Source organism: Anser anser (assembly GCF_964211835.1).
Source record: "Anser anser genome assembly, chromosome: 2".
Taxonomy (NCBI): Eukaryota; Metazoa; Chordata; class Aves; order Anseriformes; family Anatidae; genus Anser; species Anser anser.
In genome coordinates, this window is record NC_139721.1 from 46,894,423 (window position 1) to 46,959,894 (window position 65,472).

The 65,472-nt window shown below is 37.9% G+C and overlaps 2 long non-coding RNA genes across 2 annotated transcripts; both read right to left on the reverse strand.

The window, feature by feature from the left end:
* Window positions 1–12,848: 12,848 nt before the first annotated feature.
* LOC310893547 lies at window positions 12,849–15,543 on the reverse strand. Its single transcript, XR_014579084.1, has 3 exons — window positions 15,440–15,543; window positions 14,865–14,940; window positions 12,849–14,152 (listed from the first exon to the last, which is right to left on the reverse strand). It is a non-coding gene; the product is annotated as an uncharacterized lncRNA (long non-coding RNA).
* A 17,807-nt stretch (window positions 15,544–33,350) lies between these two features.
* On the reverse strand, window positions 33,351–56,557 carry LOC310893546. Its single transcript, XR_014579083.1, has 4 exons — window positions 55,567–56,557; window positions 46,754–46,912; window positions 41,112–41,215; window positions 33,351–40,699 (listed from the first exon to the last, which is right to left on the reverse strand). It is a non-coding gene; the product is annotated as an uncharacterized lncRNA (long non-coding RNA).
* Window positions 56,558–65,472: the final 8,915 nt, after the last annotated feature.

Consider the following 65,472-nt stretch of genomic DNA (forward strand, 5'->3'; position numbering starts at 1 on the left):
ATGACCCTTGGAGAAGGAACTTGGTCTGAGAACATTGCTTTATGGCATGCAAAGGGGGAAAGAAGATAAGAAGTGACAGTACTGACTGACTGGAACAAACTGCTTCACCATTGACAATCTTTGAAGAGTACCCATCACTTCAAGTTCTCAGATCAAAATATACTTCCTTTTTAAAAGATATGCTTTTCTTGTAATAAAGTTCCTTATTCTTCAAGTTTTATTATTTTTAAATTGTAGGATTTTGTTTTGTTTTGTTTTGTTTTAAGAAATCATGGATAATAACAGATAATAGGAAAAAGTATACTTTCAGCTCAGAAGCATGGTGAGTAGTGATGTGAATTCTGTCTAATCTATTAAAGGTATCTCAAACTTAAAAGAAAATTACACCTATTTAGCTCAGCAAGTAATATAGATATAAGGAGTTACAGTCTGTGAGAAGTTAAGAAGCAACCAGAAGTTGATGAAAAGTCCACTAAGATAAACAGGAAACTTTCCCATTTTTCACTATTCTAGGTACTGACAGGAACACCTGTATAAGGCCGTCCTACATAGATAGATGAATGCATGCATTCAGAGTTGACAGAGTTGAATAAATGAAAATTGTAGGTTGCTTTTATGTCCCTTTCTCACAGTCCATACATGGTTCTTTAGAACAAATGATAACAAGGGCCTCCAGATCTGAAGGCAAGAGCAATGAGGTCAACATTTGGGTGCAGCCAACCTGGATCAGTGAGTCTTACAGACAAATAAGTACATAAGATCTGCAGGCAGCTATACCAGAAAGACTTATTTAGCCCTTAGTGGAAAAGAAATAGTTATTCCAGCCAGAAAATTAAACAAACCAACAAACAAAACCCACTACGTTCTTAAATATTTCTGTAAGTTTAATGCATATATTACTAGCCAGTGGCTGGTGCATCATGAGATAATGAGGGAAGCTTTGGTACACTGTGAGATCCGGTATCAATATTCATTTCACTAAAGTTAGCTGAAATCCTGGCAAAAGTAGAACAGCTCCCTGATGGTGTACTGTTCTGAAAAGACAAAAAGAAAGTGGTCACAAAATGAAAAAACTTACTGTTTTGTAACCCTGAAGTCTCTGCTGATGGTTTTATGCCTGCAGTCTGTCAGGTTGTTCCACTCAGTGACCAAGAGCATTTCAGTTTAACCACCTTTATGTTTCTGGATTACATATTATTGCACTTTTTCATCACTTACTACAGCTGAAGGCTGATAATGTACATGCGGATCTTGTACTTTTGTGAGTGCTTCATAGAGAAATATTCAATTTTATTCTGATAATGTATATTGTTCCCCCAAATATGAATTATTCCCTATTATTATAGAAATATTGATTTGATAGAACTATTGCAACCATAATACAGTATTGACATTGCTAGTAACAGGCCATAAGCTTTGTGCTGAATTTGCAAGACCTCAGGACTGATGCTTTTCAGATCTGTTCTATCCAAACTTCTGAGCTGTATACAACTTTGTTCTATTTGGCTTAATTGTGACAGCAATGTCTCTAATTGATGTATGGCTAATTTGTCTTCCTTTTGTTTACCCTTTTGTGGTACAGGTAAAGTTTTAGATAGATAGCAGTAAAACAAGTTATTCTAGGTAGAATGAGATATGACTCTAATATAATGATACAGTGTGAAGAAATACATGCCTGGCACTTGAGGAGTCACAAGATGCAGGGTAGAGGAGAGCAGGTGTAGGATGAGGCACAACCTTGACCCCATTGGAGACCCCATAGCTATGAACAAGTCACCAACTGTCAACTAAAGAAATGCAGACCTGGAGCCAGCGACAGCTAGTATTAGGGGTAACAAAGAGAAGAAATAATGTCATCCACAATTAAAGGCACTGTATATAGTGAATTCAGGTGTCACATGGAGCTGGAGATCAGTAATGAATGTTCAAAGGTGTAAGAACACGTTAGCAAATGTCTAAAGGTGACCTCAATAGGATTGTAGAGGGAGGAAAAAGCCATCAACATGAACATCATATCTGACCCAGTGAAGGGCTCCAGCTACTGACAACCCACCATAACACTCCTAAACAGAGTGAAGCCACCAGAGATATGATGCAGAGGAGCAGGGGAAGAATGAGTATAAAAACAGGAAAAGGGGAGGGAACTAATAAACATGTATAACAATTTTCACTACATAATTATTTTTTTATTTTCCTGTAGCAATTAGATTTGTAGAAATACTGACTGTACTCTTAAGATTTCAGTTATACTAACAGTAAATTCAATGGCTTTACTTGTACATAAGGTATGTTTCTACTTTGCCCATAAACAGGATTTTGAGTATAATACCGTATTACCTCAGGGTAATTCAAATGAGTCACCAGTCATGGGCCTTAATTATGTTGTGCAGAAGTAAAGGATGCAGTCGTTCTAAATTGCTTTCTTGTATGCCTCCGCAATCTGTTGCCTATTATGATCTAGTCTAGTTTTGGGAAGCAACTTGTCAGTGCAGATACTTTTTCTTCCAGAGATGCTGTGTATCCACAGGATGACAAAACACTGTCAAGTTTAGAAGAGGATTGAGAAAAACACCAAGAGAGAAAAACAAGGAGATTAGGCTATATCCTTCTCAGGATTTCTGGAGAATTAGTATTTAGGAGACAGGCAAACAGATGTTAGGAGGATAGAAAGGGTTTTGGAGAAGATACAGTGTCCAGGGAGGTTAAAAAAAAAAAAAAAAAAGGAAAAACCATAAGAACAAACAAACAAAAAACAAACAAGCAAGCTAAAGAGGTAAATGTTTTACTAAAAAGTAGAGTAAAGCTCTTAACCAACGGGGAAAATTATAGGAAGATGCGTTGTGTATAGAATGTTAACTTCCATATCTAGGGTCTGGGCTTGTGGTGTTTATCATACTATTTAACTACCTGCACGCCTCACCACCACTTTAGCCTGTGCCAGTTAGCATTGTCCCAGAAAACAACATTTCAGAGAACAGAAAAGAAAAAGCACTGTTCCCAGTAGGTAGCATGGATGAGGCTGCCCTGACTGGATGATGATTGGGAGAGAAAAGAGAGGCTGCGACACAGGAAGACAGGCTGTGCTCTCCCACGTGGCCCCCTGGGCAGAGAAACAGCTTAAGTCCATTTTGTATACTAGCATAGATGCAGCCTGACATGCCACCTGAGGCTATGGAGATGGAAAAGGAAAAGATTTTGTTTTGTGTTGTGTTTCTCAGAAGGACTGATGCCATAATGTATAGAATAATGGCTGTTTACGAAGATAACCAGGAAGACTGGTATACAGATGAAAATTTTGGTTTGCTGAAGTTAAATTTGGCAAAGGTCACTCAGCAGTGCTTCTCACAGAGCTAGGAGTAGATACTATTTGTTTCAATGATGAAAAACAAAACAAACAAACAACAACGACAACAAAACATTATTTGTCCAGAGCAAGTTAAAGTTCTCAAAGATGGCCTTTTTCAAGGAGGATAGATCATCACATCATACAAACAAAATTGGATTTGCAGCTGTGTAACTTGGAACGGTATGTACCAGATCTGCTTCTGACAAGGAGACTTTTAAACAGACCTGGATAGTGAATATACCAGAGATATATTTGGAACTGCACTTATTAATGCACACATTAAAAAAAAAAAAAAAAGAAACATTATATTTAAAACATGTGACCATAGTGGTAGCTCTGAAAATATTCCTTGATGGCCATAAGCTGCAAAACTAAGTTTATGCCATGTGTCCCAGTCTGGCCATGCAAATAAGTTTTAAATACAGCTTAACATAGAGTTGAGCACCACAAAAGAGCTCTCCTGCCTGTCTGATTTTCCTGCAGAGGTAGAAAAAAAGGTTCTGGGTGAAACTTCTCCACAAAATAAATCCTCTATATGTCAAATGTAGCAGGTATGCATCAGGCCACTGAGAGTGGTAGAAAGCATTGGCAGAGGTGGGCCATTAGAGTGGTTTCACTTCAAAGTTCAAGCACAAGCTCTGAAAGTCTACTCACACACAGTCAGTCGTGTGCAGGGTATAGCAGATTAGAGAGCTATCACACACTGAACTGACTGTCTTGCATTTGGTACCAGAGCTAGTTCTGCCTCCCTTAGGTTGTCAATGGTCTCCTGGATCTCTGTGGCACAGTGGTGAGGAGCTTGTAGTCTTCTGGGTATCATTGCCATCTTGAGTACCTTAGAGCAAATCCACATCCCGGTTTTAGGATCAGCAAATTACTAGTGGTATTTTTGTGTTCCTGTAATTGTGCGAGTAATCCCACCAGAGTAAATACATTTCTTGTAAAATAAGTTTCATACTGGGCTCCTTGTTTGTATTCATTCCTCCTATTTTATTTTGTTTTTCTTCAGAGAGTACTGGGAAAACATGCATAAATGGTTTCATTTTTTTATGAACAATACTGCTTTCAAAAATAATATTTTGGTATAAAACTACATACAAAGGTTTTCAGCTCTAGACTTAGATTTTCAACTTGCTTTTGCTTGTCATTGTGTAATATTATAATATAATTTAATATCCATTATTCTATTAGCAGTACTGACTATAAAAAGATTTTGTACATCAGAGTGTACAAAAAGGATTTTTGTACAAAAAGATTTTTTTTGACATCATAAACACAATGTCAGATTAAGGTAATGCATAAAATTGCTCTTTTGTTAATTTAATTCCCTCCAATTTAATGAAGAACATAATATTTTTTAATTTAAAACCCAAGGTTTAATTTATATTTGTGAAAATGAAAATCAAAGTTAGTGAAGACATACATCAAAGAATTCATATGAGATTTCCAGAGACTAAAATAATCTATTCTTTTCCACTAGCAATTGAAATGGCTGCATTTATAGTTTAAACACTAAATATGCTGGTAAAATACTGATCCAAAAGTACAATTAAAACTAATGAATATAAGAACCCCATTCTCATTGAACCTAACTTCCAGATTAATTTATTGCATGCATGACAAATTCCAACAATATCAGCAGCACTTTTCACCTCTCAGAAGTCTTTGTATGAAGGAAAAGCACCTTTCTAGAGTAATCATTTCCCATCTCGGTAACTCATCATGAAATTTAAACTGTTTCATTTTTGCAAATCTGTTTATTATGAACATCATTCCTACAGTTTGAAATGGACTTTCAAAAGACTGATGTTCCCTTATATATATGTGTAGTCAAGATTCAACCAGGTCAAAGTATTGTCATTATTTTCTTTCCTTAAATGAGCTTTGTTACATACTCTGGATGGTTCTATCAAAAGATCACCATAATGCTTCATATGTGTTAGTGCATAATATGATCCTCCATAAACTGTCAATGATAAATTGACATTCCTAAATAGCAATTATTAGGTTGAAATGCTGTCTCATGTACTATTTCATTATCGCTGAAAATAACTGTTTTTATGAGAAGTGAGAAGGAGAAATGAAATTTAGGTAAAGTTCTTTACAACTAAGTGCTCTATTTTGCTGACATGACCTAATGGAAATTAATATCTGTGAAAAACATATGAAAAGAACAAGTCAAATCATCCATATCAATGATGGCCAGAAAAATAAAACAAATTTTTCAGTCTTTGCATTCAAATTCTATGGCAGTCCAGAGGGTTATTATATATCCAAATAATAAGAGATGCAATTGAAATAATAGGAATATCTGAAATGAAAAGTCAGACATTCCAGGCATCAATGTAGTTAATTATTCTTTTGTTCTTTAGGAACAAAAGTCTACTGTGCTGCCAGATCTTGCAGTGTTTGATGCACCTTTCGTATGGAGGCTGGAAATATAGATTCAAGTCTGACATTTGTAATCATGATCAATGTGACAAAATGCCAAAAAAAAAAAAAAAAGTTAAATATTGTTTCATTATGAATGGTGTAGCCTTTTTTTGTTGTTGTTGTTGTTTGTTTCATTAGGAGTACAATCTTTAAATCTGTATTCAGATTTTTTAATATTTTATTTAAAATATTTTTCTATTTGTTCATCATTTTTTCAAAGCATTTCTAAGACTAAGTTGTTCTCATTCTTATCTGGGGTTCCCAGGTGTTTATTTCTCACTGAAGTATGAAGCTAATTGAATTTTATTTGAGGTTTATATGTATATATTGCTAAAACTCAGAAACTTGGATTAGTTCCTTTTTTTTTTTTGAGAAAACCTTCTGCTTCTGTTATATGCTTTGATTTGTTCAACCAGTTGTCCAGCAAGTGTTTGTTTTTTTTTTTAGTACAGAGAAACAGTTGATCCCAAATGTTCCTTGTTACAGAATCCCATAATTTTTATATAAAATTTATGTTGTTATTAAATTGTAAAACCCAAAGACTCATGCTTTAATTCTCAAACTAGCTAAAAGGAGGTTAACATCAGTGGCAATTGTACATCTTAATCCCCTAATCAGCTTTGGAAATCTAAATCCAAAAGTCATGCTGACAAAATAAATTAAGCAACAACCTGCTCATCCTTGTCATTTCCTAAAACCCAGAGAAAAGCTTGAGAAAAAGAAAAATGAAAGTAAAGGGCATTCTTACACCTGAAGCTTAGCAGAGTAGATGCCAGATGGAGCAGCACACTGTGACTGATGCTGCATGTCGCTTCCCTGGAGTACGATGGTGGCAAACCCAAATTATCTGACCCAAGCGTCAGAAATTAAGCAGAGCCCAGCAGGGAGCCTTGCCCATGTTCCCCTATGGATTTGTGCTGGAAATGGAAATCAGACATACAGTCTGCCATTAAAACCTTGCTGATATGTTGATTCTTTTTTTTTATTTTTTAATTTTTTTTCCAAACAAATCTTCAAAATCTGTCTGCTACAAGTGATCTCAGCTATCACTGTTATTCTGTCCTTAACTTTGTTAGGCTGTACACTTTGTAAGCTTTTAAAGCATCACAAAGACAAGCAGAATAGGAAGAGATGTTGATGTGTTTTAATTATACCACAGGCCCAAGTTGCCAAAACTATACTGGATTTTAACTAGAACAGTTAAATGCATTAGTTCAGTGTTGTCAGTAACTTTTTATGTGTCATTTGTGTCTCTATTATGCATATCATTCAAATTAGAATCACAGATTATTTTCAATGTTATTGTCCACCAATATAGTATATTCTAACCACGTTAGTTACCTATGACTGGTAATTTTGCCACCTAAATTGTGTGTCTGTAGAGTAATTGCGTAATCATCGGTTGTTATTGCATCAAAGAAATAATAACTGCAGTCAGGGTGTAGAGGAGCTGTTTAAAGCCATTTCTTGATGACAAACATAGAATACACATTTTTGCTTTCTAGTTTTGGTGTTCCCATTTCGATGAATTTTCCCAGTTTTGGTGTTCCCATTCCGTATAAACCTCAAGATGTAGATATTTATTCTGTGAAGAGTTTTTGTAAACTTCAGTCCCAAGGGGTTAGTTTTGCAACATTTCTAGGGCAGTGTGCCACTAATTCTGACATAACAGCAAACTTTTGTTGACAGAGTCAAGAAAGTTGCTTAGCCAACATCTCTCCTTGCCATTAAGGCATCTAGTGCAATTCATTTAATTCTGGAAAACTCTTTGGAATAACAATATGTATTGAATTTATTTGTTTGTCCAAAGCACGATATAATAAAAATGTGATTAGGAGTGTTCAGGCTTCACTTTTGTTTGTAGTGACATTATAAATGATAGACCTATTCAGGTCACTTCAGTTGGTGGATTTGTGTGTGTGGTCTCAGCAATATGGGCTTGTTAGAATCATGCTAAGCTCTGAATATTTGTTTACTGATTCATTCAGTTCTGAATATCACATCCGAAAGGAAAAAAATATATGTATTAGCTATGCAGAAAATGGCACAGATTCTTCTCTGGAACTACCTCACTTGTTTGTAAATAGTTTTTCTGTATGACAAAAATTAAATCACATAGGTCGTATATGTACATAAGCATAAGAAAGTGAAGAAATGTTCACAATACAGATACAGTGCTTGCGTATAGCATTTTGTTGATGTGAATCCTTGGAAATGGTGAAATGTAAATATTTATTACAGCTGTATGCATTAAGCTACATCAGACAGCAAAAGTAGCACTGAACTCTATATTTTATATAAACATGTGACAGACAAATAAAACCTGCCTTGTAAATAATAGATTGATCATCTAGGTTACAGATTACTTGAACATATTACTGAAATGCAACAAGAACCAAAAGGGCTTCCTGATTACTTCAGCATGTCCTGCAATTAGAGAGATGATGAAGGAAAAATATATAAACGAGATATATTTAATTTTAGTCTTTACAAAATATTGTCATAAAAACCCATCAGTCCCAGTGACTTCACTTCTTTCAGTGAAAAATTCAAACTTATTGTCTTTACCTTTGAAGCATTACATAGCTATTTTGTGCTACCACCATCTTTTCCCTAATCCATTTTCTGTTCATGTATTTCTTTTCTTTAACACTTTTTCTACTTTGGTTAGATATTCAGAGTCAAAGAATAGTTTGGGTTGGAAGAGACCTTAAAGGACACCTAGTTCCAACTGCCCTGCCGTGGGCAGGGACACCTCCCACTAGACCGGATTGCTTGAAGCCTCATCCAACCTGGCCTTGAACACTTCCAAGGATGGGGCATCTACAGCTTCTCTGGGCAATCTGTGCCAGTGCCTCACCATCCTCTGCGTAAATAATAACTTCCTTATATCTAATCGAAATCTAACCTCTTTTAGCTTAAAGCCATTACACCTTGTCCTATCACTACATGCCCTTATAAAAAGCCTCTCTCCAGTTTTCTTGTTGGCCCCCTTTAGGTATCGAAAGGCCACTGTAAGGTCTCCCTGGAGCCTTCTCTTTTCCCAGACTGAACAACTCCAACTCCCTCAGCCTGTCTTCATAAGAGAGGTGCTCCATCCCTTTGATCACCATCGTGGCCCTCCTCCAGACATGCTCCAACAGGTCCATGCCCTTCTAATGTTGGGGGCCCCAGAGCTGAACACTGTACTCCAGGTGGGGTCTCTTGAGGGTGGAATTGGGGGGGAGAATCACCTTCCTCAACCTGCTGGCCACGTTTCTTTTGATGCAGCCAAGGATACAGTTGGCTTTCTGGGCTGCAAGCACACATTGCTGGGTCATATTGATCTTTTCAACCAGCACCCCCAAGTCCTTCTCCCCAAGGCTGCTCTCAATATATTCTCCACCTAGCCTGTATTTGTACTTAGGATTGCCCTGACCCAGGTGCAGGACTTTGTACTTGGCTTTGCTGAACTTCATGAGGTTCACATGGACCCACCTCTCAAGCCTGTCCAGGTCCCTCTGGATGGCATTCCTTCCCTCCGGCATGTTGATCACACTGCACAGCTTGGTGTCATTGGCAAACTTGCTGAGAGTGCACTCAATTTCACTGCTCATGTCACCAACAAAGATATTAAACAGCATTGGTCCCAGTACCAACACCCGAGGAATGCCATTCATCACTCATTCTCTTACTCATATCTTTTTTAATAAGTCAGAAAATGTCTTACAGGCTGACCTCCTCTGTGTCACAGCAGACTACATATCCAGCAGCTAACTCTATGTTATACCCAATCACTTATCCTTGACACATGACAACTCCCTCCACTTTCTTGTTCAAAACCCTCTTCAACACCATCTCATTCCACTGTATTATTCTCAGTCCCAGTCCAATTCCATTAAAAGTGCTTTTTTTTTTTTTTTTGGCAGGAAGGGACCTGGAAATAAAATAAAATAAAATAAAATAAAATAAATAAAATAAAATAAAATAAAATAAAATAAAATAAAATAAAATAGTCTGCATGTTTTTATTTTTTTTATTTGAAAAAGAAATCATGAGATGCTGAATCAATGAGCACCTTCCCATAATCCATTATCAAATATTGTACAGTAGGAACAAATACCCCGATTAAGGTATCTTAGTTTCATTATAACAAGTTCAAAGCACAGCAAGTGGACAAATTTCCAAATATTTCCAGTATGTATCAATTTTTTGGGCTCTGAATGGAAAGTCACATGACATGAGACAAAAGTCTGGTAACTTCACTTTCAGGTGATTTCTAGAGAGTAACATTATTAAAAATGTGATGCCAGGCTAAATCTGAAAAGGGGAAATTATTTACAAATATGGCATTGAATAGTGGATTTCAAACATATATGGGAACACTTTCTTGAGGCTAGCTCAAATTTCAAAGAGAAGTTTTGTTTTGTTTTGTTTTACCAGAATTTTCTCTCTTTTTTTTTCTTTTTTTTGAGAAAAAGTTCTTTTTGAAGAATTCAGTCAATACAACAACAAATCCATTTAGATCCCTGCAGCCTCACAGACTCCCTCAAACACAGCTGTAGCCATAGTCTGATAAAGATAAATTACCCATTTTTCCTCAGACTTTGGACAACTTATTGTGTGTGCATTAAGCGATACATAGGATTGCCTATTAACTCTCTACCACCAAAACCTCTAACACAGTTCACCTGAATTATACACAAAGGGATAACTGACTTTAATCATATTTCCCGACTTGAATTCTATTTCCTGACTGGACAGTAGTTATCAGACGCTATTATCCCAACTGCTAAAAATAAAAGCACACAAAACACTGTAGACAGTCAGGAATGTCATTCCATCAGCTACTAAAATACAAATTCTCAGAAACCTTTTATCAGACAACTATCTGTACTAGAATAAGAATGTATTAACAAAGAAAATAACATACTTTTGAAGATGAGTAGGTCAGTAGTTCCCACCAATCAAAATAAATTATTTTCTTAGCATAATAGGAACAAAGAGATTATCACATGAAAGATATTTGAGGGTCAGAATACAGGGATTTGATTTTTCCATTCTCTTCCTTTGCAAAGATCAGTGGAAACCCTAATGAATGGTTTATCAGTGTAATACTAATGTGAGAGAAGAATCAGGGATAGATACAGATGGCACTTCCTACAGTTTCCATATTATCAACTATCTTACATATATTTATTGTTCAAGTCAAGTATTGTTCATGTTCAATTATGTCAAGTAAGCCTTCTTAATTAAAGCCCTAAAGATGTCCTGAAATTCCTAAACACTTACTACTGTTCAAAATACCACAAACGTTATAGGGACATCCCATATTGTTCCCAGTCTAATGAGACACAGTTAAATAAAAAACTTAGAGTCTATAGCTTTTACCATTAAAATGTCACCAACATTGACAATAATATTCATATATATCATAGCAAAATAACTTGTGAACTGTACACACCCGGGGGGGGGGGGTGGTGGGGGGGGGTGGAAATCTGACTCAAAAGGAAAAATTACAATGACTCAAGACTGTAAAATATTTTACAAAACGGTCAGTATCTAACATCCCACACCACTGATCTTATTCATTCTTGTTACTCTGGGTGAAACAATCTTCCCTTTTTACCAGACTAAACAGAGCTGTAGAGAAAACCTTTTGTGTTTGACAGATCCTAAGAGAACACCTATGTTCATGGTAACCTACGTATCTTACTTGCCTATGCCCGGGTGTGATACTTTTCTACTGACTTCTAAACTCATCACTGAAAAGGAGATTGTTCAGAGAATCTGCTTACATTGTCTTGGCATAAAAAGAGTGAAAGAGTTGTTAGGATTGAGGAGTTAATTTACAGTAAGTGACATAAGATTGTGGGGCATAGATTAGTGACTTCTGAATAGAATTTGGTTTTAAAATGCTTCTCAAATCCCAGATATTGAATATCTCTGAAGGATAATGAGTTATTTGTTACAGAATGACAGTGCAGAAAATGAAGCAGCCATTACATATGTGCTCAGCAATAGCTCTCAGATAATGTTGGTTATCAGTTTTATAGAGACAAGAGATGCTGCCCATGAGACTGCTATTATCTGCAACTCTTACCTGAAAATGCTTTTTATGAATTTTAGCATGCATTTGGGTAACGGCCAGAGAGCTTATTTTAAAATGTCACCTAAAGTACAGATAGCTCTATTGATAGTGTGCTACAGAATGTCACTTTGAGACTTGAACCTGTAACATTGTGTTGGAAGCAAAAATCATAAGAAATGAAACACAGAAAACTTGGCAGACTACTTAATGACTTCTTATCTTTACACAAATTGCTACAACAAAATGCATTGCTTCTTAAAGAGAAATGTCATTTCCAAACTTGGAATTAAAACATCTGGTCTTTAGTCAGTTTAAATATCCAAGGGTTAAGGCTGTGTCTTGTTTGATAAACTTTTAGGAAAAATAGGAAATATTTGTTAATATTTCAAAACAGTGAATGGTTCTATAAATGTTGAATACAAATCTGAAAAGTGACCTTAGCTTTTTACCTTCCCATCTAACTCTCATTGCTAATATATATAGTTTCAGAACAGCAGTATTTCTTTAAATAATGAACTGCCAATGCAAGAACTATTTCTACTAAGTTGAGTGACAAAAAAATATTAATAATAAAAAAAATTGGATAATGTCTTACTGTATGTATGTGAATTAAAGGCAAACATCACTAATTCAAAGCCAGAAATTCATGCACATTTCATATAAAATATAGATAACTTTTTTGCACTTCTTTTTTTCTAGTTTGTCCTAAAGCTCAGAGCACTTACCTTTTTGTTTTCTTTAGTAGACTTAAATAAAGAAGGAACTAACATAATGTTTATTATCCTTATTATCCCCTATTCTGTAGTAGAAGATCTAATAGGCAGTAAACACTTCTGTCATTAGCAACATAAGTCTTGTATGTATTAGAGACTAAAATAAGATTTGACCTTAACCTTTTTGTGATTGACATATGTTTATGCAGAACTTAATTCATCCATCATAGTAATTAAAATAAAATAAAATAAAATAAAATAAATAAAATTACTATGGCAAAACACATAGTAATACTTTGGCATAGTTCATGCCTCTATGTAAAAGGAAAAGTTTACCCATGATAGCTATACCAGCTGTGCTGGAAAAAGACACCTTCCAGCTGACAATGCTATGTTACCAAAATCCTGTGGGCACAATAGCACCATAGAGTTTGTTCTTGATGGTTCTGTTGAGGTCTTATGTGAGAGTGTAATTTTGATGAATTTTGCAGTATCTAACTTTCAAAGCTGTGTTAGAAACTGCTAGACAAGCCACTATTCCATCTTTTTTTTCTTTTTTTTTTTTTAGTTTGTTCATTGATCTTTTCCTGAAATATATATTTCACATTTATCTTTAATGATAAATAAAGCTATGCATTTAAGAATGTACAGAAATTTTAGCTGTAGAAATAAAGAGTGATAACATATCACTCTGTAGAAATTATCCTTTCTCTTTCACTACTCACTCCCATAAGGATAGATGGCACCCAGGGATTACATTTTTTTCATATGTAATTCACCCTTTCTTTTAAGTAAAGGGTTTCTTTAAATACAGAAAGAAATTATTTGGCATCTTATCAAGCTTATAAAAGGACTGAAATCAGTAGTAGTTGACACCCTAAACACAATGTTTAGTTTATGTTCTGTGCAACTAGCTATCCAACCAGGTACTTCATCTTAGTATCTAATGTATTGCATGTTTGATACAACCTCATACCTGTTCAGTAATATATTCTGATTATCCAAATATTTTTTTCCAGTTCTAAAAAGTAGCACTGATGTTTGCAAAGAGGGTTGACAGTGGCATATACATCTTGACACAGAAACAATAATTTACAATGCTTGTGATGTTCTTGACAGCCTCTTTCTGTTAAATAATAAAAAGTACATCAAGAAATTTTACATTAAAATTCTGAAACCCCTCAAGCTAAAAGATCTTTTGGGTAAACAATGTGCCAGAGTGAAATATATATACTACCATACATACATCTTGTGAGGCAGTAGTCATAACCTTCATTCTCTTTGAACATATAGAGGTTTCTTTTGGAAATGTGATTTTTTCTAAATACAAAATCCTACTTTTAATTGTTTAATTTAGTTTCACATGAATTTCTTCATCATCATAGATTCCTAATGGACAACTTTTGAAACTAAAATCCTCTCCACCATTACATGTACTAGCTGTGGAGGACAAGGGTGTTTTCAATCTCTCTATCATTCACCACTTAGGGAATCCATTATTGCTCAGCAAACAACACACACCTCTAAACGATTTCCTCAAGGCCTTCACTGCAGAAGGGACTTCATGATCCAGGTGTGGTTAATGTAAGTCTGAAAATGGAAAGGAGATGCATGTATCGGCATAATACTGCACCTCATCTAAACTGCCTTTCAGAGGGATGGCTTGGTAGCTAGAATCCTCCAGCACAGGGGTCTGTATTTTCTGTGTTCTGTCCCAGTGTTTGTGCACAATTTTGACGCATGTTTTGTCAACCAACAATTACTCTGAACCTTACTCAGGACTGTTTATGCTGGGCTCTTTTACATATTATGAACATGCCTTCAGCCAACAGACATAAGAATTAGGGCAAAATACTGTGTTAACTTTATTTTGACACAATTCTTTGACTACCCATATTGGTAGAATAACATGACAGATTTATTTCACATGAGTCACCAAGCACTTTTCAAGTAGCTGTAACTTTCTAACACTACTGATCTGAGGAAATTCTTAATTTAATTAGGCCTTTGTTAGAGAAATATAAATGACTGAAGTTGGAGATGAATAACCATTAATTCAAACTTAATCTATGAGAACACATTTTGGACTAATATTCATCCTGTTCAGGATGAAACTAAAATGGACTGTTATCATCACTGCAAACTTATTTTAGAAATGAACAGATGGTATCAGTGATTAATGTTCCTTTTTATTTTTTTTTCTTTTTTGTGTGCGTGTGTGTGTGTGACCTAATAATGAGCAAGGATATGTTTCATGTATTTGATTTCTTTCTGTTAATTTTCCTGCAATTCTAGGATTTACCTTCATTACTTTGTCTGAACCTCTGTTCTCTTTAAAGGCACTGCTCCTTGATTTCCACAGTCCAGGTCCGGTTTTGCTGTAAAACAATCATTTCAGCATCACAACTGAAGGCATTTTTTAATAGAAACTGTTACCAAAAAGGAGTACATGTATAAGTGAACCTTTATCAAATCAAAGCTCTATGTATTAATCTAGAAGAGTGTTCTTCCTGAAGCTCCCTGAATCAATCCACAAAGTGAATTTATAGAAGGAACAATATTTGACAGAAATAAAATATCTGAGGAAAATACATTAATCAAACATGGTTTAAGTAAGTCCTCGTCCTTTCTCCACCTAAACACATAAAATAAATCAAATGTTTTAAATAGGTTTGCGTTTTGCAGACCAGTTAATAATTAGCCAAGCAAAATGCATGCTTAACACTGACATATCTACTGCATTTTTTAATAAAATAGAGAATATCCCCAGAGGAATAAGAAATTAATGTAGGAAAAGATGAAAAAGGTAAAAAACAAATATTAAACCACTCCGACCAATACAGAATTGAGAGAAAAAAATTAAAAAGGTTAACTTACCTTTGCTTTTCTCCCAATGGACTGTCATGTTGATCAATTGTTTTTCATCATTTCCAGTCAAATGGCTTTTTAAGTTACCATAAGTCAAAATTAAATAATATATCCTTTAATGTAAAAAGAAAAGAAAGTGAAATACATTAAATGTAGTTATAAGTGAGAAATTTTAGTGTGATACTGCTTGACAGACACTTGTGTATAATGTATGTCACTTAACATGTTTCAGTTTAACATACAACTATATTCAGACCGTTTTTTTTCAGAGAAAAGTGAGTTATGCTTCACTTTAATGGGACTATTCTCTTGTTGGCATGATTTCATCCTTGATTAATAAATGAACATTTTCTTCCACTTCTGAGAACACAGACATTAAAAACAAACAAACAAAAAAAAAAACACCCTTCAGAAAAAAGTGACGTTCTTTTGTTCAATTTCTTTGGATTACATAAAACAGTTTGGCTATGAACTTAAAAGAGTTCTTGTGCACCAGACTGCAAGAAATATAGAGGGTAACATGTATCCAGTTCCTAGATTTAGTTTCTGAAAAGAAAAAAAAAATAAGCATGGAAATATTTATATAGTTTTTCTCCATTAAAACACCATAAGGACAGGCAAATAAATAGATAAAGCCTAAATTCCCTTTCTCTTTGCCATCTCCCATGGCAGTTATAGCAACAGAGTTTTTTGTGTGTGCACATGAACAAACTGCTTGTAAACATGATTATTTTGAGTAACAATCAATATGTGATGCTATTTTGGAGCTAGTGTGAAAGAAAGGAAGATTGAGCTTTAGTAGAATTTTATATTTAAGATGTTTTTACTCTGCAAAAGTATATAGAATAATCATAATGTAAGAAAAAAAAGTGGAGCTTGCAAATAAATAATCTATTTTTAAAAGCCACGCAGCCTATGGTAAATAGGCTTGTTTTATAAATAAATAATAAGTTCTGAAAAAAGTTTGAAAAAAGAATTTACCATTTTTCTTCTTTTCCTTATCTTCACTGTCAGTTATTTTAATTTGAAAAATAGAAGACATGTTGGAAAAAGGAGGCACAAGAAGAGAATGAGAAACCAGGGGAAAAAAAATCATGAAAGAATGTTTCCTTCTCTTTTAAATTTGACTAAACTGGTACAATTTTAGGAACCTATAAAATGCATATTTTTAGTTACTGAACGAAATTTTGGGAGACCCAGATACTTTTTGGACATGTACTACTACAGAGGGTAGTGTAATACACAGAAAAGTAGATTTTTACAGCAAATACAACAGTGTAAAATTTTTAAGTATACATAAATCCTTACAAGATAGTCTTTTCAAATGCATTTCTTGTTTGTTTGGTTGTCTTGCTTTGTTTTTATAAATTCATTTCACATTCAGGAATTTTAAAAAAATAATATTCGTTATGTATTTTTAAACACCAGATTTTATTTTATTTTACTTTATTTATTTTATTTTATTTTATTTTATTTTATTTTATTTTATTTTATTTTATTTTATTTTATTTTATTTTATTTTATTTTATTTTATTTTATTTTATTTTCTGTGAAATTTACCTTCAGGACCATTAAGACGGTTCTTTCAGCTTTGAATATTGCTAGAAAAGGAGCTACAAAAGTAATCTGGATATTGAAGTGTAATTGTAGTGGTTTTACTCAGGTGGGCTCCACCACAACTGCTGTCTCACTCCCCCTTCCTCAAAGGGAAAGGGGGAGAAAATACAGAAGAAAATATTTTTGGGAGAAAATATTCTTCCCAAACTGACCCTACATGGGCTGCCATGGGCTGCAGCCTCCTCCAGGCCACATCCAGCTGCTCCACCGGGGGCTCCTCCACGGGCTGCAGCGTGGAGATCTGCTCCGTGTGGGACCCGTGGGCTGCAGGGGGACAGCCTGCCCCACCAGGGGCCTCTCCACAGGCTGCAGGGGAACTTCTGTTGCGGTGCCTGGAGCACCTCCTGCCCTCCTTCTGCACGGACCTTGGTGTCTTCACTGTTGCACTGTCTGCACTCCTCACTCTCCCAGGTGCTGTTGTGCAGCAGGTTTTTTTGTTTGTTTGTTTGTTTTCCCTTTCTTAAATCTGCTCTCACAGAGGTGCAAACAACATCTCTTATTGGCTTGGCTCTGGGCAGCAGTGAGTCCCATTTGGAGCTGGCTGAAACCGACCCTTATCTAACATGGGGCAGCTTCTGGACGCTTCTCACAGAGGCCACCCTTGCAGCCCTCTGCTACCAAAACCTTGCCACCTAAACCCACTACATGCAAATAGAAAATTTCATAAGGTCACTAGTGAGAACTTATATTGCACCTCTCAATCACATAGCGCAAAATTCAGAGCTCAGGGGAAAAGGGTATTTGTTCTTTCTTGTTCTTGCCAGACAATACCTCACCATGATTTAGAGAGTAGTGGGGACAGTTTTGCAATATTGAAACCAGTCTCAGCCCCTCAGTAGGAGCTATGGTTCTGTTGAAAATCTTTGCAGTTCTATATACTGTAAATTTAATTCCAGATTTGTCTTTCCCTGGCTTTTCCCTCAGCAGGTAATCTTCTTTGGTGACTGTGTCTTAAATGTTCTGTAATGGTTATACTGACATTATTCTGCTTCAAGAAGGAGCCTAAAATTCAGCATTTTCTCAGAGCTACCTCTCTGCTTCATTAAAAATTAGGTAGGGGCAGGGGAACCAGCTGCCAGTTTTCCCTGAATACTAAGCAAATTAGCTTAAACTCAATTTATATATAAATCACATTTCTTTTAAGATGTCATCAAAATTATCTGGCAATGAAAATATGACAGAATCACAGAATCACAGAATCATCTAGGTTGGAAGAGACCTCCAAGATCAGCGAGTGCAACCTCTGACCTAACACTAACAAGTCCTCCACTAAACCATATCACTAAGCTATACATCTAAACGTCTTTTAAAGACTGCCACTTGTATCACTACCACTAGGTTAGGTGAGATACATACATACTGCCAAGACAGTTTATGTTGCAGGTATGGGGAAGCCAGGTACTGCATCATGATCATAGAATCATCATAAAATGTCTTGGGTTGGAGGAGACCTTAAAGACCACCTAGTTCCAACCTTCCTGCCACGGGCAGGGATGTCACCCACTAAATGATGCAACAAGGGCCCTCTCTTGGTGAGAGAGAAAAAGAGTTTTGATATTAAAGTTTGATATGCATTTATAGTCAAGCTTATCTCACATCCTACATGATGTTTTATGATGTTCTGGCCCTTTGCAAATGTCAAAGTGAAGATCTCATCTAATTTCCTAGAGTATCTACTTGTTAATACGTAGCAACTATTTTATGACACCTAAAGTAAGATACATCAAACAACCTGCTGATGAAGAAAACATCTTATGTGTGGGCTTCATTTGTGAAAAAAGGTAAATCTAGGGCACAATTCTTCTCTTTTCATATACTTGATTATATCTACTTTACTTAAATGTGCCTGCTTTTCTTTTGACAGAAGGTAACTAGTCCAAATGTAGACATCTATGTCACAGACACCTCCAGCCTGATGAATCTATCTCCACAGAAATTATCTATAAATAATTTAAAGGCAATTACACAAGAGACAGTAATATTCTGATATTATTCACTGTCTGAAGATTAGGCTATTTTTATATTTCATTCTGTGATTTTTCCTGACTTTGTCAGCAGTCTGCCAGAGGCCAACAAGAAAACGGTTAAGTTAAAATGCAAAAGAGCTGCATCAAAGTGTCATAAAGGTGTTAGGTGTGATGTTGAATATCACAGAACAGTATCTATCTATCTATCATCTATCTATTTAATCTCTCTCATTTATTTAATCTATCTATCCATCTATCTATCTATATGTCCATGTCCATCTATCTATATCTATATCTAATCTATATCTAATCTATATCTATCTGTATCTATATCTAATCTATCTACCTATATCTATATCTAATCTATATCTGTATCTATATCTAATCTATATAATCTATATCTAATCTATATCTATATCCATCTATATCTAATATATCTATATCATCTATCTCCTTCCCAAATACAGAGAATAACTCAACTAAAACAAAATTTCAGAAACCTTTGCTTATTTATCTGGAATATTGGAGGTTCAATATGCCATTTTGTAGTATAAGCTTTAAAAAATGAACGGGGTGTAGTATAAGGGAACCAAGGCTCGATGCGTTGATTTCTCTTGTTCCCACTGACCTGTTGGTGATGATCTGTCTAATCAAAACTGAATTATTAGGGGGAAAAAACATTCCAAAGAGGTGAACACAACTTAAATGTTAGTTAACCATAAGTCAGTACTTCTAATTATGCACCTGCAGATTCTATCAACATATTATGTTTGTGATTATTAGAGTTAACATTGCTAAATACATGCAGTCTCTGTTATTAATAGTAATGAGGCTGATCTCTCTGTAGTACTGATTATATTTTGTGCACATGCCAAAGACATATAAAAAGAATAAAAATTCCCCACTGAAAAGATTTGCAGTCTAACTTGACAGAATAAACAAGGACGAAAAATGTTGAACATCTTAAGCCAGCAGAAAATAAATAAGAAAGATATGCATTAATATCATTAGTTCCACAAACATCTCATTCTTTGTTGATGCCTCAGTTTAGAATGCATTTAGTACTTTAGTTAGTTTGCCTGTGAGTTAGTAAGATTTCTCTCTGTCTACTTGTGTAGCTGAATATTTGCAATTATTTACAGGAACTGTTATTAATGGTTCCCGGGCTTGCATTATGGAACCACTTTTGCAACACAGGTTCTATTTCCATCGATATTGTTATTTTAAATATGCTGTTATGAATAAATAAATTTATACAAGACAAGAAATCAAATTTATAACCAATATGACTCCACTTATTTCATGACCTCTAACATGGAAATGCTGTTACAAGTCATGAATTCACAGAGCATATCTAGGCATTCAAGAGAGCTATGAATTAAAGATCTGCACTTCAAAAGAGGTATCTCCAGAAAAACTCTGTCTATAGTATTTTGTTCATCTAATCCAAGAAGTGCCTTTGTGCTCAGAAGGGAAAGAGGTGCATTTCTCCAACAAATGAAATTCATTGCATTATCTCTGTGCAGAATAAAGATCTAAGTCCCATCACTAACAACTTCAGCACCTGTCCTTTCTTGCAGTCTTCAACTACCCTTAAGATATGATAAAAATGAGAAGCAAAATGTTCCAGAAACTTTTAGTTTGTGTACTTTATGCATTAACTAAACTCATCTTTCTTGTCTATCTCTTCCAATGTGAGACTATGCATATACACCACCACACAAGTGATAACTTCTGAATTAAGAATGCAATTTCACTTGGCATTCAACATCCCTCTGTATCAGTTAGTGAACAAAGAAGAGAAAAGACAGTTTATCTCCAACATCACAGGATGGGATTCAACTTTTCCCTTTAAATCTCTACATTGTAGGTGTTACTGTAGGAGACAGTTTCCAATAAAGGCATAGATGAGTTAATCAAATATATTTAATGTGAGTAAATTACTCAGGAGAGTAATTTATCTCTTCATAATTAGGTAGGCAAGTATAGATTCAGTTGAAAGAACATTTATATGTTTTGAGATACTCTGTGGTATGTAAGATTTCTCAGCGTGTCATTACAGCTTGGTGTTACAAATTATGACCTATAGGAGACTTGTCCATTTCTGGACCAACAGCTGGATAACAAGTTTGACACTGCATTGTATTATGCGTCTTTTCAGCACAACAACAACAAAAAATGTGGAACTAAAGAGATATGCAAGGTAAAACAAGAAACAAGAAAGTAATGAGAGAAACCAGCTATAATTCACTGTTTTATTTTATTTATTTTATTTTTTAATTTTATTACTATTGTTTGCAGGCATAATAAAGAGGGGATGTTTGAAGAATGCTTGATTTAATTTCCTTTAACAAGTTCATATACATCTGCTGTCTAATAAAAAGCCTTTGAACACAACTTTTGGTCTGAGAGTGGTCATTAGTTGCAGGAAACTAGCAAATCTTGGGAGATTTTTGTGAATATATAAATCCTCATGGGTTATTATAACCAAAGTCAAAACAACGGTCATCAGCCTTAATTTGGAATTTAGATTCTTCTGAGAGAGCTTCAATATCCATTTCAAATAATCAGCAATTGATTCACTCAACTCCAGTAATGCTCCAGTAATCCAGGTCTTGGCTATGGATATGCAAGAAAAACATTAAACTGTTTTTCTTTGTTGTTTGTTTGTTTGTTTTTGTTTTCCTTTGGCATAATCCTCTGATTTAAAGCATTTGTGTGCATTCTGTTCTGAAGCATTGTCCACAGAAACTGGCAATTTTTGAGGGGTATCAAGCCAAGTGAAGAATAATTATAAAGGGATTTGCTACAAGTAAAAACAGAAAAGTCCTAGGTTTGTAAGAAGGAATGTTTTAACAGGAAGATTAAGGGGAGAAAGAGCATTTCCTGTTAGAAAGCAACACTACATTAAACCTGTATGTACTTCAAGTGCCTTTACAGGAATGGTCAAAGATAGGCCCGTGCAAACTGTTTATATTTTCCATTATAAATATCCATTGATTTTAAAAATACTGGTAAAAGAAAACAAAACAACAACAACAACAAACAACAACAGCATCAAAAACAATAATTAAGAAGCTTTGTGGACAAGCAGCAAAACGTGTTCTTTTTAAAATATTGTTCTGAACTGCTGTACTACTTCTTCCTCACAAAGCCTCCCCAATAATCTGATATGCTTCTTTCTCATACATCTCATTTTGACTGAGATATAAAACATCTTTTTTTCCACATCACCTGAAATTCTTCAAATATGTCATTATGCTTGTTTATATAAAGCAATTTCTGCCATGGCAGCACACCAATTTTCTGTTGTTACTGTAGTGGGTTTATTTCAGCCATCATCAAAAGATCAACAGGTTTGCATAACCATGGGCAAAAGTAATCCATTTTCTAAAAATAATTTTCAGCCCCAACTATTGAAGAATAAGCACACAACAATTAGATTCCTTGCTTAAAGGGTAATTTATGAACCTATACTAATTTTATAACCTCAGGTAATAAATAACTAATATCATGACTTTAGCACATAAAATGTGTCAAATTACACTCTAAGTCCCATACCTATAGGACTTTTTTTTTTTTTTTTCCCTAGGCTATATTTTAGCAGCTCTGCAAAAACAATGATTCTTCAGGGGCAAAGATTTTTGTTTTGTGGGGGACCCACTTGCCAGATAGTTCAGCATGGGGGAGCACTTGGGTGGAATATGACAGCTGTCAACCATCTTTATAACTTGTCAACTAGTGGAGACAAGTCATGCCTCTTCATAACTCGAAGCTCTCCTTTGTTTCCTGCAGAAGCCAGCCCAAAGGGACTTATCTGGCAGCCAGAACAAGAGCTCTCATAGTCAGGGACTGAGGAGGAGATGCGAGGCAGAACAAGATTTGCCAGCTCTGTAACCTAGGGGAACCTGAATGTAAAGTGAACCAAAGCCTAGCTGTTTGAACCACTTGAGTCTCTTTTGTAGTTGCATTAACATGAAAAGAAAATATGAGGTTTGGGCCCAATATATAAGAAAAATAAATCTTACAGTTCTGATGTATTAACTCTTGATCCTTTTTAGGTTAAAGCTTAGAAATATAGAAAAAAAAAAAAGTTAAATATTATACTGCCTAGTAATATTTTTCAACTTTTAAACTATATGCCTAATTCACATTATAAGAAAATTCAGATTAGCAAGCAAATTTTGAAAATTTTGAAAATTAAGAGAAAAAACATTAAAAACCAAGGCAAAACTGAAATAAGAAAAAGAAAAAACGAAAAAAAAAAAAAAACAACAAAAAAAACACAGTGACTAATTCTCATTTATATTAGGCAATTGTACACCATTCTACTACAGCAGAGAGGTTTGGAAATATGTAAACAGGTAATTTATGCCCATTTTAAAGCCTACTTACATTGCCAGAACAGTAATAAGAGAACCACTGAGCTTCTGAGATTCACAGCAGTCGACACTAGCTAAATCATTATAAGTATGCATGTATTTTCTACAAGTGTCTAAAACCATTATTCATCATTCAAACATCTTAAAACAGTCAGCATATCAAGGAGGAGAAGCTGCCAGGTGAGCCAGGCACCGAATTACAGAGGCTTGTACTCTGGAATTTGTAAATTGGAAAGCATCCATTAACTTGACTGGGAGTAGAGTTAGACCACTGCAGACTGGTCTTAAACTCTCCAGTAAGAGACAATGAAGAACAATTGGAATGAAGTTTGTGTAACCTGTAGATAGAGAGTTATTTGACAAATCTAGCCTATAAATGGTAAATATTGAAGAAAAATAAATTCATAGTGGTTGACTAATCAAATCTGTCAGTTTAAATGAATGTTTTTGAAAATGTTAATTAAATTTCATTTATGTTTAAATTAAATAATAAATAGTAAACCAGCTTTTCAGAAGACATACTTGATTTTAAAGTTAGTTCAGAAGTTCAGATTATTAAATAATAATAATAATAACTAACAGCAGAAATTAATATATTTATCTGAAGCATGGTGTACATGTATATATGTGATGCATGGTCATTCTGCTAAAGAAAAAAAGAAAAAAAGTGTGTTTTTTTTTGACAGCAAAAATTATGAAAACAAATGTTAGAATATTAAATTTAGAAAATTCCAGTATATTATAAATAGTGATGTATCCCTAGGACATCATAAATTTCTCTCTTTTGAATTTATCTCTCTCCCTCAGCTACCTCACCCACTTTTCCAAAAGATCAAAATTGTTAATTTTTAGACATTTCTAGTGACAAAAATTTGTTAAACCTACTGTAATATAGCTGAAGAATCAAAAATATTCAATTTACAAGTGTTATTCTGCAGTGGACTACTTGTTGAAATTGGGAGCACTTTTTAAAAAGCCATTCACATCTGAGAGGCAAAGATTCACCATATAATGATCAAAATCCCTGATAGTCATTAAAATTAAGGACTCTGCTGAAGAACAGCTTCAGATAAAGATTTGCAGAGAACAAAGTAAAGATTATCACAGACAGACAAACACGTGGCAGATGTGACACTAGCTCCAAAGAAATTACCCCTTTATTCTGAAAGCTGATTCCAGGCATAGCTGGCTAATGAGCAATAGCCCTTGACATATCTGAGATAGAAGAATTTCTTTGCTTGTCTTCACCATCTTAGATACAGATGCCGATTCACAATGCTAAAAAAGTTTCTACTCAAACACTACAGGTTTGGAATTTAAAAGATATTCTCACAGTTGGGATAATGTGACGGATTAATTTGCATTTGCAGTTTAAATTTCTATTGTTTTAAATATCTTTAAATTCATGCAAATTTTGATGCTACCCTTTTATCTTTGAGATACTGGGACATAAAAGACTGGTTCTGAACCTGCTTGTGATAATCTGGTTTGCATATGTGAAATGCAATACATTCTTCTGTTGCTATATTTGATGTACTATCTCATTTACTAGATAGAGCAAGAGACACTTCCTTTTGCTGGTTCCTTCTCTCTGGAAGGAATAATACACATGAGCAGTTTATTAAAGAACACCAAACTACACTTTCTAGAAACATGTAATTCACTATCACAGAAACCATTTGTCCTGGTTCCAGTTAGGACAGAGTTAAGTAGCTCATAGTAGCTGGTAGGGTGCTATGTTTTGGATTAGGATGAGAAGAGCGCTGATAACATGCTGATGTTTTAATTGTTGCAGAGCAGTGTTTACACCAGGCCAAGGACTTTTCGGCTTCTTGCTCTGTCCTGCCAGCGAGCAGGCTGGGGGTGCAGCAGGAGCTGGGAGGGGACAGACCCAGGACAGCTGACCCAAACTGGCCAAAGGGGTATTCCATACCATCTGACGTCATGCTAAACAATATATAGGGGTGGCTGGCCGGGGTGGGGGGGCCGGCTGCTCGGGAATAGGCTGGGCATCGGTCAGCGGGTGGTGAGCAATTGCATTGTGCATCACTTGTTTTCTTACACATTATTATTGTTAATACTATTACCATTATCACTATTATTATTATTATTGTTATTATTATTTTCCTGTCTTAATAAACTGTCTTTATCTCAACTCACAGGCTTCACTTTCCCGTTTCTCTCCCCCATCCCAGAGAGGGAGGGGGGAGGGTGAGCGAACGGCTGTGTGGTGTTTAGCTGCCAGCCGGGTTAAACCACAACAGTCTTTTTGGCGCCCAACGTGGGGCCCGAAGGGTTGAGATATCGACAAATCTGACCAGAGTGTGTTAAACTAAAATTGGTATAAGTATTGGACCTGCTTAATAGTTGCTAGTCACGATGTTGATTGCCTTAATCTCCAGTCTGCTGTACCTGTATTCCAAATTGAGTTTTATGGTGCGTTACTTTCTGTATGTGCTCCCTGTTGCACTGTTTATCCTTTCCGGGCCCTGGTTTAAGATTGTTATGGTACTGTGCGGTGTAACAATGGCTTATGAAATGATGAAATATCTGGTCACGACTTTAACCTGGTATTTGTACTCAGCACTGACGTCGACTCTATACTTTGGAACCCATATCTCGGAAACTATTAGCAATTACACCTATTGCCTGTTTTCGTTAGGGAGCCCATCTGTGAAGGGGACAGGGGAAGACATGTTTCCCTACCTGTTCACTCTCCCTTTCTCCTTCACCACCACCCTCTTATCCCCCGAGTTAGTTACGGTGGTTCTCCGAGATGTTGAATATCCTTGGGATACTCAGACCAGCCTGCTCTTGTTGTTATGTCTCCTGAATGCGCTTCAGATTTTGTGGAGGGTTAAACAACTACTTAGGAATCTCATCCGGAGATCTGTCTTGAGGCGGGATAGTTGCGAGTGGCAGGGAGTGTGGGAGGATATGGGCAGGTTTCTAGAGCAGTGGTCACCTCCAGTGTTTTGGACATTCACCCCTGAACAACTGCAAAATCCTAAAAAGCTGGCAGAATGCTTGAAAAAAAGGTGTCATGACTCTGGCAGTTCCAAAGTGACACAAATCACTGTAGCGTGCTGGGGTCTGGCTTGTGCCTATCGAGCTGCAATTGATGCTATTAGCAACCTAGCTCCAGCTCCTGCAGCCGCTCCCGCTCCAGCTCCTGCAGCCGCTCCAGCTCCTGCAGCCGCTCCAGCTCCAGCTCCTGCAGCCGTTCCAGCTCCAGCTCCTGCAGCTACTCCAGCTCCAGCTCCTGCAGCCGCTCCAGCTCCAGCTCCTGCAGCCGCTCCAGCTCCAGCTCCTGCAGCCGCTCCAGCTCCTGCAGCCACTCCAGCTCCAGCTCCTGCAGCCGCTCCAGCTCCAGCTCCTGCAGCCGCTCCAGCTCCAGCTCCTGCAGCCGTTCCAGCTCCAGCTCCTGCAGCTACTCCAGCTCCAGCTCCTGCAGCCGTTCCAGTTCCAGCTCCTGCAGCCGCTCCAGCTCCTGCAGCCACTCCAGCTGCAGCTCCTGCAGCCGCTCCAGTTCCAGCTCCTGCAGCTACTCCAGCTCCAGCTCCTGCAGCCGTTCCAGTTCCAGCTCCTGCAGCCGCTCCAGCTCCAGCTCCTGCAGCCACTCCAGCTCCTGCAGCCGCTCCAGCTCCAGCTCCTGCAGCCGTTCCAGTTCCAGCTCCTGCAGCCGCTCCAGCTCCAGCTCCTGCAGCCGCTCCAGCTCCAGCTCCTGCAGCCGTTCCGGCTCCTGCAGCCGCTCCAGCTCCTGCAGCCGTTCCGGCTCCTGCAGCCGCTCCAGCTCCAGCCCCTGCAGCCACTCCAGCTCCAGCCCCTGCAGCCGCTCCAGCTCCTGCAGCTGCCCCAGCTCCTGCAGCTGCCCCAGCTCGTGCAGCTGCTCCCACTCCTGTGGCTGGGTCAGAGAAACGAGCTGTAGCAGTGCAAGTTGACCCCGCAGAGGGTATTCCAAGCCCTGTGGCAGACCCTGTGTCTGGGTCAGAGAAACGAGCTGTAGCAGTGCAAGTTGACCCCGCAGAGGGTATTCCAACCCCTGTGGCAGACCCTGTGGCTGGGTCAGAGAAACGAGCTGTAGCAGTGCAAGTTGCCCCTGTAGACAAGGTGAAAAAATGGTATAGAGGCTCAGGTCGTTTAAAACGCAGACAGTCTTCTGCTAAGTCTGGGCGTAGTGAAGACGAGGCTGGGCCATCAAAGGTGCAGGAGACTGAAGATGAGGATGAGGATGGCGAAAAATCAACAGTAACTACCCGGACTCCATACCAGCCATCAAAGGTGCAGGAGACTGAAGATGAGGATGAGGATGTCGGAAAATCAACAGTAATTACCCGGACTCTATACCAGCGTGAGCTACGAGATGTGCGAAAAGATTTTGGTCGCTGTATAGGCGAGCAGCTTGTCACCTGGCTGCTCCGGTGCTGGGACACGGGAGCCAATTATGTGGAATTGGAGGGCAAGGAAGCCAGGCGGCTGGGATCCCTTGCTAGGGACGCATGCATTGACAAAGCAATTGGAGATGGAGCACAATCTCGCAGCCTCTGGAGGCGTCTCCTGTCAGCTGTGAAGGAAAGGTATCTCTTCAAGGAAGAACTTGTATGTTTACCAAGCAAATGGACCACCATGGAGAAGGGAATTCAGTACCTGAGGGAATTGGCCGTACGGGAAGTAATTTATAAGGACCTAGACGACGCACAAACATCCGCAGATCCAGATGCAGTCCGGTGTACACCACCCATGTGGCGGAAGTTTGTACAGAGTGCCCCATCATCATATGCCAACTCATTGGCAATACTAGCCTGGAAAACGGAGGAGAATCCCACAGTGAATGAAGTGACTAAAATACTCCGGCAGTACGAAGGAAATCTCTCCTCTTCCCTAAAGGCCTGTGTCTCAGCTGTGGAGAAACTCTCTGAAGAGGTCCACCAACTTAAAGAGAATTTATCTTCCCCTCCACCTGAACGAACCAGTGTCCACCAGCTAAAAGAGAAGGCTTTAGAGAAACTTTCTGAAAAGATCCACAAACTTGAAGAAAGATTATCTTCCCCTTCACCTGAACGAACCAGTGTCCACCAGCTAAAAGAGAATGCTTTGGAGAAACTTTCTGAAAAGATCCACCAACTTGAAGAAAGATTATCTTCCCCTTCACCTGAACGAACTAGTGTCCACCAGCTAAAAGAGAATACCTTGGAGAAACTTTCTGAAGAGATCCACCAACTTAAAGAGAGATTATTTTCCTCCCCACCTGTACAAACCAGTGTCTCAGCTATTAGGGGTAAACGTTCATCTATGCAAGGAAGACAATATGGTGGGCACACACACCGCGCCACCCTGTGGTTTTACCTACGTGACCATGGAGAGGACATGAGAAAATGGGATGGAAAATCTACTGCGACCCTAGAGGCACGGGTACGTGAATTGCAAAGGAAAACAATTGGGAAAAAGGAGTTCTCTGAAAGGTTTGCTGCTCCAACTTCCAGCAGGCAGTCCTTTAAACACAGAAATGAAGATTCTGACCAGGACTAGAGGGGCCCTGCCTCCAGCCAGGGGGAGGAAAGGGACAATCGAGTTTATTGGACTGTGTGGATTCGATGGCCTGGCACGTCAGACGCACAGAAGTATAAGGCTTTGGTAGACACCGGTGCACAATGTACTCTAATGCCATCAAGCTATAAAGGGCCAGAGCCCATCTGTATTTATGGTGTGACGGGGGGATCCCAGCAGTTAACTGTATTGGAGGCTGAAGTGAGTCTAACCGGTAATGAGTGGCAAAAGCACCGTATTGTGACTGGCCCAGATGCTCCGTGCATCCTTGGCATAGACTATCTTAGAAGAGGATATTTCAAGGACCCAAAAGGGTTCCGCTGGGCTTTTGGCATAGCTGCTTTGGAGACAGAGGACATTAAACAGTTGTCTACCTTGCCTGGCCTCTCAGAGGACCCTTCTGTTGTGGGGTTGCTGAGGGTTGAAGAACAGCAAGTGCCGATCGCTACCACAACTGTGCACCGGCGGCAATATCGCACCAACCGAGACTCCCTGAGTCCCATCCATAAGCTAATTCGTCAACTGGAGAGCCAAGGAGTGATCAGCAAGACTCATTCACCTTTTAATAGTCCCATATGGCCAGTGCGAAAGTCTAATGGTGAGTGGAGACTAACAGTGGACTATCGTGGCCTGAACGAAGTCACGCCACCACTGAGTGCTGCAGTGCCGGACATGCTAGAACTCCAGTATGAACTGGAATCAAAGGCAGCCAAGTGGTATGCCACAATTGATATCGCTAATGCATTTTTCTCCATCCCTCTAGCAGCACAGTGCAGGCCACAGTTTGCCTTCACTTGGAGGGGAGTCCAATATACTTGGAATCGGCTGCCCCAGGGGTGGAAACACAGCCCTACCATTTGCCATGGACTGATCCAGTCTGCGCTGGAGCAGGGGGAAGCTCCTGAACACCTGCAGTACATCGATGACATCATTGTGTGGGGTGACACTGCAGAAGAAGTTTTCGAGAAAGGGAAGAAAATAGTCCAAATCCTTCTGAAGGCTGGTTTTGCCATAAAACAGAATAAAGTTAAAGGACCTGCACGAGAGATCCAGTTTTTAGGAATAAAATGGCAAGATGGACACCGTCAAATCCCAATGGATGTGATCAACAAAATAACAGCTATGTCTCCACCAACTAGCAAAAAAGAAACACAAACTTTCCTAGGTGTCGTGGGGTTTTGGAGAATGCATATTCCAAATTACAGTCTGATTGTAAACCCGCTCTACCAAGTAACCCGTAAGAAGAATGCTTTTGAATGGGGCCCTGAGCAACGACAAGCCTTTGAACAAATTAAGCAGGAAATAGTTCATGCAGTAGCCCTCGGGCCAGTCCGAACAGGACCAGATGTAAAGAATGTGCTCTACACCGCAGCCGGAGAGAATGGTCCCACCTGGAGCCTCTGGCAGAAAGAACCTGGGGAAACTCGAGGTCGACCCCTGGGGTTTTGGAGTCGGGGATACAGAGGATCTGAAGCCCGCTATACTCCAACTGAAAAGGAGATATTGGCAGCATATGAAGGAGTTCGATCTGCTTCGGAAGTGGTCGGTACTGAAGCGCAGCTCCTCCTGGCACCCCGACTGCCGGTACTAGGCTGGATGTTCAAAGGAAGGGTCCCCTCTACGCATCATGCAACTGATGCTACATGGAGCAAGTGGGTTGCACTGATTACTCAGCGGGCTCGAATAGGAAACCCCAGTCGCCCAGGAATCTTGGAGGTGATTATGGACTGGCCAGAAGGCAAATACTTTGGGATATCACCAGAGGAGGAGGTGGTTCGTGCTGAAGAAGCCCCCCTGTACAACAAGCTACCGGAAAATGAGAAGAAATATGCCTTGTTCACTGACGGGTCCTGTCGTATTGTGGGAAAGCATCGGAGATGGAAAGCTGCTGTATGGAGTCCTACACGACGAGTTGCAGAAGCTGCTGAGGGAGAAGGTGAATCGAGTCAGTTTGCAGAAGTAAAAGCCATTCAGCTGGCTTTAGATATTGCTGAACGAGAAAAGTGGCCAGTTCTCTATCTCTATACTGATTCATGGATGGTAGCAAATGCCCTGTGGGGGTGGTTACAGCAATGGAAGCAGAACAACTGGCAGCGCAGGGGCAAGCCCATCTGGGCTGCGGCATTGTGGCAAGATATTGCTGCCCGGGTAGAGAACCTGGTTGTAAAGGTACGCCATGTAGATGCTCATGTGCCCAAGAATCGGGCTACTGAAGAACACCAAAACAACCAGCAGGTGGATCAGGCTGCTAAGATTGAAGTGGCTCAGGTGGACCTGGACTGGCAACATAAAGGTGAATTATTTATAGCCCGATGGGCCCATGACACCTCAGGCCATCAAGGTAGAGATGCAACCTACAGATGGGCTCGTGATCGAGGGGTGGACCTGACCATGGACACTATAGCACAGGTTATTCATGACTGTGAAACATGTGCTGCAATCAAGCAAGCCAAACGGTCAAAACCTCTTTGGTATGGAGGACGATGGCTGAAATATAAATATGGAGAGGCCTGGCAGATTGATTACATCACACTCCCTCAAACCCGCAACGGCAAGCGCCACGTACTTACAATGGTGGAAGCAACCACCGGATGGCTGGAAACATATCCTGTGCCCCATGCCACCGCCCGGAACACTATCCTGGGCCTTGAAAAGCAAGTCTTATGGCGACATGGCACCCCAGAGAGAATTGAGTCAGACAACGGGACTCATTTCCGAAACAACCTTATAGACACTTGGGCCAAAGAACATGGTATTGAGTGGGTGTATCACATCCCCTATCATGCACCAGCCTCTGGAAAAGTTGAACGATACAATGGACTGTTGAAGACTACACTGAAAGCAATGGGTGCTGGGACATTCAAAAATTGGGATACACATTTGGCAAAGGCCACCTGGTTAGTCAATACCAGGGGATCTGCCACCCGAGCTGGACCTGCCCAATCAAACCTGTTACGCACTGTAGAAGGGGATAAAGTTCCTGTAGTGCACGTAAGAAACATGCTGGGTAAAACAGTCTGGGCTACTCCTGCCTCAGGAAAAGGCAAACCCATTCGTGGAATTGCTTTTGCTCAGGGACCTGGATGCACTTGGTGGGTAATGCAAAAGAATGGGGAGGTCCGGTGTGTACCTCAAGGGGATTTGATACTGGGTGAGAATAGCCCATGAGTTGAATTGTAGTATGTTAATTATTATATAATAATGTATGTCATCACTACCATGATTGCTATATATCATAGATGAAAATGGTGATTAATTAGAATGTATTGGACAGAGTGTAACCTGAGCATGACATAAATGGTATGGAATAAGGGGTGGATATCTGTCCTGGTTCCAGTTAGGACAGAGTTAAGTAGCTCATAGTAGCTGGTAGGGTGCTATGTTTTGGATTAGGATGAGAAGAGCGCTGATAACATGCTGATGTTTTAATTGTTGCAGAGCAGTGTTTACACCAGGCCAAGGACTTTTCGGCTTCTTGCTCTGTCCTGCCAGCGAACAGGCTGGGGGTGCAGCAGGAGCTGGGAGGGGACAGACCCAGGACAGCTGACCCAAACTGGCCAAAGGGGTATTCCATACCATCTGACGTCATGCTAAACAATATATAGGGGTGGCTGGCCGGGGTGGGGGGGCCGGCTGCTCGGGAATAGGCTGGGCATCGGTCAGCGGGTGGTGAGCAATTGCATTGTGCATCACTTGTTTTCTTACACATTATTATTGTTAATACTATTACCATTATCACTATTATTATTATTATTGTTATTATTATTTTCCTGTCTTAATAAACTGTCTTTATCTCAACTCACAGGCTTCACTTTCCCGTTTCTCTCCCCCATCCCAGAGAGGGAGGGGGGAGGGTGAGCGAACGGCTGTGTGGTGTTTAGCTGCCAGCCGGGTTAAACCACAACACCATTTTTGATATACCTTCACAAATTCTGCATTCCTTTGAGACCATCTGCTTAACACATTATAGAAATAGTTGACACAGACATTGAACTGTCATTCATGTTTAAGAGAAAGAGACTTCCTAGATTAATGGTTAGCAAATGGTTGCATTAATTAAGTAGAAAGATGATGAATCTTTCAAATAGTGTTTATAAGAAGGACGAGAAGGATTCTTTCTGCCTGACTTCAGTCTCATGAATCTCTTTAAACAAGTGGGATTGATTCAAAGATTACAGAGTTCAGACATCAGTAGGCATGTGGGAACAGTGAGAAATGATACATTTCTATGCTATATTGGGTCTAATCTCAAAATCTTAGAAAATTTTGCAGATCAAGTTGTGCACCATTTAATTCCCAGTTCTGTGCACATAAAAGGCATGAAAGTCAGTGAGTTTCATTTTCAGTTCTTTAGCCTCTAAACTCAGGAGCACTTCATGCAGCCAATTTTTCTCCTAGGCAAAAGATTGGGAGCAAAAAGTCAGTACCCAATGCTCTGAAAATTAATATATTAAATATGTTCGGAGTATTATGAGCATGAGTCTCAGAAGTTTGGAGCCCTCATATGAAATGACAGTGCTTGATTGAAGCCCTTGAAATATCTAAAGATTTCTAGCAAGTAGTTCACAGAAGTCTATTCTTATGCAACCAAGAACATGACAAGCATCTACTAAATTAACCCATAAACAAACTACTGTGTAATTCACAATTATCAAAATTCTAAACAACCACATCCTTTGATCACAATTCTGCTGAGTAAATTATTACTAAAACCTTGCAAATATTAAGCAAGCAGAATCTAATTCTTCTACCAGCATACCCAAATACCATCTTCCATAAATAACTTCACTCTCCTGGTTATCCACAGAAATCAGAGTAGATTTCTTTTGCTTATCTTAAAAAGTTAAGGAAAAAAAATGAGAAACTCTTGGTAGCATAGCTATTGGAGTATGCAGGTAGCTAATTAACACTGATGAGAAGAAATAATTGGCATTGACCAGACATAAATATTGGAATCAACGTACAGGGAACCAGAACAGTGTAAATAAAACCAACTTGGTGTATAGTATCTCCTGCTGTAAATACGAAAAAAAAATTGCTTTAGAGGGATCAGTTTTTCACAAAGACAGTTGTATCTGTCTTGAAGATAGTGACATCTTTTCATCAGAAATCAAACACAAAACTGAAAACATAATCTGTCTCTTAAGATATAACAAGGTGTTGTGGTTTAACCTGGCAGGCAGCCAGTCATTTCCTCATTCCCCCTAAGTGGGATTGTGGAGAACTGGAAAAAGGAAGAACTCATGGACTGAGATAAAGACAGTATAATAAGGGGGAAAAAAAAAATAAAATAAAACAACAGCCACAACGACAACAACAACAACGACAACAACAACAACAACAACGTGATGCACAACAGTTACTCACCACCAGCTGAGGTTCAGCCAGTCTCCCAGCAGCTATCCCCAGGTTCATTGTTCAGCATGACATCATAAAGTATGGGATACCTTTGGTCAGTTTGGGTCAGTTGCCCTGGCTGTGTTCCCTCCTAGCTTCTTGTGCATCTCCAGTTTAGTTGCTGGCAGTGCAACATGAGAAGCCAAAAGTCCTTGACTCAGTGTAAGAACTGCTCAGCAACAACTACAACATCAGCATGTAGTCAGCATTATTTTAATCCTAAATCCAAAATACAACATCATACCAGCTATTAAGAAGAAAATTAACTCTCTCCCAGCCAAACCAGGGCACAGTGTTATCAGTGCACATTCTATTGACTTTTTGGCTAATAACATTTTTTGTTCAATTATTTTCTCAATTTCTTCCTTACTCATTGTCATGACATCTGCTTATGCACTTCTGTGTTATGGAACACCTCAGAAAACCCATCAAGAAAATGCATTGAAGCCTCCTACAACTGTGCTTTTCAGAGCCCAGCATTAATCTTAAAAGTGGTATTTAAAAATTCATAAAGTAGATGGACATCTCTGCTTTACAGAAGTGAACTGAAAAGTAATTCTGTAAAGAAAAGAGTGAATTTAAATGAAGATATCTAGAGCTGCTGCAACAACACTATGTTAAGTCAGCAGGAGGCTGAAAAGAAAGTGTTGGAAAAGAATCTAAGAAGCAGTATGTAATTGATTTTTAGAAGGGAAGACTGAAAACATGTGAGAAACCAGTTTAAGACTGCATGCAACAAAAGAAGATTGCACGTAAATAAAGTCAAAGAAAAAAATGTTGTAAAGGCTTCATAAGAATGGGGCAAACTACTATCCAGCTATCTTAGTCATGTATATCATCAGTGTGTATGCTCAAAAAAAAAATAATCTCAAATTGGTTTTAAAAAACTCAACCTTATTTCAGAGTTTGCTTCTTAAGGACTTGTAAACTGATGCATATAACACAGACTTCTGCTTGTAAAACAATTGCACTTCATACAGTACAGAAGACATACAGATTTAGGCAGAATAACAGAAACCAGTGTACATATCTCTCTACCTCTGCTTCTTCATCATCTTCATGCTTTATGCTCACATTAGATTTTGTAAAAAAGTCATTATCTTCCCTTTTCCATCTCATCTATCTCATTCTTTTCCTTCATCAGCTGCGTGTTCAGCTCTCAATAAAGAAGGAATAGTGGAAGTCCTGAAAATTCAACCCTGAGTTGCATTTCCACCAAGTTAATCCACAATCCAAGTTATCTGAATGGAGAAAAGCCTCTTTACTTGTCATAAAAATCATATATGGTATTCTACAAGATAAGGTTCATTTTTCATTAAGAGGAAATGAAGGATGATTTCCAAACTTGCATATTTTTATTTATTTATTTTTTCTCGCTGCTCAGATTTCTTTGCACTTCTAACACAGAAAATCTGCAATTCTCGTCTCATGTTTACAGGCACATATATAATAACACTGAGTGAAGTTTACACCTTTCAAAAAGAATAGCTGCTGAACCTGTTCAGGCTTGTCCTTCCAGACCTTTAATAAGAGTATTTATTAAGTAAGATTTTAAATATTTTGTCAGATCTGACAAAGGTTATTCATTTTATTTATTTGCTTATTAAGCACAACTCTTTTGATTTAGGGTGTAAAACATTGCTGTCCTAACAGACTGGTTAAAAAATAATAATAATAATAATAAAGTAAATAATCACACCTATATTGGCAGAAAAAGGTATTTTTCTTAACATATTTGATTACATTTGAAGAACTAGTTTAAGCTAATGCTCTGCTATTTTATCTACAGAAACAACCTCTTTAGACTGGATTATTAATATCCCTCTTCTTGTTAAAGGCACTTTCTAAAAGAAGTATCAGTCATTTTAGAATAATTACTAAATTTAATTGCTTGCTAATTGAAGAATTTACCTGTTTCTCATGTTATATTTAAATATATTACTATCTCAAGTTCTCTTTGCTTTGCTATCTTTCCACTAAGAAGGCTATCATGAACATTTATATCCATAAAGGGAATACAAATTAACACTGCTTCATTCTCTGCCAATAAAACTAATGTCAGCTCCAATTATATAAATTTAAATGTGAAAAGCTAATTGTGGTTTTAAAAGAACTATGAAGAAGAAAACAAATAATCAAATTGTGCTGTGTTGAAAACATAATAATTCTAATATAAGGAGAGAAAATATTAGGCTTTTCAGAAAAAGAAAAAAAAAAGTAGAATGAACCAACCTTTCTATGCATTTGGTAAGAATAGATATCAACATACTTCTGTTCTGAATCCTAATTTCTTGCATGGCATTCTTTGTGTATTTCTATCCTTATAGGGAGGTTGTTGTAAGGGTGCAGATGTCAGTGATGCATTCTGAAACCTGGCAGTGGTTTTCAGAGAATATCAAGTATATTTTTCTACATAAAAACAGGAAACTTTTTTTTTTTAAATTGTTTTTGTTTTTCAAAAATGAATACCGTGCTACTTAAAGTATGAGAAAATGAGGGGTTCAGGGAAAGTGTAGGCTTTGAAAGCCCAAAACATCAACTTGAAATATGTGTCTAGAGGAAGTAAGATATGATTCTCTATCTTCTTCAGTGATATTCACTGGAGGGAAAACACATAATAAATAGTTTTGCCTAAATACTTCTGAGTACCATTTTTAATCATATGAACTCCCACCAACTGACAGTGAAGAGTTGGAAAAAGAATTGTGGATCAGAATACCAAGTTGGTGGTGACTTTGTCTTTTTTCCTTTTTTTTTTTCTTTTTTCTTTTTCCTTCACTTTAAAAGGCTTTGTATTTAGAAGTTTAAGAACACTAGTTTATACCAATTATTCAGACACCTGAAAATGTATTCCCAACACAAGCAATTAACTGGAATGCTCTCTTTTATTCACAAATCAGCCTAATTCTAGTAACCAATAAAACAGCTAATAAATGTGATTAGATTTTTTTTTTCTTGTAGAATAATGCCGAACATATGATGTGATACACTCTGACTAGATGTATCGCAGCATTCTACAAGCTAACTTTCTTGCCTGTGAAAATATAAAATCTGGCTTCATATAATTAATTTGGATATTGTAATGTTTTCGTTTTGCTTCAGAAAACATTGTGCATCTGTACACACATTAGCGTGTGAGATGGAAGGGAGCGTGTGAGATGGAAGGGTCTGTTAGAAGTTTTCTGTATCCTTGAGAGTTCTGTAATATTGTTTCTGGTGTTAACAACCTTCACAATTTTACAGATAAGGTCATGTAGGAGGTGCTCAGATCCTGAATTTTGTCTACTTTCTTTAAAATACCAGCAGTCTGACTGTTTTCTGATTTTTCTAATGTCTTTTTCCATCAGTATGTTTTTCTCATCTCTGACCTCCTGTGCCTAATGTGACTCTGAAGGACTATGGAAAGGATATCAAGTTATCTGCCCCCCTTTTTTTATATTTTTTTATTTTATTTTTTTAAGGGGATGTGATTCTTTTCAATATATGCTATCATGTTACACAAAAGCTTATTGCAAAAAAAACCACTAGTTTAGTTTAGATATACTAATCAACAGTGTTTGGAATACAGACGTACACTAAACAGTTCTTCTGTCCCTCTGTTAGTTTCCTTTCACCAGTGCTCCACCACCAGCATTATAATTTCATTTGTACTTCTGATCAAATATATTTTACCCAGTCAAATAGTCTGTGTCTAAAGGGATTTGAATCCTGGCCTGGTTTTCAGATGATGTAGACTGTGTATCTGTGTTGGAGTACAATTCAGTTTTTGTTCATGACTGGTTCTTTTAGAGATCTGAATGTATGCAATGACATCAAGGAGTTTTTTTAACAATTTATATATTCTACTGCTGAGCAGTTCCTCCTCTGGAAGAAATACAGATAGAACTGCCCCTCCAGAATAAAGGTTAAGACTTTGGACCATCATTGAAGAGCTTAAAGCCGTTTCAACTCTAGGCTGCAGATTATAATTCAAACTGACTTCTGATCATCTCATTAAATATGGGTATAAATGCATATTAAATATCTTTGGCTTTAAAACAAATGGGAATGAAGAACAAATTTTCTACTCATCTGTATTCATAATCTGCTTCTTCTGTTCTTACTTTTGTCCTTTTTGTTCTGTAGGTTTTTCAGTGACGTTTGCTGAATGGGTAGAAGAATGACATCTCCTTTGCTCTATTGAAGGATTTAGTGGACGTTTTTCAGTGGTGGTGGTCCTACTCCCTTTCTTCAGACTATCAAATGCAGAATAAGTTCTGATATTTCAGGTGAAAATGAGAAAATAGCTAAGGAAAGGCTAGGAGAAAGAGCTTTTTTAGGATCTATAGGCTCACATATGATGGAATGGGATTTTCACTTCAAGGTATGAAAATATTAACAACGTTAAAAGTTAATCAGTGTCAACAATCAACTGTGTATAATGAAAATAATGGTACATATCTACGTTGTAAACTGCTTTGAAATGCATCAGAAGGCTATTCTGAAAGCTATATGGCAGAAATAAAGTTGTTTTCAAGTTTGCTTCCGAAACATTTTGACTGTACTTGTCACTTCTCTTGTGACTGCCAGTTTTCCCATCATCTGATTTAACAACTTCAAACCTTTCCTAATTTTTATATTATGTTATTTATTTCATTATTACATTTTTAGGATTTTTAGCTAGGCACTCAGAACATTTTTTTTTTTTCTCCCATGGGATAAAGTTATTGCACTACCTGAAAACTCTTACAACTTAATCAATTAACTGGTACTGAAGTGTGATTTATAAGCCACAATGCATTGTTGCGACTGATACTAAAGAATTAAAAGTTCTGAAATATTTACTAAGAACATTTAGTTTGGCTTAAAAAACCTATGATTACGTTTTGCATCTGCTGTGTAATCAACAAAGGTGGCACTACCTATGATAACTAACAGAGGACATGGAAAACAAGTAGTTATTACAATTATGTCCCACAGACTTAAAAGATAATTTTCAGAGTTCTGAGAAAATGAGACACATAAAACCCACATATTGAGCAAACACAATATGACTTGAACTAAAAATAAAGAAATTAATATTTAATTTAGGTTAAAAAATAAAAATAAAATAAAAATAAAACAATATGCACAACACAAAAAGCTTAAGCAAAATACCAACAGGTTGCTTACAGACTTCCTTAAAATAGTTCATTTTAGTATTCATGGTATACAGTTCATTCAGTTTTGCTTACTTTCTTCATATTCTGTTTCTTCTTTGGAATTTAGTACCTTTTAATGTTATCTATATCTCATATTTCACAGCAACATTTAATAATGTTTTTAATAAAAAATAATCTTTTTTTAAATAATAATGTTCATAATATGTTGGTCAGTGAAGGAGAAGAAAGAATACTACTAACCTACTTGTGTTAATAACACAACATGAATGATCAACATGTATTTATGTATAAATTTTGCAATATTTTCAATGAATACACAACTGTAACCACTATATATGTTCTTGGTCAGATAATTTATGTAAATGTACTACTCATGATTCCAGTGGAAATTTAAAATGTTGAGAAATACATCTGCTCTGCTTATGTCAATAAAATAAAATTACATTTTTGAAATGTATTTTAAAACAGTTTTAACATGAGAAGAGATAGAGCTTTGACATTTTTTCATTATGTATTTTCCTGCTTTAAGAACTGGATAGATAACATGAAAAGAGTATTTGTAAACATTTCTCTGAATAAAATCTGTTCATCTGATTTTATAGTGTTTTCCAGACTTTTTATTTTGTGTGATGTGTGAATATTTGTGTGCCAGAAACTCTTGTTCTAAGAGAAAAAAAAGCACAACAACAAACAGGATAAGCATGAATATGATCTGACAATCAAAGTTGTTAATATGGATTTCTTTGTTTGATGGCCTTCTTGAATCTCTTTATCGGTTCAGGAAAAAAAAAAAAAAAAAGTCCTGGAGTAGAAACAGTATTTTCTGACTTGGATAGACCTCACATAAAATAAAGTTAATTATAAATCATATGACGTTCAGAAAGAATAGTGCAGGAAGTTCACAGACAATTCACAGAGAACAAGGTGCTGTCGCATGAGTCTAATCAATCCCCAGCAATATTGACAATCAAAGTAAATTAACTGGCAACTTACAGGCAAAGAAAATGAGAGATTTACTGAGTAATTTTATCTGAGAAGTTTTTCTAGTATTTTCTCATTCTGTTATGTATTATTTTTAATGAAAAAAAAATGAAAATATAAATGCTTAAAGAGCAAAACACAATGTTTAGAAAATGACTGAAGATACCGGAGTAAATAGACCAAAGATGATGTCCTAATAGGTTCTCTTCATTATTTGGTACAGATTTTTCTATGTCTCTGAAAAGAATGCCAGAAATACACAGTATCAAGTGCATATATTTTATCAGCCAACACATGCTGAATGAATAGATGTAAACTGTAAGTCAATTGTGAGTTTGACTTAATTGACTTAAATTTTAAGTCAATAGTTTCATACCTGCTTGTCTCTCAGATGCAGGTCCAGTGGAGCTCAGGCAGTCCACTTACCTTAAAATCTGCATCCAAACATTTTTGCGTTCTATCCATAAGCACTGCTGTTCAACCAAACATTTTTTGCTGTTTTTCATAAGTATTCTTTGTTTCTTTGCATTTTAAGGGATACAGATTAAATAGCTGCCCTTTCTAATTTCAGTACCAATGTTTTCATCAGATTTGATCATTGCCTAGAGAGGTCGTGGAGTCTCCTTCTCTGGAGATATTCAAAACCCGCCTGGATGCCATCCTGTACAATGTGCTTTAGATGATCCTGCTTGGCAGGGGGGTTGTACTAGATGATCTTCAGAGGTCCCTTCAAACTTCAATCATTCTGTGATTCTGTGATTGTGCATAGTGCATAATTTCAGTTTTACAGCAACATGGAGGGTGATATTCAAACAAATATAAATATTGACAAAGTCCCTTTAAACTTTCTAACTGTAAAAGCTGCCATAAGGCTAAAGATGGATAATTTTTCCCAACATAGATGCAACTGAAGAGGATGAATGAGAAGTGGAAAGGGAGCAGCAGGTCAGAGACAGTCACATCATTCTTTGATGACAAATTCCAAACCTTCTAAACCACAACATGCAGCAACTTGGTAACGTTATCCATGAATTCTAGGTTTAGGGTCAGTAGACTGATTAGGGTCAGTAGAAAAATTGTTTTTGCTCTACATTTCACTGAGGTGTTTTATACATAGTGTATATAATAGTAATTACACTATTCTTCAGAATCTTTTTTTAATTCCTATGTAAGTTTAGGATGTCATTGTCATAATCAGAACCTACCCCTAGATCTGAATTTTATCTTCAAAAGTAGGCCCACAATGGTATTAGTAAAAGCATAGCCAAATTTCTAAGATTTTGGAAACAAGCAGTGATTATTATGAAGTTTTAGGACAGTGAAACTGTCTTGAAATTTTGGAAGGCATAAGAGTACACTTGAGACATATGATCAGTCAGTAGATTAACCATATGTGCCAGTCATGTATCCTCTTGATGAGCCCCAGTATTGCAGAAGTGTTCCAAACACTACTTCTGAATGCCAGTTTTATATTGAAGAGAAGTAATTTCTCTTTGACTCATTTGACAACACAGTGTCTGTTAAAGAGCCAAAAGAAAAGCACCAGCAATCAGTCATGAAATTTTCAATGTAAGATGCCACCATACCCACTAATGTAGCCACAACAACTTAATTGAGATCATATGGAACAATATAATACTATCTTGTAAAGCATTTCTGCCACAATAAAAATCCCTGCTATCACTTAAGCATATAGTCTTTATCAAAGACAGATAATCAAAGGAGTAAAAATGAATCTTCCAAACATGCATTTTATGAGTACTTACTGAAAATGCGTTACAACTTTCATCAGCTGTCTCTGCCAAACTCAATAATCAAAACAATGTGGTACGGTCAATTTGTGCACACGAGAAAGCTGTTTTAAGGAGTACTTGTTATGCCTGCAGGGAGCCGAGTGACCACAGCTACCAATCAACAGTGGATGTAATACAACATCCTAACATTGTTTTCCTCTACAGCAAGACTTAGTGTGCCACAGACAAAACAAGCAAGACTGCTAGGTTTTCACAGAATTGTTCCAAAAATGTCTGTTGAAATTGAATGTAAGCAGAAAAAAGTGTCACTGGAAATGTAAGAATGAAATGTTGCATTGCTCTTTGATTTTTAGCAAATCTGTCACACTGTTTTCATCTTGTGCAAGTCTAATTCAACTAAAAAAGATTATAGCACACAAATTTGTGAATACGCATTTACTTGTTCTTAGTAAGCCTGCACTTCCTGGTTCTAAAATAAGATTCTTCTTCTGAAAATCAATCAGTATTACCTCTCATGTATACAGACCCCCAACATACAGGCTTGTTCAGCACTAATGATGACAAGAAGGTCTCAAACCTCAGGAAAGAATTCAGGAGAAAAAAGGTGGTTGCTAGCAGAGGAACTCGGACAATATTTACATTATGATCCAGAAATTTCTTTCAGAAATATAGGATTTGTCTGTCTCATTGATGCCAAATTTAATTTCTTCTCAGTTTTCATCTTATTTTCATTTTAGATAGACTATTCAGGTAGACTGTTGCTGACTTAATCTGTTTAGATAACACGTTCATGTTTTAAAAACAGTTACATTATAAAATTTCAAATAATAAAAAAATTATTTTTTTCCCTCTGAAATTTTCTATATCTTGTGATTGACGTGACTAAGACCCGTCTGCTGGTATTTGTTTTATTTTTAAACAATCCAGGAATAAAAACAAAACACATAAGCCATGCTCTTTGACATGCAAAAATTTACAATATTGGTTTAGGACATAACTGAATATTATAGCTACAAGATATCAGTGTCTTAACATGTCTTGTCTCTGGTTTGCAGGCTTTAGCTCATTTGAATGTTTCTGGTCTTTTTGCTTTGCTTTGTTTTATGGCCTTTCCCCTACTTAAAAGAGAAGCAAGAAATATGGGAATTTCAATGTGACTGGCTGCAGAGTTGATGCTTGGTTGGTACTATTTCTACACTCTTGCAGTTGCCAACTTCTCCTTTTATTGTCTTTTTTATTGTACCTCTGATAGCAAGCATGTCTGGGCTTTTTCTCCCAATCCTTTCATTAGAAACATAAGGTAATAAGGGTAAAAAGAGCCTTCCCAACCACATGAATCTGTAGAAAGTGTTAGATAGTTTTTTAATTGACTTATTATCCCCTCCTTTAGATTTTTAGGAAGTTAACTTTATATTCCCATCTTTCAATGGAAAAATGGAAATGGATGGGTTTTCGGACTATTTTTTTTCTTTTCTTTCAAACTCAGAATATCTCCATAGATATAAGAATACGTCTTTATACATTTATGACGAAATAAGTCAAAGGGTTATCAGAATGTTTTTAGTTCATAACTCTGTTGTGCTTTACAGATTTGGCGATACATGTACCACGGCTCTGAAGATATTTGTTCAGACCCCTTGAAGATAGCTGAAGCTGAAAGCTCCAGAAATTCATTGTTCAAAAAGAACAACCCCATGTTTCTCCAAACAGGGTTGGTTGAATGCCCTACAGAACCGGAATCAATACCAGAAGGAATCAAAAGAGGCAATTATTATAACAGAAGATAAAATATAACCTTACATGATGTCATCTAGAATGTTACTAGAATTCCTGTGTAACATTTTTATACTCCTGATAAATATATTGTAAAGAAAATAATTTAATTATATTTTAAATAATATAGGGAGACTTACTGTAAGGTAAATGGTATTTTCAGTGAAGTCCTTCTAAACTGAACAGCCTGCACAATACATGCTTAAATAGCAAACTATTACCCTTCTTCAATTATGTAATCTGCAAATGGCTGGATACCAAGATTTCTTTTCAGAAAGGTTGTTTCTAATCTTCTAACTTTTGTGTCAATTTTCAATAATCTGCCAGTTTTTAGAACCTAGAATAACAGGGTTTATAATGGAAACACTGATATCCTTGTAGCTATAGATGTACCAGCTATTGCTGTAATAATCAGTAGATAATTGTCTTTAGCTTCCCACTCAGTGAATTAGGACAGATGAAGTTTTTTCATGAAAAGATGAGTTTTTCTGTAAGAATGTTCATTTCAGGACATGTCACAATAATAAACTAACTTCAGCTTGCTTTACTTCACAATATTTTTTGTTATTGTCATTTATTTTTAAATTCATCAGTACCAGCTTGAGTGAAAATATTCAGAATTCAAGGCCGGGTAGCAAACTGCAGCTCACCTAGCCATTAAACACAAACTATCAGTGTAACATACACAAGCCAAGGTGATGAACTGAAATTTTGATGTGACAAACCAATTCACATAAAGAAGAGCTTTGGAGATGTTCTCAGGATGTTCTGAGAGCATCTTCACAGAATCATACCATAGAATGGCTCAGGTTGGAAGGAACCTTAAAGATCATCTAACTCCAATCCCCCTGCCATATACAGGGATGCTACTCACTAGATCAGGTTGGCCAAGGCCCCATCCAGCCTGGCCTTGAACATCACCAGGGATGGAGCATCCACAACTCTGGGCAACCTGTTCCAGTGCCTCACCGCCCTTACAGTGAAGAATTTCCTCCTAATGTCTAGTCTAATTCTATCCTCTTTCAGCTTAAGACCATTCTCCCTTGTCCTATCATGATCTATCCGAGTAAAGAGTTCTTCTCCATCTTTTTTATAAGACCCCTTTAAGTATTGAAAGGTCACAGTGAGGTCTCCTCAGAGCCTTCTATTCTCCATGCTGAACATCCCCAGCTCTCTCAGCCTTTCTTCATAGGAGAGGTGCTCCAGACCTCTGATCATCTTTGTAGCCCTCCTCTGGACTCACTCAAAAAGGTCCACATCTTTCTTGTGCTGGGGGCCCCAAACCTGGACTCAGTACACCAGGTGGCTCCTCATGAGGGCAGAGTAGAAGGGGACAATCACTTCCCTCAACTTCCTGGTTGTACCTCTGTTGATGTATTCCAGGAAGCAGTTGGCCTTCTGTGCGGCAAACACACCATATCCAGTACTTTCATGCCCAGTACAGAAAAAGAAAACAAACAAAAAAACAAAAAACAAACAAACAAAAACACCTCTAAAAAATTACCTGACCTACTTTATTTTATAAGTGTAGTGGGTTTACGTGGCAAGGTTTTGGTAGCAGGGGGCCATAGGGGTGGCTTCTGTGAGAAGGATCTAGAAGCTGCCCCATGTTTGGTAAGGGCCCCACTGCTGACCAGAACTGAACCAATAAGTGATGTTGTTTTGTGCCTCTGTGAGAGCAGATTTAAGACAGGAGAAAAAAAAAATGCTGCAGCACACACAGCAGCTGGGAGAGTGAGAGGAGTGAGGAACAGCCTTGCAGGCGCCAAGGTCAGTGAAGAAGGAGGGGGAGAGGTGCAACGTCGGAGCAGAAGTCCCCTGCGGCCTGTGGTGAGGACCATGGTGAAGCAGGTTGTCCCCCTGCAGCCCATGGAGTACCACGGTGGAGCAGGGTTCCACGCTGCAGCCCATGGAGAAGACCACAGTGGAGCAGGTGGACCTGCACCGATGGAGACTGCGGCCTGTGGAAGACCCCTGCCGGAGCAGATTCCGGGCCGGACCTGTAGCCCATGGAAAGGAGCCCAGGCAGGAGCAGGGGGTCTGGGGTGAGCTGCCGCCCGTGGGGGATCCAGGTTGGAGCAGTTTGCCCCTGAGGGATGGACCCTGTGGTACGGAGCCATATCTGGAGCAGTTCTTGAAGAGCTGCTGCCTGTGGGCAGCCCATGCCAGATCAGTTCAGCAAGGACTGCGTCCTGTGGGAGGGACCCCACAGCACAGGGTACGAGAGTGATCAAGAAGGAACGGCGGCGAAGAAGCGCTATAGACTGACCATAACCCCCATTCCCCCGTACCCCTGCGCCGCTCGGGGGGAGGAGGTGGAAGAGGGTGGATGGGGGGGAAGGTGCTTTGGGTTTCTTTCCTTTGTTTCTCACTTCTCTAGCTTGTTAGTAACAGGCAATAAATCTTACTGTCTCCCTATGCTGAGTCTGTTTTGCCCGTCACAATAATTACTGTGCGATCTCCTCATCCTTATCCCACCCCTTGAGCCCTTTTCATCATATTTTCTCCCCATTCCTCTTTCAGGAGGGGGAGTGAGAGAGCGGTTGTGGTGGAACTTGACCGCCCACCCGAGTAAAACCACCACAATAAGAAACCTCATTTTCTGTTTTAGTAGGAATGAAAATAGCTAACTCACCACTACCACAAAAACAATGATTAGCAGGATCACATTATAAATTGTAATTTCCAAAATATTTTACTATAGTTAGAGAGTTATTACTATGGCATATTATGTCAGATAGAATGGATTGAGCAAAATACCTACCTTTGCTACCATTTACCACTACTTTGGTTAATCAGTCACTGCTTGGTGTAAACACTCTCAAAATGGAAGATTAAGCTGATAATTTGAACCACAGAATAGTGTCTATTTAAACTGTGCCAAGTGATGATTTCTTTCATCATGACAGTAGTTCAATATTTTCTATTGAGAAAAAAATATTTTTAATAAGATTTTCAGAGAGAAAACATTAAACCATTAGAAAATTTTTTACTATTCTTTTGCTTCTTCCTGCTTGCTTGTAACTTAATTTGACCCCTTTAAAGCCTCCGGGAGTGTTAGGGTCAAGGAAAAAGAACTAGGCATATAATGTATATTTGTGTCTACTGTTTTTGGCTCTTTTTATGTACTGATTCTAGGTGGCATGCAGCAGCCCATAGCAACTTTAAAAAAAAAAAAAAAAAGAAACGATACAGCAGGTGCAGATAAAATTGTCTTGCATTTTCACTAGTTTAGGGATACAATTCTATATTTAGCCTCATTTGCAAATCTATAATATTTTGTTTTGAGTTGTTATCTATGAGTTTAAAGACATATAAGATTTAAGTCACTTTGATTTAAATTTAAGGAGCCTCAGAATCTTAAAAAATAATAGCTGTTCCTATGTATAAATTCATTTCTCTTCTTCCAAACAAATTAAAATAAACGTCTCCCTTTCCTCTTCAACCCTTATCCACCACTTCTGCAATTAATGCTTCCAGGTTTGGGAATAGGATATGGTCACAGTGACAGTAAAACTATTGCAATGAGTTCCAGATCAAATGAAATCAAATTTAGATTATTAGACTTAACCATGGTGGTAACAGTGTTGGAAAACTGACTAATTTGTCTGTATGCAGTTGAAGCTGAAAGTTACTATGCCATTTTGTTCACTAGTTAGTAATATCTTCATTCACACTGCACTTAGCCTTGGATGCCATTTCTTCTTTTCATTTCATGGATACAATGTGCTCTCCTGCATGGTGTCATTTACATTTTTAAGAGGCTATAATTCCATCATTAACTTTTCAGCTGCATGGTCCCTCATGACTCATTGCTTTTCCCCCCCCCCCCTCTCTTTTTCTCATCTCTTTTTTCTTATCCTGTTCTATTAAACCTCCAACCTAAAAAGTTATATATATACATACATATATACGTATAAACAAAAGTTCTCTTATACAGACACTTAAGTTGGAAAATAAAGATTTTTCAGAGTTCATCAAATCACATATTATAACATTTATTAATAAGAAAAAGGAAAAAAATGAAGAAAGTATCTAACTATTAAAATAATAATAGAAATTTCACTTTCCTTTCCTGTCTTATAAAAATTCATTAGAAATCAAATTATTTTTGTTTGTTTGTTTTTCTTTCTTTTTTAAATCCTGAACATTTTAAACTAGATCTTATGAACTCTGGAGAAAATAATTTCACAAAATAGAGTAAATTCTGGATTTGATGCTCTCTCTGTTATAAAAATAAATGTATATATGCAACAGGAAATTTTCAGGAAGGGCAAAGAACTTTCTTCCTGAGAGAAAAATAATTTTTCATTTTAAAGAGTACTCTCTCTCTACAATATTGGAGCAGCACAAGCCACCTTCCATTTTTAACAAAGGAATACGATCACTATGTGTGTTTCAGATTTGTGAATGAACTGCCACAGGAGTGCTATTAGGTTTTACTAAGTGTATATTTTATCCTATTTAACTTAGCTGGAAGGCTAATTTGTAAACTGGCTTCAGCCAGACATTCAAAGAGTCTGGGAAAGAGCATGAAATATTTCACCTTTCTGTAGTTTATGAAATGCCCTGAGAAGAATGGGTCCTTTGAGATGGTGCTTGTTCTAGTTGTTATCTGCATGAGATACTTAGTTCCTTTTTCATTAAATTATTTCATCAAGGCAATGACAACCAAACAACCCAGATAAAGGGCCTGCCTTTTGCTTGATTCATAGCTGAAGAAGGTAGATCCCATATATATCCCTACAAATGATATATTGTCCATAAGATCCTTTCTCACTCTTTCCAGAACATGGGGAGCCACTAATGCTAGCTTGTCCAGTTTGTCAGAAAAGTAAATGATATTGCCCACATTCTTTGCTGGGTTTATGGTTTTCCCAATGGACCATTGAAGTTGAAATCACTGCCCAAATATTTTAAATAATCCAGATAATCAAATTACACTGATGTTCTCCTCACATGTAAACATGATCCCTGGAGCTTATGGACAAAACAATAATTTAACTCGGTTTTTAAAAGATGATAAATGTATTGACATGTTGATTAAGAAACTCAGATTTTCCTGTGGAAGTTCAAAAACATTGTGTCTTAACATATAAATATACATATCCTAGCACAAACACATATACGTGTTATATACATATGCACCTCATATAGTACCTGAAAATAAAAAATGTGAACGAAACTTTTTCTAAGTCTTTTACATGATTCAGGAAAAATTTACAATGCCCAGTGTTTAAGAATAAAAGCATAAACTATAATACTTAATAATATTACTATGAGATACATCTCTTTGAACCCTTTTATTTATTTATTTATTTTTAAACTCTGCAGGGTGCTAAAGATCTTGTCTATAGAGAAAAAAATAAATAAATAAACACGTTGAATTTTGGACTGCATCATTTGTGCAGATTGTGCCTGGGAAACAAAGGCCCAGTGAGTCTTACCTCAGTGACTGGGAAGATCATGAAAAATATTCTCCTGGAAGTAATGTCAAGGCACATGTTAGACAAGGAAGTGAACCAAGACAGCCAGAATGGCTTCACCAAGAGCAAATTGTGCCTGACCGATCTGGTGGCCTTCTGTGATGGAGTGACTGCATCAGTTGACAAGGGAAGACCAACTAAAAAAACAATTGACATCATCTACCTCAACTTCTGTAAGGCCTTTGACATGGTCCCACATGACATCCTCGTCTCCAAATTTGGAGAGATATGGATTTGAAGCATGGACCATTTGGTGGAGAAGGAATTGGCTTGAAGGCCACACCCAGAGAGTGGTGTTCAATGGCTCTGTGTCCATGTGGAAGATGGTGACAAGCGGTGTCACCTCAGGAACAGTACCTCAGGTCTGTCTTGGGACCAGTACTGTTTAATACCTTTATCAAAGACATAGGCAATGGGATTGAGTGCACCCTCAGCAAGACTGCAGATGACACCAGGCTGAGTAGTGCAGTCAATACAACAGAAGGAAGGGATGCCATCCAGAGGGACCTGGACAAGCTTGAGAAGTGGGCCCAGGTGAACCTAATGAGGTTCAACAAATCCAGGTGCAAGGTGTGGCACCTGGGTCAGGGCAATCCCAAACATGAGTACAGACTGGGAGAAGAACTCATTGAAAGCAGCCTTGCATAGAAAGACTTGGGGGTTCTGGTGGATGAAAAGCTCAACATGAACCAGCAGTATGCTCTTGCAGCCCAGAGGGCCAACTGCATCCTGGGCTGCATCAAGAGAGGAGTGGCCAGCAGGTTGGGGGAAGTGTTTGTGTCCCTCTGCTCCTGCCCTCTTGAGGACCCACCTGGAGTGCTGTATCCAGGTCTGGGGCCTCTAGCACATGAAAGATGTGGATCCCTTTGAGTGGGTCCAGAGGAGAGCCATAAAATTGATCAGAGGTCTGGAGCACCTCTCCTATGAAGACAGACAGAGTTGGGGCTGTTCAAACTGGAAAAGAGAAGGCTCTGGAGTGACCTCATTACAACTTTATAGTATTTAAAGAAGGCTTAGAGAAAAAAAGATGGAGAACAGCTTTTTGCTCATTCAGACTGACAGGACAGGGGGGAATGATTTTAAACTAAAAGAGGGGAGATTTAGATCAGATGTTAGTAGAACATTCTTTACTCAGAGCATGGTGAGGCACTGGAACAGGTTGCCCGGAGAAGTTGTGGATGCCCCTTCCCTGGAGGTGTTCAAGGCCAGGTTGGATGAGGCCTTGGGCAACCTGATCCTGTGGGTGGCATCCCTGCCTATGGCAGGGGGGTTGGAACTAAATGATCTTTAAGGTTCCTTCCAACCCAAGCCATTCTATGATTCTGTGATTCTTTGCTTCCATGATTTTTGGCAAGCAGAATTGTTAGACTTTATGAAACATTTTATTTGGTCAAATCATTTGGCATTTGTTATCTCCTGAACTGCAACTGTGTAAAACCTTTTAGGAGTTACAATAGTTTTTTTTGGACTTTTGTTGAAGTCGACAGATGTGAAACTTATGTGTTTCTATTAACTAATGCGCAGTTCACTGTCCAAGGAACACATATTATGAGTATTAGCTAGACTGTCTATATATACAGTTTCTGATACAGATTTGCAAAATTTTTAACTCGAGGATATTTTACTTTCATATTAACTCAAAGGTGTATGTGGGAAAGGAATTTGCAGGGAGCTTTGTGCTGTTTCACATGTCCCTGAGTTAGAGATAATGAGGAAAACAGCAGTAGAACCAAAAACTTGAGCAAGGTCGAGATAAAGTAAATTGGCTACAGTGTTAAAGATGAGCTTTGGGCAGTGGCCATTTGCTGGCTGGCTTGAGGCACGTGTCTGAGGGTCTCTAACCAATTGTAAGACAGATTTGGGTGTGTGGACAGCGCGTGGGGCTACGGGGAAAGTATATGTAGTAGCGAAAAAGGGCAATAAACATCTTCTGTTCAAGAACCATCAGGAGTCCGTGTCTTGCATCCCTTCAGGTGTACACAAATGTGTCTTCCTCCTTTTCCAGCAATGTGAACAGTAACATTTCAACTAATACAGATGTGAGAAGTATTGGGCTTCTAATGAAACCCAAGCTATCAGACTATTACACAGTGTATAATTTTTCTCTGTGGTAAAACTAAATATTAAAGCTGAAAGCAGAGTTAGAAATAATACAGAAAATTACTCTTAGTTTATTATTTTTGTCCATAGCTGCTAACTCAGCTCTTTCACTAATAAATTAAAACCAATGCAACCAATGCAAGTGTTTCTATCAAACAACTGGAATCAGAATGGATAAAAATAGTTCCCAAAGGTTAATAAAGACTGCTTGTAATGGAAAGTGATATTATTCAATTGCTATTCAACAATGGCTAAAAATGAAATAGATATGAACCAATAACATACAGAGTACATTATTGCATTTTCATAATGCAGTTTAAATTTGCCATCCTTCAACAATAAAAATAAGTGATTCAAGTTTAGTAGAAAAAATGGAGTCAAAGTGAATGAAATCTTACTTTTACTGCCATGGGAACAATTCATAAGATAGCAAATGCAAGTGCAATAATAAGTTATGAGAAAAAGACTGACAGGAATGAAATTATTTTATAGTGCTAAGTTCCTACCAAAAAAAAAAAAAATTGAGCTGAATTAAACTCATTAGTGGAATAGCATCAGCCTGTACTTGAAATCTTATTAACAAAATGATTCATATGCTGAATTAACATTACAAATGGTGCTGTTTTTTTCCTTCTCTCTGACCATATATATGTGTACTGTGTGCAGGTGGCAAGACGCTGACAGGGGCATGGCTACAGAAGCAGTCTTTGTAAGGAGAGATCAGGAGCTGCCACCATGCATCCCAACAAAGAAGAAGTCAGGCAAAATCTCCATGAGGCCTGCAAGGATCACCTCCTGGCTAAACTCAGGCAGCAAAAGAAGGCCTACAGAGGGTGGAAGCAAGCCTGGGAGAGATATAGAGACACTGAGCAGCCAGGGATCAGGTTAGGAAAGCTAAAGCCCTGGCAGAATTAAATTTGATCAGGGATGCCAAGGGCAACAAGAAAGGATTCTATAAATATGATGGTGATAAAAGGAAGACTAGGGAAATTGTGGGCTCTCTCCAGAAGGAAGTGGGAGACCTGGTTACCTGAGATACAGAAATGGCTGAGGTACTCAGTGACGTTTTTGCCTCAGTCTTCACCAGCAAGAGCTCCAAACACATAAACCAAGCCCCAGAAGACAAAGGCAGGGACTGAGAGAATGCTGAACCAACCACTGTAGGAGAAGATCAGGTTCAAGACCATCTAAGGAATCTAAAGGTGCACAAGTCCATGGGGCTTGATGAAATACATCCACAGGTCCTAAGGAAACTGGTAGATGAAGTTGCTAAACCACTGTCCATCATATTTGAGATGTCATGGCCATTTGGTGACATTCTCAGTGACTGAAAGAGGGGAAACATAACCTCCATGTTTAAAAAGGGAAAATGAAAAAAAGGAAGACCCTGGGAACTACAGGCCAGTCAGTCTCACCTCTGCACCTGGCATGATCATGGAGCAGATCCTCCTGGAAACTATGCTAAGGCACATGGAAAATAAGGAGGTGATTGGTGACAGCCAACATGGCTACACTAAGGGCAGCTCGTGCCTGACAAATCTGGTGGCCATCTACAACAGGGTTACAGCACTGGTGGACAGGAGAAGAGCAACTTTCTATTTTTGTCCCCGCACAGCCTCGCAACATTTTTGTAGTCCTCCTGAGTGACCCATCCCTTCTTCCAAAGGTCATAAACCCTCTTTTTCTTCCTGAGCTCTAGCCACAGCTCTCTGTTCTGCCAGGCTGGTTTTCTTCTGCACTGGCTCATCTTTTGGCATGTGGGGGTGGTCTGTTCCTGTGCCTTTAGGGTTTCTTTCTTGAAAAGTGTCCAGCCTTCCTGGACTCCTTTATCTTTCACAACTGTCTCCCATGGGACTCCATCAACCAGTGTCCTTAGCAGGCCAAAGTCTGCCCTCCAGAAGTCCAGTTCTGCTAACTCCCTTCTTACTTTTTCAAGGATCAAAAGCTCTATTAATTTGGGATCGCTGTGCCCAAGATGGCCTCCAACTTTCACATCACCCACAATTCCTTCTTTATTTATGAGCAAAAGGGGAGGACCATCCCTAGTTGGCTCACTCACCAGCTGTGTCAGGAAGCTATTTTCCACACACTCTAAAAACCTCCTAGACTGCTTCTTGTTGAAGTCCCCCATGAGAACAAGAATGCAAGACTTCTCCCAGCTGTTTCTACAAGTCTGGGTTAAACTGTAATTAACTCCTCCTTTTGCAGTCACATGAGAAGTTATTGTTTTATAACACGCTAGTTTATCAATATGCTGAAATTTCTGTATTTCAAATAAATATGATACAGATTTGCATTTTATTCAATTTGTACTTTGAAAAATATTTTTTATTTTCTGTAAAATATTGTATCACCATTTTTTCTTCCACTGCAAACATATTAACCTCTAACATGCTAATACACTTATAGTTGGTAGATGTATTTAAATAATTGTATTAAATGGGAAATTTAATAGGTTGCATCAGATTTTATTAATATCCTTCAGTATTTTGGTATATCAGAATAATATATAGTTAAAAAATACGAATTCATTATTTCACTTCCTTTCTCATTTTTCTGGACACATATTCTTGCCGCTCTGTTGCCTTTTGATTTAAACCTTTCTGAATTGTGCAAGCTCAGCAGCCAAGGTGTATACAGCCTTCCTACTGCAGCATTTACCCATTCTATATAAAATTCAATACCAGATCCTCTGTAAGAGGGGAAAAATCCTAAAGTGTGATCTTGAGGAAGGAATACAGTTTCTGTCTTGTGGGATCACTATTCCCTGACGTCTGGATGTACAAAAATGGATGTCCATTAATGACACTTTAAAGAGACTGAAAAATTTACAGGATCTAGCCATGCAAGGCTAATAGAGGACCATGACAAGCCTATGACTGCAATGCTTTATCAATTTCAAGATACATCAACTATTTCAACTAAGAGCAGCACCAAATGCCTTTGGGAGGAAAATTTCTGCACTGTTGTAATTCTATTTCAGAATATCTTCTTATGGTTTTTCCCTTTACTTTCCAGGTTTTGACTTTAAAAGATAAAATCTTACTCCACGGATATTGATATTACTAGGTTATTATCACCTGGGTTTACAGGTGATTCCAGACATTCATTAGTCCAACAAGCACTGCTGAAATCAATCACTTGATTTCTCTCAACAAAAATGTGATAAAAATTAGATGTTATCTCTGTTTTTTTACCTTCTTTGCAGCATAATAAGACATCATGTGATATTTATGGTGATCACATGATCACCATATATTTTAGTAGCATAGAAAAGCCTGTAATGCTATCCTTTTTAAATACCCTTAATTCTTCAGTATTATCTTTGACATTGTGAATATAGATGTCACATATATATGGCCAACTGAACAAAAAATTACTCTTCAATAGGAACACAGAAAGTCTCCTGTATATAAAACTCATAATCATGCATGCACTTATCAATTTTCTTGTTTATTGGAAAGGGCACAGTAATGAGATACAGAGATCTTATATAACTATAGTTTACTTTCCAGAGGAAAAACTCATTCTGTGTTACTACACTAAATATGCCTCTCTTATTTTTTATAGATGGTTTTTGTAAGTTGCAGCCCTAAGGCTCTGATCACTTTAACTGTCATAGGCATTTCATAATTCCCTTCCAAAAGAAATACAAATACCAAAAAAGAAAAATAAAAAAAAGGAAAAGAAAAAATAAAAATAAAGATCTGTCAGCAGCAGCACTGTATTAATAAATGAAGTATCCTTCTTAGATGAAAAAAAAACAGTTAAATATTAAAAAAAAAAAATCTGTTGTGCTGGTACAACAGATCAATCTATTACAGAACCTTTATTTGTATACTTTGATAAATGATAATGACCCGGACTATAACATGCTAGAATTAGAGAACTACCCCCCACCCCCATTAATGGACCTTTAATAAAGCTTTAACATTTTGTTTTTTAACATACTTGAATAATAAAAATGCATTATAACAAAAAAGTTACTTACATTAAATCCATGACACCTGGTTAAAGACAACCCCTAAGGTTTTGTTGACAAAGCTGGTCTTTATATCTGGTTTTGATTCTGGCTTGCCTATGAAACCTTTTCTTCTGTATAAACTTAGTCGACCTTTGCTTTCACTGAAGAATCTTCAGCTGAAATTGATAATTGCAACTCCCCTTCCTCACCCTCGATAGCTTCTAATCTTTGCAAAGTCAAGTTTATTCCTCACAAGAACTTTATTTTTGTCAGAATTTTAGTAACTTGACAGTGTCTCCAGCAACATTTGTTGTTTGTTAATATGCTAATTCACACAATGTGCATTCAGAGAGCAGGTTGATTTTCTTGTTTTGTTCTTAGTGCCCTTATCAAGATAAAAGTATTGCACCAGCCACAGTATTACACAGCTCAAATAATTTGTTAAATGTATAGGGATTTTCCTCCCTAGTATGTTGCAGTCTTTTTTGTGCTCCATCTTCGAACCATAAATTTGGAAATTCTTCAGAAACCTCCTTCCTTGTCCCCTTAATGCACAGGTGTTTGGGGCTTACTTTACTTAGTTACTGTCCTGATTATTTCTGACTTAATGAAAGAAATGCTGGTAAGAATTTAGATTTAATTTTCTGGACCTGCAGACATTACTGCTTCTGATGGAATGATGTTATTATACCTTTGTCTCATTGTGTAAATCAGTATTTACTGATTTCAGAAGACACATTTCCATTTAACATATGGGTCAAACATCCAACCCGCATGTAAAGAGCTAGCCAGGGTGTTTGTTGCATTTTCATAATAAAGACAAAAGACTTCATACAGTTCAGCTGGCCCATCTTCTCTGTGCCACCAACATGGTTTAGTAACTTTCACATGATTAACTTTGCTTTACAGCCTAGAGTATTTTCCTCATTTTGGCTCGTTTTAGGAAGGGCACGTTTGCAACCTACATGGTAAATCTACAATTTGCAAAGTAAAGTTAACAACATTATTCCAAACTATATTCCTACCATATAACACCACCTACTTGGAAATTTTCTATATGGAAATTGAATGCAACTTCTCTTGCAATTAGTTTATACCTTTTCTTTTGTCTTTATATTTTTGATGTTTTAATCATATACAGATGACATGTCAAAACTATTGTTCTGTTGATGCTATTATGTATGCCAGCAAAGAATAAAGTCTGAGATAAAGCCGTGGTATTTTGGAATTAATGTAAGGATATTCTTTTTTTAAAAGAATGGAAATTCTCTTTTAAAAGAGCAACAGGTTGCATTTATTTTTCCAGCTGTACTATATTAATACATTTTCAAATAACAGCTCCATTTGATTGAAATACTGACTAATTTAAAGTACTGAATCAGCTTATAAACACTGTTTTTCTTATACCATGCAAATTTATAATTATCCTGACTTATTTGTTTTTATGCCTTACATGGAAAAATAAACAAACAACAAAAACAACAAAACAACACCATATGTGATTTTCATTATACAAGTTAATATTATGAGTGTACTCATAATAATTATTAATGATAATGATTCCTGATAATGAAGCAAATAAGAAATAAACAAAGGGTGGAGGTAATATGAGAACTTTCAATTTCAATCTAGCTGTGCCCATGGACACAAGTTAAAAATTCCACAAAGTTTTGTGTCACAGATTTGGTTGGGATAGAGTTAATTTTCTTTGTAGAGGTTTTTATGATGTTGATTTGATTTTTTTATGAAAATAGTATTGATAACATTGACATTTTTAATTGTTGCAGCACAGTACTTAACACAGATCCAAGGACTTTTCAGCTTCTCATGCTGCCCTGCCAGCAAGGAGGTTGGGTGCGCACAAGGAGCTGGAAGGGGACAGAACCAGGACAGCTGACCCAAACTGGCCAAAGGGATATTCCATAACATATGATGTCATGCTCAGCAATAAAAACCTGGGTTAAAGTAAGAGGAAGGTGGGGATGTTTGGAGTGATGGCATTTGTCTTCCCAAGAAACCATTATCTGTGATGTGCCCTGCTTTCCTGGAAGTGGCTGAACATCTGCAAAAACAAAAAATGACCTACATACACAATGGGAGCACAGTACCTCACACTGTAAGCAAAGCGTAGGTTCAAGAACCCCTGATGAAACTGAACAGGTAGAAGTCTAAGGGGCATGATGACATGGTCTCAGGGTCCTAAGGGAAAAGGTTGATGGAGTTGTGAAGACACTCTCAATCATATTTGAAAAGTAATGGAAGTCAGGTGAAGTCCTCCTGACTGCAAAAACGGAAACATCACTCTCATTTTTTAAAAGGGTAGAAAGAAAGACTCAGGAAACAACAGCCCGGTGAGCCTTACCTCAGTGACTGGGAAGATCATGAAAAATATCCTCCTGGAAGTAATGTCAAGGCACATGTTAGACAAGGAAGTGAACCAAGACAGCCAGAATGGCTTCACCAAGAGCAAATTGTGCCTGACCGATCTGGTAGCCTTCTGTGATGGAGTGACTGCATCAGTTGACAAGGGAAGACCAACTAAAAAACCAATTGACATCATCTACCTCAACTTCTGTAAGGCCTTTGACATGGTCCCACATGACATCCTCGTCTCCACATTTGGAGAGATATGGATTTGAAGCATGGACCATTTGGTGGAGAAGGAATTGGCTTGAAGGCCACACCCAGAGAGTGGTGTTCAATGGCTCTGTGTCCATGTGGAAGATGGTGTCACCTCAGGAACAGTACCTCAGGTCTGTCTTGGGACCAGTACTGTTTAATACCTTTATCAAAGACATAGGCAATGGGATTGAGTGCACCCTCAGCAAGACTGCAGATGACACCAGGCTGAGTAGTGCAGTCAATACAACAGAAGGAAGGGATGCCATCCAGAGGGACCTGGACAAGCTTGAGAAGTGGGCCCAGGTGAACCTCATGAGGTTCAACAAGTCCAGGTGCAAGGTGTGGCACCTGGGTCAGGGCAATCCCAAACATCAGCACAGACTGGGAGAAGAACTCATTGAAAGCAGCCTTGCATAGAAAGACTTGGGGGTTCTGGTGGATGAAAAGCTCAACATGAACCAGCAGTATGCTCTTGCAGCCCAGAGGGCCAACTGCATCCTGGGCTGCATCAAGAGAGGAGTGGCCAGCAGGTTGGGGGAGGTGTTTGTGCCCCTCTGCTCCTGCCCTCTTGAGGACCCACCTGGAGTGCTGTATCCAGGTCTGGGGCCTCTAGCACAAGAAAGATGTGGATCCCTTTGAGTGGGTCCAGAGGAGAGCCATGAAAATGATCAGAGGGCTGTAGCACCCCTCCTATGAAAAAAAGAGCTGAGATAGCTGGGGCTGTTCAGACTGGAGAAAAGAAGGCTCCAGGGAGACCTTTCAGTACTTGCAGCCTTTCAGTACTTAAAGGGGACATCATAAAAGAGATGGAAGGCGACTTACATGGGCAGATATTGTTAGGACAAGGGGAAATGATTTCAAACTAAAGTGTGTGTGTGAGAGGGGGGAGGAGTAAGATCAGATGTTAGCAGAACATTCTTTACTCAGAGGGTGGTAAGGCACAGGATGGAACAGGTTTCCCAGAGAAGTTATGGATGCCCCATCCCTGGAGGTGATCAGAGAGAGGTTGAATGGGGCTGTGAGCAACCTAGTCTAGTGGAAGGTGTCCCTGCCCATGGCATGGGGGGTTGGAATTTGATGACCTCTTAGGTCCCTTCCAACCCAAACCATTCTATGATTGATCCTATGATTCCATGATTCTATGATTCTGTGATCTACCTATAAATGGAAAGTAGCAAATGTTTTCCTTGTTTTTCTTTGCTTGTTTGTGCAGCTTTTGCTTTACCTAATAAACTCCATTTATCTCAACCCATGAGTTCTCACACTTTTACCTTTCTGATTTTCTCCCCCAGCCCACCTGGGAGGAGTGAGAGAGTGGCTGTGTTACATTTCTGTCAGCCAGGTTTAAACCACAACATTTTGAATCCAAGTACAGATATGTTTGTAGTACGGAAAGTTATTTCTAAGTGACAAAGGGATGTTTGCAAAGTCACCCAGACTTTATTCACAGGCACATTTGTAATAGTGTTATGTTTTATCTGACACATTATCCAGATGAAAATCAGTTATTGAAAATGACAAATTACTGAAAATTTATTTTCAGAAAGGATCAAATATGGGGAAATGAAAATACCTATTGATCTACTTGGTTAGCCCTTATATTTTCTCATGCAACATTAATTCTACATGCAGTATTAATTCTAGCAATAGAACTCATGAATTGAAGGAAGCTGCAATGGAGTTGTAACAATAATATTCCTGTGAGTATTGAAAATATCCCAAATCTACACTTAATATATTTTTAGGATGTATTCAAAAATGATTGAGATGGAGAAACCTTTCTTTGGCTTTGCTCTTGCTACTATTCTGACATTCTTGTTTTGTTGTTGTTGTTGTAGACAGCATATGTGAGATCATCATATTTCATAAGGCTTTGATCTGGAGCATATCTACTGAGCATATTTGAGTTGCTCAGTCCAGCAATCATATGAAATCCCATGTGCACATGTAAAGTAATGTCAAACCTTTTACAAACAGAGGATGTTGAGGGTGGAAGAGCAATGCAGGAGAGAAGTAAACAATGTAAAGAAGAGCAAGAGTCCTGAGAGAAAATGATAAAGGCAGAGGGGGAAAGGTTACAGGGAGAAGCTGGACTATTAGCTACATGGCTAGATAACAGCAACATAGAAAGAAGGAAAGAGCAATTTATAACTGAAAGGAACATTAGGAGAATAAAAGACATTGATAAACCTATTTTTTATCATTTTCTCTGCAAAATAGTCCAGGCTACAGAACTTCAGTACTTCTGGGATACATGGCCTCAAGAGATAAGAATTAAATGGAGACTTGGGACTTGTGAATGGGAGCAATATATGGGATTCCCTGGCATATGATAAACTGACTGGGAATAAATTTTTTGAGCGTGGTTTTAAACTGTTCTCAAGGTTTGTCGGGCTCATAAACAAACTTGTTTACTGAAATTCAATGGAGCATGCTAAAGTCAGGCTGGAAAACACAGCCTGTTTCAGCACAGGGGAGGCCAGAGTGGGCCAATGTCACTCATCACTGCCTCTCAAGGTGATCAGGAAAGCTGTAAGGAAAGTGTACAGGGAGCCCTTGGAACACGCACCCCCATCTGAGGGAGGCAGCTTCTCCCTGCCTCCTGATGTCAAAGGCTCCATGGATGCTTGTACTCTGTGGCTTTTTTTTGTCAATGCAAAGTTGTCAAAAAGGTACACATCCCCAGCATATTACTTAAAAGTGCAATATATCAAGATTTTCCGTGGAATTTTACCCACGTAGTTACTAAAGAAATGGTGGAGAGTCAAAATTTTAGTGCAGGCAAACCCAGATAAAAGCACTTGTAAGTTTTAAACTTATAATGAGTACTAATTTCTGCCAGCTTTACATCTGTAAATTTAAATGTAATGTATTACATGAGTGGCTTTCAAATTATATGAGTTTTGCTGTCCTATATGTTTTGTAGGTATTTGCCACATACTACGTCTACATACATACATGTACTCATGCAGTCCCACCACCTTCCACCAACAAAGATAGTCATACTTATTCTGCAATCACTTTCCCTTCAGCATACTGTTAAAAAAATATGACCCTGGCTCCAAACAAATTAAATTTAGCATCAAATTTCTCACCTCATTTTCCAGAGTGCCTAGAGAACTTTATGAAGCCTTGGTTGGAAAATCCAGCTGTGGCTGTGCTCTGTGTGCCAACAAGGTTTTCTCTCAGTCCCTGTGCCAGCACACAGACATTCAGCTTGCAAAAGTATGTCTTTGCATCCCTCAATCTTCCTTCAAGTTTGAGATCTTGCTTTGGACCTACACCTCTTGTCCCCCAGCTTCACTGGGCCAGAGAACATACTTCCTTCGTAAGGATAGAATATTCAGGAAGAGGAAAAGAAATAAGAAGGGAGAAAAAAATGGATGAGAATTTTTTGTAACTTCTTGAATTGCTTTCCTTTTCTCATTCCCTTGAGGACTACACAACCACACCAAACTGCTGCCTTGAAAATTGCCTTATTCTTAGAAAAGGATTCTTGATTCAGTCTATTTGCATTAAAATGATCTTTGTATTTCTGTATCTTCCATTCTTAATACCAACTGGATTTTAAAAGTATAATGTGTAATAATTAATCATTATAACATTTTGTGCATAGAGGAAGATTTTACCTCTTAAAAGCCATTTCTAACCACATGAAGGAGAAAAAAGTGTTTGTGAAGCAAAATAGTGTTTGGGTCTATCATTGCAGGTTGAGCAGGGGTAAACCTTGCCAGGTGAACCTGGTTGCCTTCTGTGATGAAATGATTGTGGATGAGGGTCCCATCTGACCCAAGTATTTCTGTGATTCTTAGATCCCCTTCTAAGATCTTTGCTGAGGCCACAGCACTGTTGTGAAGCTGTAGGAAGTCTGATACTCTCATTTGTACATATTGTTGAGTGGAGGTGTCTCAAATTGCTGAATATGTTGCTGACTCTTTTTTTTTTCCCCCCCAATTATTTTTTGGGAATTTGCAGCCTATACCGCCACAAGTTGTGCTTTTGTGGCAAAATTATCATTTGACTGCAGGACTATAATATGTGAATTTTCTTCTGCTTGTAGCTATAATGGCATTATTTTCATGAAGTGAAGGTAGATTTTTCAATCCCCAATCAGATTAATGTTCTGTCTTGCCTTCTGTTTCTATCTTCAAATCCCCAGTGATTCTAACACCAGATCTCTAACAGTGAAACCACTCTTTTTAGCTCTGTTGAACAATGTGTTGACAGCTAATGGTTCTTAGTTCAATGATGCTGTTTCTTACTGTCAGCCTTAAAAAGTAATCACAGCCTTAGTCCACATACTTATTAGCAAACTCTGTCTGACTGCAGTTTCTGTCTACCTGCCAGACCAGGCATTATGGATGTTAACAGTGATGTGCTTAAACTTCTACTTATCTTCAAATTACATGAATTTATGTTTTATTAAGTATGAATTCTGTTCAGAAGTTCAGTGTGTTTGGCATGGTGCCTTTTTACATGATTTTGGCATGATAGATTACGTATATGTTAATATCTGTTTCACTGAGGCATTTTCAAGTGAGACTGCCTCAGGGAAATGAGAATAATAGTACAGAAGAAGTACAAAGCTTCTTTATTCCGCCCTCCCCCCTCTCCCCCAACACCTCACATAATCTGTATCATGTTTGTTCCGAGGAGATAAAATTTTCTGCTCTACCAATACTACTCTTATTTGACATAGCCTGTAATTTCAAGAGGCTTTAATATGTTCTTTGAAGTATCTATTCATTTCATACAAATTTAAGAAATCTTTTGTCCTTCTCTTTTAAGTATTTTATTCTGCAAATGACCTACTTGTGTTACCTTTTTAGATATTGTTTTAATTTCCTATAGCTTCTTAGAATCACATTCTGATATTTTATAGCAAGTCCTGGATTGAGAGCATCTGTAAACTGTAGAGACATACTAAAAAGTGCAGGCTTGACCATCCTGTGATAACAATCTTAATTGTTTTCTGCCAGTACTGGTTCTCATGTCTCCTTGCAGCAGAATGAGTATCTGTGCTAAGAAATGGACTTCTATTTAAACTAAGAAATAGTCACATCGTTTTATACATTTTAACATTGCTAAGTTGTAACATGCACTTGAGAGTCCTTCATAGTGTTAAGTACAAAGCAGGGTAAAGAGCAAAATAAAGGGCATTTTTGTAGCTCATATTCATTTAAAGGAAATAGAACAAGGAATCAGTCCTAATCCACTGTTTATGAGATTCCTTAGGAATAGTTCCTTTAACTCCAATTCGCTGGTTGCCTTCCCTCTTTTCCCTCTTTTTTTTTTTTTTTTCCCTTCGCTTAATTTCTTTCCTATTTTAATTGAAAATGCTCTGAGAAAGCATATTTATCGATGGGGCTACTCTTGACTCATGATGTCAGAGATGCAGTCTGGCTCCAAGCACATTTGAAGATCTATATCATGGCAGGCCTAATGGTTCTAGCCCTTGACCATGACCTCATCCTAAGCTTTACTTAGCTATTCTTGTCCCATAAGAAGCATTTTACTATTTCCTTCTAATACCTCTTGTCCAGTTTTTGGCTACTATTTTTCTTTTGCATTATATAGGTTATCCAGAAAGAGAAATAAATAAATAAATAAATAGATAGATAGATAGGCAAGGTCCTGATACTGTCAAATTGCTTTACATAGGTTTCTGTACAGTCCATGGGTGTTTTGCCATTGACGGCACTGGAAAAAGAATTGAGCTACACATGTGTATTATAATTCAGTGGCTCTGTTGAAGAGCGTGCAGTGTCACCAACAAACTCTCATCAGAGAACAGTAATAGGAAACTGGTTTCCCAGCACCAGCTGTGTGCCCTGCTACTGCAGAAAATGAAAATGACATGTGAATTCAACTGATCAGAACATATTATGGCAGCATGCAGAAAGGAGCAAGTTTCATTTTCTGCAACAGAAAGGAAGATACTCTGTAAAGGATAAATGTTCCAAAGGACAGGTATCCTGGGTATACTCTGGGTAAAGGATAGGTGTCCTGGGGATGCTATGTATTAAAGAGAGCTGAGTGTCTGACAGCAAAACAGACACAATCAGACAAGTGAAGCTGCCTGAAACATTAAAGAAAATAGCTAATTACATATTTAACTGAATCAATGATAAACATGGGATTGTTAAGATTGCTTTATTGTTTTGGTTTGGTTTTGTTGCTGTCTGTCTTTATTTATTTATTTATTTATTAAGCTGATTGATAGACAGTCTTGGTCCTGAGCTGACAATCTTATTATTCATCTCAATCTACAGCTTTCACACAGGATGAAATCTCAGAGGCAGACATAGCTTTAAGAACTCTCCATTGCCTCTGTAGGCTGCCTTATGAGGGTTAGGTGAGCACCAAAATGTTACCTTTTGTTTTCTTTTTTAAGATTTTTCTGTGTACCATGAGATTCCATGTTTTCTCTTTTGAAGCTTATGCTGTCTGTTGCTTCTGTGTTGCTTGTATCTATCTCCTTCTAGTCCCCCTTGCTTTTTCTATCTCTCTTTTAGCTTTCCTCTGCTCTTCAAGCTTTATCTGTGCAATTCCTTGGAGCTTCATGCTTAAAAGACATGACTTGACTGCAAGCTTTCAAGAATCACAAATGAAATGAGCTTAGGAACTCTGTGTCTCCTGATGCCAAGTGCAAAAAACTTTCCTAAATGCTGTAGCTTTGCCAGTCAATTACTGAAGCCTGTGAGAAAAGCATGGAGTAATAAAATTATGTGCAATACTGAAAGGAATACCAGAGTAAAAACAGTCTTGATTTAATGGAGAGGAGCATTATTGATTCCTGTCCTCTGCAACAGGGCTTAAAAGCAAATAAAATCCATTACTTCCAATGGCTGACATTTTAAAAGCCACTGCTTGTTTAATGTTTTAAATCATACTGTACTGGATTTGCATTGTCTCTTTATTCTTCTACATTTCTGTCATCCCATGTGCAGAGTTTTGCCACTACACCATTCCAAGAAATATTTCCCTAATGACTACAATCATTATTTCCACAGATCCAATTGCACCTGGGTTGTCAGCTTGTCAAGCCTTCTAAACCAAACAGGATCCAAAACAGGATCCAGCAGTTCAAAATAAAATCTCTGAGGAAATCCTAGAGCTTACAGGAAATGATTTTGGACACCTGGAAATCCCTGACTTTGATTCTGCAACACTTTCAACCCCCACAAAGTAGCTAGGGAGAACTGTAATCTTTGAAGTGCCTCTGTTTCTACTAAATAAGCCAAGATGATCTAAGCTCCTTCAAAAGGTATGGTTTACTTGGGGTCCTGTTGAGCATCTGTTTCTTTCTTC